Consider the following 72,089-nt stretch of genomic DNA (forward strand, 5'->3'; position numbering starts at 1 on the left):
TAGAGACTATTAGCAAGGTCAAGGGAAGGAAGGAATACGATAACCCATACCCATAAAGGAAGATGCGGCCAAAAAGTCCTCCGACTCAAAATTGATTCTCCAAAGAAGTTTTTCTTGCATTTACTTGCCGACCTGCACTATAAATTTGACCTATAACAATAATTAACAAACAAAACTACATAAAAAACTAAGCATATAAAACCTAAGCATATAAATAGAAGAAATATAAGAACTAAGTAAAAACGAGTTAAAGAGCGATATATGAAAGGCAAGGAACAAGAACATCAACAGGTAAGGGTAAAGTCTCAGTAATCTAAGAGGTATAACTCACGCAAGTCCCTTTTATGTGTTCCTCCCATAATCTCCTAGGTCTTCCTCGACTTCTCTTACCCTCCACTATGATGCTTTCGATCCTTCTCACGGGGGCATCATATGTCTTCCACTTCACATGCCCAAACCATCTGAACCTTTTTTCACACATCTTTGCAGAAAGAGGAGCAACCCCTAACTTCTCTCTATACTCTTGATTCTTTATTCTATCCATCATTGTGTGACCGCACATCCACTTCAGCATACGTATTTTTGTAACTTTCATCTTTATGTTCAAAAATCTTCTTTAGTGGCCAACATTCAGTCACATACAACATAGAAGGCCTAATAGCAACTCGGTAAAATTTACCTTTTAATCTACTAGGAAACTTCCTATCACAAAGCACCCAAATGGTTGTTCGCCACTTGAGCCAACCCGCTTGAATATAATTAGTAACATCTTTGTCAATCTCCCCATTACACTGAATTACAGATCTTAAATACTTGAACTTAGTCGTACATGCAACAACTTCTCCACCTATGTCACCTTCGGTTCATCTATCGGCTCTGCCCCACTAAAGTCGCATCGCAAATATCTGTCTTTTTACGACTTATGCACAACCCTTTATCTTCTTAAGCTGCCCTCCCCTCATTAAATTTTCTATTAACCTCCTCATGCACCAGGGCTAGGGATGGCCACGGAGCGGTTTACCCGGAACCGAACCGGTCCCGAACCGCTTGGAACCGGAACCGTTCGCGACAGGTTCTGAACCGGCCCGAACTGCGAAACCGTGAAACCGCCGAAAAAAACTGCATGAATCGGACCTAAGAACCGCGGGTTGGAACCGGAACCGCAATCGGGACCGGTCCGGGTGAACAGGTCCAACGGTTCCATGGAACCAGAACCGAGACCGGTCCGGATGAACCGGCCCAACGGTTCCATGGAACCGGAACCGGGACCGGTCCGGATAAACAGGCCCAACGGTTCCATGGAACCAGAACCGTGAATCTAGCCGTTGAACTAGCTGTTTATAGCCGTTGGGGATTTTTCAATAAATACCCATCACTTTCAATCATTTTTATTCACAACTCATCTCTTCTCCTACTCTCTTTACTTACTCTCTCTACTTAATTACTTAATTACGCAATTATTCTCTTAATCACATAATTAGTCTTTTAATTATTTCTTAATTTTGTTAATTACATAATTAGTCTTTTAATTATTTCTTAATTTAGTTAATTACATAATTAGTCTATTAATTATTTATTTATTTCTTAATTCTATTATTATTTCAATATTATCAATCATGTCTTCTTTTTTGAAAAAAGCCTCTAAAAAAGTTACTAAAGTGGCAAAATCATTGGGAGGTTCTAGCTCCAAAAGGAAGGCCATTTCAACTCCATCAGTATCAACAACACCTTCGATTAGTAATTATAATTATGAACCAAATTATCCAGAAGGGTACGACCAAGAATTACACAATTATGCAGAAGAAATGGAAAGAGAAATACAAATTGATGAAAAAGAAGAACAAGAAGAGGAACCAACGACCCCTATTGGGATACATAATTCACGACAGTCATCAACAAGATCACATGAAGAACAACTACAACAACAACAACAAAGACAAGCTCGTGGTAAATGAGTCAATTTCCAAACTATAGGTTAGTTTTACAATTTTATTCTTCAAATTGATTAAATTTTAAATTATTATTTATTTATATATTGTGGTATTTGAGTATGTCTTTATATTTAAATTTAGATGAAAATGAACCAGTAAGACAACCTTTTCCGACAATGCCACCTCCTAGTGGTAGAACTGTTTCACACGTGTGGTCGTATTTTACGAAAGAATCAAACGACGATCCAGATGTTTTCTTATGCACTTGTCAAATTTGTGAAAGTCAAGGAGTAAAGCCCTTAGTTTCATACAATTTCGCCAGAGGTAAATACTTTTTCAGTTTTTTATACATACATTATATATTCATATTTTATAAAAATTTATTTATTGTGTTTTGTGAATATGTGTTAGGTGGAAGTACGGGATCTTTTAACCAACATTTAGCAAAGAAGCATGGAATCACAAAAGAAACTCATGCAGCAAGCGGCAGCAGGACCACAAGTGGAAGCCGACAATAGGACATTCCCAGCACAGGTATGCCTTTTATATATAATCGTAATGATATGATTGATGAATTTTCTAAGTATGTAATTTGTAATGAATTGCCATTTAACCATGGTGAAAGTAGGGCATACGAGCGTTACACTAGAAAAACTTTGCAACCACAATATAGAGCAATCCCTAGGAGCACTCTTAAACGACGCACAATTAAATTATATTAATCAATGCGCTATAAATTAGTAGAAATGTTTAAATCTTTTAATGGTACGGTTAGCATAACAACTGATATTTGGTCTGCTCCCCCACATTTAGAACCGTATATGTGTGTAACAGCACGTTGGATAGATCAAAACTGGATTATTCAAAAAAGAATAATTGCTTTTGAGGCAATGCAAAGACATACGGGTGAAAACATAAAATACAGATTAGTAGAGATATGTAGAGAATGGAACTTATTAGATAAGATATTTTCTTGTTCTACCGATAATGCAACCGCTAACATTAAATGTATGGAACTTTTGTATAACAAACCTGCATTTAGTTTTATCCTTGCTGGTAGATTATTACACATACGCTGTTGTGCTCATATAGTAAACTTATCTTGCCAAGCAGGTATAAAACAATTAAGTGATTTATTAGATCCAATTAGAGACATAGTGAAGTGGCTTAGAATTGTACAGATAAAGAGACGATATAAGCAATTATGTGACCATTATCATCTAAAAAAAGTATATTGGTCATTAGATACTCCTACACGTTGGGGCTCAACCAACGATTTATTAAGAAAAGCGATTGCTTATCGTCCAGTTATAACACAACTTTATAGTGAGTTTACAGATAGCTATATAACTGATGACACATGGGAACTAGCTATAGGTGTACATAAAACATTACAAGCGTATGACCACGCAACTAAGATTTTTTCATATGTTTACGAACCAAAAGTTCACTTAGTAATAAGTGAGTGTATTACTATTTTTTATCATCTTCTAAACATACGCATGATGATACTAACCCATATTTAAAGCCGATTCTTGCAGGTATGATGGATAAGTGGAAGACATATTTTACCGATTTTCCTTTTATTTATGGAATTGCAACCATTTTAGACCCATGTTTTAAGACAGAAGTCCTTACTAAAGTAATTGGATTTTACTACCAATCATTAGATCGCCCGCCTAGTGATGTACATAATTATTTTGGAACTTGTAAAAAACTTTTAGCACAACTTTATGATTACTATGCTAGTGTATATAACCCAAAACACGATACGTCTAGGCGTGCTAGCGTCTCGGCACGTCCCTCTTATTATAATTCCGTAATAGCTAATATAATGAGCCAAGATGATAGTTTTGTAGGATCATCTTCTTCTTCACCCTCCACTGCATATTTAGAATTAGATAATTATTTTAAACATCACTTTGAAATTGACCAAGGTAGTTATAATATTTTAGAGTGGTGGAAAGAAAAATCTATAAAATTTCCCATATTATCGAGAATTGCAAAGGATATCCTTGCAATTCCTGCTTCTACGATTGTGTCGAAGTCTGCTTTTAGTGCAGGTAGAAGAGTTTTAGACGAAAAAGATCTCGTCTTGCTCCACATAGTATTCAAATATGTGTTTGCAAGAAAGCTTGGGATCAAGCGGAGATTCGAACACAAGGACTAAGGAATGATGATGATCAAGGCGACGATGATGATCCATGGATGATGATGGATACATCTGCATCATCGTCAGGTAGAGAGTCAGCGGAAGCATCTAACCAACCAGATGATGATGACGAAGACGAATAGGATCCATCGGACAACAATAAATCAACATTCAACAACTACAAATAAAAGGTATGACAAAGAACTATGTGGGCGTTGATTCCTTCGGGATACGTAGGCAGCTTAGTATTCCTTTGAGTACTAGATTCAAGTCCATTTTCTCCCTCTTTTCTTATTAATCATCTTTATCGACATTATCGTTGATTCGTTTCTTATTAATTTATTTTTTTCATTCTTTTTAGTAAATATTTTAATAACGATGACAACTTGACAAGCAATGAATTTCGCTAATAATCAAGTAATCATCAAAGGTACGTCCGCAATATTATAGTATTTTTATATTGTATAAATATTTAAAGGAAAAATAAAAATAGAACCGATGGTTTGACCCACCCGTCCCGCGAGTTGGAACTGCCGGAACCGCCTCATGAACCGCCAAGGAACCATTTGGAACCGCCCGGAACCAGAATCGTTCGCGACAGGTTCCAAATGGAACCGGAACCGGGTGGAACCGAAACTGGATGGAACCGGAACGGAACCGGCCCAACCCGGACCGTGGCCATGCCTAACCAGGGCATAGTCTCCCAAATAGATTTCGAAATCTCCTTCTTAATAACCATAAAAATGAAAGGATCTTAGTGCCAATCTTTGATGTAGGCCCACTTTAATTGGAATAGACTCTGTTATCCCAACCTGTGTACGAATGTTAGTCGAGACTCTATTATACATATTCCGTATTGTCTCAATGTAACTTTGTGAAATACCTCTAGCCTTAAAGCTATCCCAAACAATGTCTCAAGGTATGCTATCATATGCTTTCTTCAGGTCAATGAACACCATATGCAAATCCTTATTCCGCTCCCTATATTTTTTCCATCGATCTCCTCAAAACATGAATAGCCTCAGTGGTTGATCTTCCTGGCATGAAGTCGAATTGGTTTTTTCTTATCACCGTCTCTTGTCTGATTCTACTCTCTATCACTCTTTCCCACTGTTTCATCGTGTGGCTAGAGTTTGACCCTTTATAGTTCCCGCAAACTTGCGTATCACCTTTGTTTTTATATGGTGGGATTAGTGTTCAAATTCCCTATTCTTCTAGCATCTTTTGTGTCCTCAACATAACATTAAAGAGTATAGTCAGTCAACGAATACCCTCTTCTCCTAAACCCCTTCACACTTCAATCAAAATGTTATTAAGTCCAACTGCTTTTAAGCTCCCCATATTTATAAGAGCTAGTCCAACTTTCTCTGTAGTAATATCACTAGCAGACCCACAATATTCGATCTCCCGATCTTGTTCTCTATATTTAATTTGAATGTCCTTATTCACAATAGTTTCTGTCTTTCAATTAGAACTTGAGGTGCAAAAAAATGTGCGAAATACTTCGGAAATTTTCACGGAAAGTGTTCATACCTAACTTCCATATAAGATAGGAATTAATTAGATGACTAAAATATAAATTTTTTCAAACCTTAGTGACATAATAAAGAATTAAAATACTTCTCTTGATCAAATGTTAAGCCTTAAAATAAAGGCTTTGACCGTGTTTTATTCTTAAATAATGTTTAGGCTTCTATCATTACCGCTGTTTCTTTGTACGTAAGCTAATTTTAAGGCTATTTTGTAGGACAGACAATAACAAAATAAATAAATAACAATTTTCAATTATATTTTTATAAAAAATTATTATCGACTATCTTTTACAAAAAAAAAAAAACCTATTTTTCATTAAATCAAATACCTTTCTAAAGTAGGTAGCTATTTGGTTACTATTTAGAAAAAACAATTAGTATAACTTTATACGAGTATTATATAAAGCAATTTTATCTATACTGGCCATCTACTTTGCAGATAAACTGCATCAACAGACATTATTTTTTTCCTTTTTTTTTGTTTATTTTATTAAATTTTATTGATTTTTCAATTGAAAGCAGTAAATCAACACCACCTAAAATTAAAGGCAAAAGATATTTATAAATTGAATTATTTTTGTTACTAGTGTAACCAATACATATAATACTTTCTAAAATGATTTTTTTTTATTTTCTTAACCAATAAAATATTGACCTTCATTTGCTTCAAATATAATATCATAAGTAAATTGGTAATTTAATATAAATGGGTCCATTGTCCTTTCACCAATATACACATATATATTAAGTGTATTATGATTATTAATTAATATTAATATTTTTCACTTTTGGATATAGTTTAAATACATAATTATCAACTTTAATGAGTCACGTACTCAAGTACGTACAGTAAGGGACGCTCCAAAACAATTGCAATATGTTGTCCTAACGTTAGTTAATTTTTACGAGTAATGACAATCGATAACATGCACCCAATTATTAAATGAATAATTGGTTTATTCTTTACTAGATAATGTCCGTGCAATACACGACTTTATTAAAATTTTTGACATATTTGTATAAAAAAATTTAAAAATTTAAAAATTTATTTTTTAACATTCTCAAAATATCCTATACTCATTTAATATATAACATTAAAAATATTTTATAAAATATTAAAAAAATTAAATATAATTCTATGATATTCTAATACATTAAATTATGTGACCTAAAAAGTAAAAATCAATTAATATTAATAATATCATAGTCATATTTAAAAAGTAGTAAAATTAAAAATATAAAGATTAGTCATGACAATAACTTTATTATTGACTTTTGAAGGAAAATTTTTTATTGATAGAGTAGAACATAAGCAATTTTAAAAGCTAATAACATCAACAGTGTTGTATGACGTACAACTTTTACAAACCTAGCCAAGAAACAAATTACTACACGAAGAACAACTATGTCTGCCATGTTCTAATATAGATTAAAAAAAATAAAAAAATAAAAAAATAAAAGTTCTTTTTTTTGATGCGAGAATTTTGAAAAGAATTGAACATTATTTTCCAAAATATATACATTTGAATTAGACCTGGGAAAATTTGATCCGACCCGAAAATGAACCCGGGACCCAACCCGATAAAACCCGAACCCGACCGACCCGAAAGCGACTTAATCCGAAACATGACCGACCCGATAATTACCCGACCGGAAACCGACCCGTTTTGACCGATTTAATATCAATTTTTAGAGTAATTTCAATGTTAGAATTCATTTCAAATAAAATTTTAGTTTTCAAAGTATCTCAACATATTGAGTATATCACTTGAACCCTAAAACTCATCAATAGATCTCAAAAAACACGTATTTAACGTCTTTTTAGCCATCGTAATTATTTTTCTTTAAAAACAGGACGTTATAATCATCTTAATTGAATACATGTATCTTTTTAAATCAGTCAAATGAGTTTTTAATTCTTCTACATTTCAGTAAGCAAATCAATATAATTTATACGAACGTTTCGCACGTTTGAATGAGCTTTTCAAAAAACGAATGTCGCTACCCTAAATTATAAAACGCGTATCTTATAAGACGAAATAAGTACTTAGTTAGTTGTATATCTTTCCAACATGAAAATTGTGAAGATAATTTTAACGTCATTTTTATCTAACGTTACAATTATAATAAACAAAATAACTTTTATAAAGCGCGTATCTTACAAGTCTTTCAAAATAAGTATTAATTCCCCTATTTTTCTTGCACTTAAATGAACCTGACATACCAACTATTTTTTGAAAATAGTACATGTAATTTCTCTAATGATTTTTTTTAGACATTTTAATGATTTTTTTTTTATGTTGAATTAGTCGATTGGATATTCTAATGTTTTATGGTAACCCGTTGGGTCAATCCGAACCTACCCGAAACCCAGAGTGATCCGACCTGAAACTGACCTGATCCGAAACTGACCCGACCCGAAAATGACCCGACCGAAATTGATCCGACCCAAAACCCGACCGACCGACCGTTTTCCCAGGTCTAATTTGAATTATAGGAAATGCATGTCCTAGCTGAATTTTTTTAAATATATGACTCTTAAAAAGATTATTATTTTACACATTTTATAATGATTTTTATACAATAAAAACAAAAAATTATATGTCTTTACTAACTAATTATTATATAAGGTGGTTTTTTAGGAGCACTAATGTCATTATCATTGATATTAAAATTCAAATCTGAAACAAATATATAAAAACCTACATGTTATAAAGTAACTATTTTATATATTTCTTTTCTTTCTTTTTAGTTGATATATTTGTAAATGGTTTTTCCTGAGTATAATGTCAATAATTTTGTGTCAATTTCAACATTCATGAATTGTGACCTTGCCACCTTTAATGGTGCATTCACATATAATCTTTATGCGTCACCATGTTCTTTCATCTCTCGTCTATGTAGCTGTTGGATCTTATTTTTTCTTCTCTTTATTTTCAAAAGGTTATGATATATGATTTATGAAGAATTAAAATTTGGACATCCAAGTAGTCATATCAATGATATTTAAAAATTTATTTCTAAGAATATTTCGACTACATTTCATGTAATAGCTAGCTTTGTGATTGTACTATTTGTTGTTGCTATTTTGCCTTGAGTCGCATTTTAAACCTCTAAAAAAATTGTTTAGAGAGAAGGGTGGAATGATGGTGCATGTGTTGCATGGATAGTGTTAGTCGAGATTGAAGTAGTGGCGGACATAGAATTTAAAATATGGAGTTGCGAGCTTAATAAAAGCATCTTATTTCCCATTAACCAGTAAAACATAACTTTTTTTTTTTGAGAAACAAGTAAAACATAACATGAAAGACTACAAAATAAATAAAGAAACTCAACATAATTTTGATACTTTATAACTTAATTAAAATGATGATTTTTATGTTATTCATGAATAACAAGCAATGAAATCATACACAAATACAAATACTAATTCTAATATCATAATTTAAAGCAAATAAAATTGAAATTATCATAATTTAAAGCAAATTAAAATTATGATTTATGAACAAATAATACCAAAATCATACACAAATACATTGATTCTATCATAATTTATAGCAAATTAAAATTCAAACCGAAATCATATCATACTCGAATTCACAATACAATAGTTAATTGAATTCTAAATTCTAGTTCAAGTTAAAATTTTTCTAAATTCTAATTCGATTTCAATAATTTATCTAATATAATGATGGGGGATTAGATTGTGGGGCTGTGGACTGTCGGTAACAATGGTGCAATGGCGGTGATGGTGTCAGCAACAGTAGTTGTGGGCCGGCCACGAGCAAGCAACAAGCCGTCAACAATGGTGCTTGACAGCTTGAGAATTCTGAAACAATGATTGGGAGGAAGAAGAGTCGAAAAATGGGAGAATTAAGGAAACTAATAGTCATTAATTTTCTTCCTTTAATAGTCATTAATTGTAATTGCTTTCTTATAAAGTATTAATTATGTTAAAGTTATAAATTGACAAATGTGAATGTAGTAGCCTAGTGGTATGAAAGTGGGATTAATTATCCATATTTTGACAATAGTGTTGGAAAGTGGAATATTAGTATAATATTATATTTTATATTTTATATTATTGTGATTTAGTTTTCATAAGTTTAATATTTCGTAATATTTTGTTTCCTTATTTTAGTCCTTATTACTTGTATAAATAGAAGTATTATCTCTCATTATTATTTAATACAAACCAAGTATTCAAAACCAAAATCAATCTTTATTTTTGCATTATGATTTTATAAAAGGTGTTAGAGCCGTAAGGTTTTTCTGGACGGAAAAAATCTATCGGTATTTTAACGTTGATCATAATCAACCAAAATCGGTCCAAACAAAAAGCAAATCAAAACAAAACCAATCAAACCAAACCAAATCAAAAACAAAACCCAACCAGGACCATGATTTTCATGGCACATATGGAATAAATGTTCCAACTTTTTCAAAAAATGATCCAAAAACTTGAACAACCAATCCAAATTGAAAAACTAAACTACCAAAATTACACCATCGTGGTGTACTCAAATGAAAACAGAAATCGGTGATCGGGAAAGGCTCAACCATATCACCGTCATTTCTCCATCCACCACAAATCCATAATGGGTCTAGAATGATTGTATGGTGATCTCATGGGTCATCAACAATACCGACCGAGACCTTGTAGAATATTTTCTTGACTACACTACCTCTGCTTAAGATTTATGGACAAGAATCCACTTCATTCTCGGACCAGTTTCGCTACCTCCCGTTGATGATACCATTCAACGTGAGGTCGCGAGGGGGAAAAGTATGGTAGAAAAGACATCATCGGGATTTAATCCCTCAGAAAGTCAAAAACTAGAAAAAACAAACCAAAACCAAGATTTAAAAGAAAAGTCAAAAATTCTCAACAAAGGTACAGGTAATTTGCTAAGTGTTACTGATTCTACTACTACCAGAATTCATGCTGAGTTGAAGGCCGAAAATAGTGAGAAGAAGGGACTTAATTCTAATGAGAGAAACAGAGAAAGAAACAAGAAAAATGAGGGGCAAAAAATACAGGGCAAAAATAGTCGCCACCACCGGAGTTCAGACAGTAGTGGCCGAAATTTTGAGAGCAAATTGGGATGAGTCGTTAACAGTAGAGAATTAATTGGGCAAATCAAATTTCAATTCTCGGGGAAAGTAAGAAAAGTGGTAATTGAGAAAGAATGTGATGTATTTAGGGCAACAGGAAACATTTCATATACTTGCTTTTGTACACACAAAAGATAAAAGCCAAAAATTCAAAAAGAAAATCTACCCAAATTACTCATTCATGACCCACGCCTCAAATCTCCCTCTCAAATCTTACTACATATCCCTTCTTATAAAACCCACAAACCTAAAATCCAAGTCTTTGACCAAATAATAAAATAAATCAACCCGTATTATTTCATGACCTTTTATCTAAATTCGAAAAGTTGAAAATCAATTATGAAAAATTTTCAAAAAAGATTATCAAAATTTCATTTGTAAAATCAAAAAATCGACTAGTGGATTTTCTATTGAAGGCAATTGGCACTAAAGCATTGAAGAATATTTTTGGCAAATTCAGTCCCGGTGATCCCAAGACCAAACTTGAGGGGGAGTGTAGGAAGTGGAATATTAGTATAATATTATATTTTATATTTTATATTATTGTGCTTTAGTTTCCTTAAGTTTAATATTTCGTAATATTTTGTTTTCTTATTTTAGTCCTTATTACTTGTATAAATAGAGGTAGTACCTCTCATTATAATTTAATACAAACCAAGTATTCAAAACCCAAATCAGTCTTTATTTTCGCATTATTATTTTCTACAAATAGAACATAGATTCGAGATTTAGGTATTACTTTCTTGAATTTATTTTTAATGGGGTTGCATATGCAACACCATCACCTAAGCTAGGTGCGCTAATGGATTGAAGTGTTGAGTAGCTTAAAGTAATGGTGTACGCAGAGCCTTGTAGTTTATTTTTGAACTACTATCTATTAGAAATTAGAAATTTAAATGTAAAAAAGTAACAAAAAAGGAAGACAATGTAAAATGAGCTTAAAGTTTCAACAATTGTAAATACCCAATTGGATTAATAATTAATAATCCATCACTTTCGAGAATCGGTGGAAAACACAACAATGATTTTAGTAGACAAGTTACCCAATATTAGGTGGAGATAAAGGACTAAAAATTCTACATAGGATTTGATTATTATGTATCGCAATTTCCTTTTGGAGAAATTAATCCTCCAAAAGCATTAATTCCAAGAGGAAAAGTGTCCAAAACATCGTGACATAAGTAGATAGGTTTCGTAGATTTGGTAATTTGTGTGATTATCATGAGTTGATGTATACATTAACTACTATTATATCCCGAGATTTTGGAAATCATCCCTAAAATATGCATTTTGTCGGCCTTAAGGTTTTACCAATTACCATCAACATTGAAAGTTGAAACTAACAATTCTAATGTAATAAGTTTACAAAAATTGAGATGATAAATAGTTTGTCTATAAATTTTTAAAAGTCCTGAGTGAATATTAAATAAATTTTTTTTAGTGCAAACGTGTATATGTATTTTTTAATAACAATAATAAATTATCGTTTTATTTTTATTAAATAAAGTACTAAATTGTTCAATTGAAATTTTAAAAGCCCTGGAAGAAAAGTGAAAAAAATTACACCTACAAATTTGGATACATGTGAAAATAGCATTGCATTATGTAATTCAAGTTCCATGAGAAACTTTGCCAAGTTAAAGGATTGTGCTTAAATCAATAACTTTATGCCACATGTCAGCCATAGATAATAGTGAGGTGGATGATGAGTAGAATGACTATAAGGGAGAGTGGAAATTAATAGAACCCACATTGTTTCACCCCAAAAGTATCCCATTACTAAAATTAATCTTCAAATTTTCCTTCTACATGGGTTTTTCATAGCAAAATTTGGATAATCCAAATATTAGGTTGCATGCCTAATTTAATTTTATGTTGGAAGTTATGTTCAAGCAAGATTCCAAGTTGAGTTAATTTGATTCAAAATGACGAATCTTATCTATAGGGTTCTAAAGTTCCACCTAACATAGATCACATACATGTTATAACTAATGAGCACATTATGCCAAAGAAATTTGATAAAATTATAGTACAATCACAACTAGAACTTGTTCATAATATGTACTTCGTATATCCATTTAAAATAGCACAATATAATTCAAAAAAGTCTTATATTTGAGTTTAATGGTTTCAAAAAGACAAAAGTAATATACACTAAATTAAAAATATATTTGAATTTAACTAAATACAATTGTAGATATATACACTTATTAAAACTAAATTGAACCTATCATACATGGATGTAGATTTAAGGGACAAAGCATATGCTTTAGCACACAAGTCACACCTAGGTGACCATGTACCTAAGATGTTACCCTACCTCGCCCAACTCCATTGACTCCCAAGAAAATATTCCAGGAAATCGACAAAACGACAAATATCAACAATGTAACATCAATACAAGATAAAGTTAGGCAATTAGTATTAAACACATACTTGGCATCTAAACACTCTTCTTTATAACAAGGTCACATTGGTCTCAATTGGACGGAACGAATGGACATTAACCGTTAATCTACCATTAGTAACACCACGTAATCGAGTTGAGCAACGTATTAAGAATGCTAGAGAAGTTGGTGAAAGGGTTTCAACAGTTGTGCAACATAAACAATGAGAACAGGAGACAAATGAAACCTAATCAGATGCAGTTGATCAACTAAAGGATATGGTAAGAAGACATCTAACTATAGCATATAGTACACTCCCATTTTACGCCAGTTTAAATCAAGAGATTTTTTACCATCTAAATCATCATAATAAAAAAAATTTCGTCCCAAAGAAATCAAAGAGAACTGGTGCACATGACCAGCTCTTCTGAAGTGCAACATTATCACCAAATCAAATTTTAATAGCAACAATTGAACACAAAAAATATTAAGCAGACTACAAGTGATAAGCGTGACACCTTCTGTAAGTAAACAGAATTTGAACAGGAAAATATGTGTTAGTAAACAAGTCAAGAGTTTATCAACAACATTTTCCACCTAACGAAGTTTGTGCGGGTCGGACGTAAAACCAAAAAGATTATTTCCAATGGACCCTTATACAAAATAGCGTTTGCAACTACCTATAGGTAAACAGAAAAATGCTCTCAAGCTCATGTCTATCAGCAGTCCTCAATAGAAATTCAAATACTACATAAAAACTCAGATTCTCTGTTAAAACTTGACCCCATATAGCCAACAACCCCCTGAATCAGTTAGGTCCAAAACTAGATTTAGGTGTAAATCAATTTCTACCTAACTTGTTGCTTAAATACAGCAAAAATCTTCGCTGAAACAAGAGGGGTTAAATCGGCAACATATCACGAAACTCAGAAGACAACAAAAGAGATCAGAGAAAAACGGGTGGAGTTGGGAGGTGGGGGCAACAAAACAATGGACTTCTTCAAAGTTTGATAGGAAATACAATACAGGAACATGCAATTATACATAAGAATATGTAGAAATACAAAGTGATCACAAACTGAAACATCTATAGGCCTTAGAAACATCAAGAAATGTTCAGACGTCTCACAACTGTACAACCATCTGATGTAGAGATTAACTTGACATTTAGCTTTAAGTTACAGAGGTCTAAGATAATGCTTACTTTTCTCGATGATGTTTCTTTCTGAGATTGTCAAAGAGTTGATAAATATCATCAGATGTAACTGCCTCTGATGCATAACTATTTGCCTGCAAAAAGTTTTAAATAAGTAAAAAAATATAATCATTATCTTTTATGATAAGACAATCACAAAAGAAACAACTTTATTCAAGCAGGAGGAAATTGGGCATACAAAGAAATTTTCCATCTCATTTTTCATCTCTGCAATGCCACTCATGATCTCGACTTTCTCTATTTGACCAAGGTTATTGACATGTTTAATGAGGCACCCTCCAGTTTCTGCAGCCTTTCTTCTCTTCTTCGCTTTGCCCTCTTCTCATACTCAGCAATTGAATCATATTTGTCAATTAGAAAACTAACACGCTTCTGTTTGTAGAGGTCTAAACATTTTTCACATCGACACAAAGAGTCCCTCTAGTTCTTTATGAGAAATACAGCCTTGTTCCATTCCACGGTTAGCACTACTTCCCTAAGATCAAGGCCAAGCTGACAAGAGGTACATACATGAGCTACTATCTTGAATGCATTCATTCAGGCTCAAATGTTTTTCCGGCTTTTCTCTGGCAACCGATCCTTCTGCATCAGTTATATTATCAGGCTTGATGTCACCATTGTCACATGATTTCAAGACGTCACAACAAATCTTGCCAGCACTGACACAAGATGGAGCATTTTCTAGTATTCCCTTCCCCTTTTCATCATTGGCGATCACCTCATGCTTCTTAGAAGCTACAAATATGTTTTGGGGATAGAAGGCCAAGAATGAACAAGCTTTTGAGCAATCAGGACATATAAGATCCTCGTACAGCGGCTCTCCATCCTCGTCCACAGGAATCTGAAAAGCAATGCCGACCATACTTCAAACACAGATACATCATAATATTGATAAGTGGGAATAGAAAATCTAATTGAAATACTACATATCAAAAATAAATAAATGATACAACAGGAGTCCTCATAGAAAACTGGTATTAATCCAACAACCCTACTCACTGCACATGTCAGTGTAGTAAAATTCTCCAACAAAACACAGATACAAACACACTCTAAAATAGCCTGAGAAAAATAGGTTTTGGTCGTATAATTATCTTTAGAATCTGATGACACATGCAAGCCTAAGTAACAGAGCAGAAACCTAATGGAGGAGTCCTGTTAAGGAACTGTGATGCAGGATACTAAAAGTAAAAACAATGCATGAGTGATTGTGGTCCTGTTAAAGATACCAGCATTTTGATGATCCAAAATGCATAACATTTGGGAATTAAGCAGGCCTGCCTCCCTTCATCATCGAAATCATCCTAGAACACAAAGAGTTTAAATTGCGAGGGAGATCCAGCAGGCATGTGGCCTAGTATAAGAACTTACAGCATTAAATCATATTACTTCATAAAACAAACATATAAACACAAAAGGAACGTCATTCTTGAGTGTTTGGCAGATTCAATTTGCATTAACTAATTGGTAGCTTTGAAGGTGGAAAAGTTGTTAGTTTCGACACCAGGGAAGACACACATACTAATATGGGTGAGTAATTTTCTTCGAAATTTAAAGAGAGAAACCTGGAATATTACAAAACATGCAGAGAAAGCTAGTTACCTTGAATTCGTTTAAGGATCCTAGCAACAACACGTGTAGTAAGCTAATCAGCTCCTCACATAGACTGGTATGCATTGAACCCTATTTTGGCATAGAGGAGTCTCTTAGGTTAGCAGTAAAAGGTTGTTAAGACTCTAGAAAAGCACTCGTAGCTAGCTCACAGTGTTTGCAGACTTTCTGCTGAAGTTATGGCACTTTTAAAGACTTTTAAGTTTATGATCAAAATGAATAATAAGGCATGTATTCAAGATTTAAAAGTGATACATGTATATACCCCATAAATGTGAATGTATTAATCTCATTTAGGACTTGCCTGGATCGGAGAAACTAAGGGGTATAAAGTAATCCATTAATTTTTTGGGCTAAACTGTCCGGAATAGGAAAAAATAATTAAGAGAGCACTCTTTTCACCCTATTTGAGGGTAAATATTTACCCTACTTCCCTTAAGGGAAATATTTACCTCCTTAGTCAAGAGTTAAGATTTCGGCCTTTATCATTGCTACAGCGCTCGGTGACCCACTACTACCTGAATCGTCAATTTCTTATGTCTTAAAAGTTTGGAAACATCAATTCCAATTTTCCAATTCCAATGAAAATGTACAAACATGGAATTAGTGGATTATGAACAAGAATTGCAAGCTTTGAACAAAAAGGCAATGGAAGTCATGTCCAAAGATGCACCCTATATAAAAACAGAGCTTGAAGACGGCTAAGATAATGAAGCATTCTAGAGATATAGCTTTTTAAAAAAGCATAATGATTGGATTTTAGTTGAGACATTGTTCCCCTACGAAGCAATTTGGATGGGATTTGCCAACAAAGAAGAACTGAAATTCCTGAAAATTCTGCCAAACCAAGTAAAAATTACCCCATCAATTATTTTCTCCTTCAAAATATTCTCCCGTAATTTCCCCCATAATTATTCACCCCCTAATTGGTGCCCTAAATTGTGATAATTTTTTACAAATTTGAACCAAGGAGACTACTTTGGTACATTGCTATCAAGATGACAATAAAACAGCCAAATTCTTGGCGAACAAAAGCACATATTTACCATACTTCAAAATACACCTCTAACTCTAAGATCAAAAGAACATAACAGGAACTTCTTTCGCTCTTTTGATTGCAGGTTACTTATATAGTAATTCCTTTATCCTACATGAACCTAAGCAAGCAATGTGAGGATGCAATAGCATATAAGGGCTCGCTTGGTTACCATGTATTGAATTGTGAATAAATTAGTATGGAAGAATAAGTACTAGAGAACATTTATAAAGGAAACTTAGTGTTTGGTGAATATTCATGAAGGTTTGGCAAATTCACCCCTGGAAATAACATTATAATACGAATGTATGGAGATTCGGCCACTCGATGATTTTATTCGATGATAGCAGGTGGTTGAAGACTTAGAGCTAAAAGAAAAGAGGAGTGAGATAATTATGATGGAGCCACCAACCATAGGAGAAAAAGGAAAGATTTACCCTATGGGCCAAGGGAAATATTTAAACCATATATAGGGTTACTGAGTTACTCCAAAAAAAAAAAACTCACTCTATCCGGGCACCTTAGATTACATAAATTATTTCTTCCTTAAGTTTCCCCCCTAGTTCCCCCAACCCAAGCAACACCTGAAAAGAAATAGAATACAAAAGTGCAAAACTGAAGCAAAATCAAGAAGAATGCAATCCTCGACAAGCAACAACTCTATTAGTGACTGATTAGAACATTATCAGTACCATTTCAAAAGAAGAAAAACTAAGCAATTTTGAACCACAATTCACATAAATATATTTACATTTAAGTTTTTTCCTTAAACCTTGAGAAAAAAATGTGAGGTTTGGATCATATTGTTATCGTTGAAATACGTGCTATTTTAGTATATAACTATCGATACTCAGAGGCATCCTCCACTAGATGAAGAAATAGGATTAACAAAGTTATCTATCTAGAAGTTTAGCCAATCTCTGAGATTGATTAATGGAAAAATAAGACACCAACCTTCTTAATAGACTCAAGACCAAGATGTCCCTAGGAAACCAATCTTCACACACGCAACATTGTACCATCTCTTCCTCCTCTTCAACAGCTGGATCAGGATAAGGACGATTGCAGGTGCAATAAGTACCTTTGAAGTTATGATTGTATATGTTCTTTGCATTTTCTATGTCCTTACTTGGTTAAAACTTATATATGAAGTTGCCAAATTTGGAATTTCCGCAATCACACCTAAAGTTTCTCTTGGTCCATAGCTCCAAAATCTACAAAAACAACAGAATGTGACGTTGTAGTGTATGGACATGAAAGTCACACCTCTAGAGACCAGAAGGTAATTGATGTAAAAGCCAGTACAAAAGAATGATGTACCTAAAACTTAATGTTTGTCAGAGGGTTGTAGGACGGGGTTTTTTATGAGCATAACATATAATCTCAAATAAATCTTTAAAAAATGTCTTAATATCTAGATTCTAGATAACCTTTAAAAATAAGTTCCTCTCCTTAATTCCTTTGGACCTGAGCTCACAAAAGCAAGACAACAAATATGAATTGCACAAGGCAAAGTTCTTTAAAAGTTTATTTATCCTTGATTCAGAAACCTAAGGTAAGATATCTAAAATAAATCCCAAGCATTCGCAGTTCATGCAAGGGTAACACATTAGCAACCAAGTTAAAAGCACAGTTCAAAAATCATACAGAAGAAACTCAAACGAAACGTCTTTTTTCTGGATTAAGACAGTTTAAACCTTCCAAGCCAACACAAATAAGTCTTAAAAGCGTGCCAAAAACGCTAAACAAGCTAAAACATGGTAAATCTACTTATTTCAAATAATAATAGTTGACACAAGATGCCAAAGACGGCATCTCAAAGAGAAAGGGGCACATAATTTAATTTAGTATATGCAAATATTCAATGATTTTGTGAGATTGTATAGATTAAGTAGTTTACAGCTCGATACCAAATCACCCCCTTTCGTTATTTGCATTCATTTTGTTGCATGAACACATGAAGCAAATTAATTTTTCACGGCATATTTCACTTATATGTATATTAGTTTCAAAGTACATTAATTTGGGGCACTGTTCCATGGTAAACATCACAATATTGATGCTTTTCAATGAAAATTTTCAGCTACGAATTACTTGGCATTTGAAAATGAATAGTCTTACAACTAGAACTAAACTAAGGCATTGACATAATTTCATGAATGCAAATGATAAAATAATGCAAATCAAATTGCTCGTATAATGTCATTTTGGGTGTGAAAACTAAACAAATACATTGTTTAGATCACATACACCCAAGCCAAATATGTATTTTCAAGCAACAATAACTTGGTCCATAAACCAACTAATCAACAATAAAAGGTTACAAAAACATTTGACAAGGAAGATTGCCCTATACTTTGACTCCCTCTTGAGTTTTGGAAGATCACAAATAAATAAATAAAAACTTGCTTTAAGACCCAAATTCTGTTAGCTCTAAGTCACTCACATCGATACACCCCTTCCATGGCTTATCTTTATATAATAAACATTAACACTAGATTTTACAAACTCTGATACAAATATAAACTTGATTCCCAAGCTCATAAGAGACCAACAAAGAATATAACACATGTTACAACATATATGAAGTTTATTTGGTTAAACACTCCTAGTTATATTAGGAAAGCCATACCAAGATAACTTGCTTGGCTTATCCTACTTAATTTCAATTATTAACTTTGGTGACATTTTGTTTACTCGAGATAAACTAGCTTGATGTTTATGCATTGCATCAATTTGGGCTATGCTTATTTCAAAGGTAAAATGCTCAATATATGATTATACATGTGAGCAAGATTTATCCAGCTAGGCCACAACCTATGTCTGATATGGACGTCTTGAATTTCCAAGTGGGTTTCGCTATTATATACATCAAACTTTCACCATGATAACCACATTTATATCTAAGCAAATTCCATAAGCCATGTTATTGTTTTTAACTTTGCGGACAACCCAAAATTAGTCAAACAAAACCACAAAATATTGTTAAAAACACACTTTGAAAAACTTCTTTCGTCAATGGAAAGATGATAAATTACCTCATGACCTTCATGGCAAGACAAGCTACATGCGGTGCAAAATCCAGCATTTCCTTCCGGAGTCCATGTCAAACATGAAAATATTGCTTGCCTTTTTAGATAACCATTCGAGTAGGTACACTCATTTCCATCATCACCACCTAGAACCATTTCAGCTTCCTACAACACAAGTTAATCACATAGAATTGAGATAACTTTCATTTCCACAATATATTAAGCATATGCCATTAGATACCCATGGTGGTTTGACTATTTAATGAGTAAAAATTCGAGACATGAACGCATAAAAGTCGAGGTTTCCGAGCTAGTTTTCTATCAAAACATAAACAAGTCAAAGAAATAACTAGGAGGGGGTACCTATAATATAACTCACTCCCACAACAAGATTGTGTATCCTTAAGAACCAAAGAGGTTCACTCTATGCAGCTATGTAGGAGACAACCACCAATCAACAAAAGGAAAATGAAAGTGGGACACAACACAAAGTATATAGTGAGCCAATAAAGTAGAAATGTCTAGGAATAGGATGTTGTAACCATGAGAAAATTAAGTAAGAAGGAAAGCCTACATATTTTAACAATTACCATAAAACACTATTAGTCAAACTAAATCCTTTAGGATGAGTATTTGGCATTGTTGTGCTAATGGTAGACAATAAAACACCATATGAGTACTTGAATGCATAAACAAGGCTTTAACTTGAAAAGTCAAGGGGATTCAAATGCATGTTACTTTTAATACCAAACAACCCCTTGAAAACTTATCCCTTAAAAAGTACACACTTAACATCATCAAAGTAAAGTATGTTTTCTTTGATCATTCTCTTCTTTATTTAAACTTTTCAAACAACCAATAAAAATTTTGACATTTCATATAAATTATGTCTTCAACTCTCAACAACTAAGCTTCAACTCTCAACAACTAAGTTTTTGATCAAAAATTTGTCCACATCACACCTTCAACACCCCAACAACTTAGTTTTAATTGCATCCCACACTTTTAAAAGAAAAGTAAAGAGAATTCATATCAAAACTTCACACTTGCACATAATTCTCTAAAAGTTATGTTAATTGAAGTTTGCTATGTCTTCAACTGTCTCAACTCTCAACTCTACATTTATGTGCCTAAATATTGGATGTTGAAACGTAATTTATGGATAAATGTAGTAGAAAAACTAAAATATTAAAAATTGGTTAAAAATATCTATGTTAGATTTGGTGAAATGAATGTACAAGTTATATGTGATTAATTATTTAGAATTTGTATATTGTCCAATTGACACATTTGAAGGAGTTCGTGTTGGGCTTACTGGATCCTTGGCGATTCAAGCAAAAAATGGGTCTTGGTGGTCCCTAGAAGTAATTGACCAATATGGTCAAAGTCCTAATGTTCAAGATGGTCCAAGTGGTCAAGGTGAGGTCCAAGTCCAGAAAAATGCAAGGGAATTATTTTTGTCCAAGTCCTTCTTTAATCCTATGCACGGTTTTGGTCCAATAATTTTTACAAGGGGTTGCACTTCACTTAGTGTAATTAACCTTGTTGAAAGCATCAAGTAATTGGGGGTTCTTCAAGCTTCAATACACGTGTGAATTAATGTCGGTTACAAGGAATAAATTCCAAACAGTTTTGGAATTCAAAGGGGCGTGTTTTAAGGAGATTTAAAGATGGTTTTCAATCTCATTTAAAGCTGCAGTTTTGGAATACAAAGGGGTATGTTTTAAGGAGATTTAAAGCTGGTTTTTAATCTCATTTAAAGCGGCGGTTTTGGAATTCAAGGGGCAGCTTGTTTTTAATCTCATTTAAAGCGGCGGTTTTGGAATTCAAGGGGCAGCTTTGAATGACGGTATTGAACAGTTTTTGAGAGATTAATTGCTGAACATTTATCCTAGTTTTAAGCTTTGTTTAATTAGTCTTAAGTGTGTGTAATGGAGATTAATGTGGACATTGATTAGCCACTTAATCCTCTTTTATTTTGTTGTCTTTTTATTTTCTTTTGTTGAATTTATTTAGGCAAGTGAAAGGTTGTAAGAATGCTATATATAGCATACTTTGATGAATGAAAAAGATATCCAGAAATTTGCCAAAAAAACTTGTGTTTTGTTTATTGAATTTGACTTGTGTTTAGTCAATTTTAATTGTCCAAATTTGAGTGTTCCAAATTTGAAGAGTAGTAATTTTGGTGAGAGTTCCCAAAGTTAAGACTTGTAGTTTGTGATTTGGTGAGAGTTCCCTTATCTAAACTACCCCAAGCAATAGAGTGAGAGTTCCTCTTTGCTATACCTTTAGCTTAGGGTGAGAGTTCCCCTAACTAATCTGATCATACAAAAAAAATATACCAAAAAACGTGTGACCCCTTTAATTTATCATTTTGTAACAAGGTTTCTCATCTTGTTTACACATCATTTGGCGCGTCAGGTAGGGGGAGTTTTTCTAAACACTTCCAAAGGGGTCGAATACCTACATATCATGGGAGAGAATCAAGATTTGAGGGTAGCTTTGGAAGCTCTAAATCGTTCCATTGCTAGTCAAGAAAGATTGGCCGAAACTAATGCCAATCTACAAGGGAATCTTGCTGCCTTAATGGCAAGACTCTTGAAGGAGCAAGATAGGAGAGATCAAGATGAAGAACCTCCACCTAGGAGGGAGGATAGGAGTCTCAAAGTAGACGTCCCTTCCTTTGATGGGTCACTTGATCCAGAGAAGTACCTGGAGTGGGAGAAATCATTGGAAAGGTACTTTAAGTACAAGGATATTCAAGAAGAAGTGCAGAAATATAAGATAGCCAAGGTGAAACTGAAGGGCTATGGTGACAGTTGGTTGCAAGGAGAACAAAGGGCACGTACCCTTAGGGGTAAAGCTCCCATATCAACTTGGAACAAGTTAAAGAAACGGATGAGAGACCGTTTTATTCCTCACAATTATAAGCAAAGCCAATATGTGAAGTGGAGCACTTTACAACAAAATGGCGATTCAGTGGAAGACTACATCAAAGAGTTTGATAGGCTTGCCATTGTGTGTGAAGTAACTGAAAATGAAGAACTCAAAATGGGGCGTTTTGTAGCTGGGTTGGATCAAGAGTTGCAAGACAAGCTTGAAGGTTACACTAACCTTACTTTTGTGGAAGCTTGTAAACTTGTGACCAAGTTTGATGCTAGGAGGAAAAAGAAGAAAACGTCTACCACTACTCCAGTGGTGCGCAAACCACCCTTCACCTTGAAGGAGGGTTCTTCCTTTAGCAAGTCAAATGAATCACCTAAGAAAGACAAGAAAGACTTCAAACTTAGCGACATTGTCTGTTACAAGTGTGGAGGTAGAGGACATTTCAAAAAGGATTGTCCTAATTCAAAGGCCTTAACCATGCAAGAGGTTAGGCTCATAGCCACCCAAAACATAAATTGGGAGGAATTTGAAACTGAAGAAGAGGAGACTGAAAGTCCTAAGGAAGAGGATGGGGAAGATGATTGCTTTCCGGAGATGGAGGACAACACCAATTTAGTGGTTAGAAGGGCATTGCAAGCACGTGTGGAGGAGCCCTTGGCACCACAAAGGCAACACATTTTCATCACCAAATTTTCAGGTGATGGCGTGAAGGTGGATCCTAGCAAGATTGAAGCAATTCAATCATGGCCTAGTCCTAAAACACTCACGGAGGTCTGTTCTTTTCATGGACTGGCTTCTTTCTATAGAAGGTTTATCAAGAATTTTAGCACACTCATGGCTCCTATAACTGAGTGTACTAAAAAGGGGGCGTTCGAGTGGACTCCACAAGCTCAAAAGGCCTTTGAAGAAGTGAAGGAAAAAATGTGCAACACTCCTATTCTTGCACTTCCAGATTTTTCCAAGCCGTTTGAGGTTGAATGTGATGCAAGTGGGAAGGGAATTGGAGCAGTGTTGATTCAAGAAGGGCGTCCAATTGCATATTTTAGTGAAAAGTTGAGTCAAGGAAAGTTGAATTATTCCACGTATGATAGAGTTCTATGCCATGGTGAGAGCTCTAGATCATTGGTCACATTATTTGAGGCCACAGCCGTTTATCTTGCATTCTGATCATGAGTCCTTGAGATTTATTCATGTACAAAAGAAGTTGAATTCAAGACATGCTAAGTGGGTTGAATTTCTGCAAACCTTTAACTTTTCCTCTAAGTACAAAAGTGGAAAAGCTAATGTTGTTGCGGATGCCTTATCTAGGAGGCATAATTTTCTTGGAGTTGTTGAAGCAAAGGTCCTTGGTTTTGATTTGATCAAAGAGTACTACAAGGAAGATGGTGATTTTAATGACGTCATGGAGAAATGTGTTCATGGAGTTTATGATTTATTTTCCTTACATGATGGTTTTCTTTTCAAGGGAAATAGATTATGCATTCCTAAGTGTCCAATTAGAAGTTTGTTGATTCATGAAGTTCATGGAGGAGGTCTGGCTGGTCACGTTGGGATTCAAAAGACAATGGAGCTTCTTCAAGCTCACTTTTATTGGCCAAAGATGTCAGCCACGGTTCATCATGTGGTTAGTCGTTGCTCTACTTGTCAAAGGGCAAAGATGGTGTTCCATAAGAGTCTTTACAAGCCTTTGCCAGTTCCCGAGAGACCTTGAGAAGATATTAGTATGGATTTTATTGTAGTTTTACCTAGAACTCAAAGGGGTAAAGATTCAATAATGGTGGTTGTTGATAGGTTCTCAAAAATGGCTCACTTCATTCCATGTCATAAAACTGAAGATGCCATGAAAGTGGCTAAGCTATATTTTGAGGAAGTGGTTCGTTTTCATGGGGTGCCATGCACCATTGTGTCTGATCGTGATACAAAGTTCCTTAGTCATTTTTGGAAATCAATATGGCGCCTAATGGGAACAAAGTTACTGTTTTCTACTTCACACCATCCACAAACCGATGGTCAAACCGAAGTGGTGAATAGAGTGCTTGGTTCTTTGCTTAGGACCTTAGTTAATAAGAGTACTAAGGAATGGGATGTCAAGCTAGCTCATGCCGAGTTTGCTTACAATAGGACTCCTAGAGCTACTACAAAGTACTCTCCTTTTGAAGTAGTCTATGGTGTCAATCCTTATGTTCCTATTGATCTTATAGCTTTGCCACAAGATAAGTTCATTCATGGTGGTGCTAAGGAACAAGCCGAGTTCATGTTAAAGGTTCACAAGGAAGTTAGGAAGAATATTGAGAAAGCAAATGAAGTCTACAAAAAGCAAGCCAACAAAAGAGTGAAAAACGTGAAGCAGTTTGATGTTGGTGACTTAGTGTGGATTTACATGAGAAAAGAGAGGTTTCCTAGCAAAAGAAAGAACAAGTTAATGCCAAGAGCCGAGGGTCCATTTGAGATCGTGGGAAAGGTCAATGACAATGCATACAAGGTTGATTTGGGAGGCCAATATAGTGTCTCAAGTACATTCAACATTGGTGACCTTGCTCCTTACTTTGATGATGACGAATTGAGGGCAATTCCTTTTGAAGAAGAGGAGGATGACCAATATGGTCAAAGTCCTAATGTTCAAGATGGTCCAAGTGGTCAAGGTGAGGTCCAAGTCCAGAACAATGCAAGGGAATTATTTTTGTCCAAGTCCTTCTTTAATCCTATGCACGGTTTTGGTCCAATAATTTTTACAAGGGGTTGCACTTCACTTAGTGTAATTAACCTTGTTGAAAGCATCAAGTAATTGGGGGTTTTTCAAGCTTCAATACACGTGTGAATTAATGTCGGTTACAAGGAATAAATTCCAAACAGTTTTGGAATTCAAAGGGGCGTGTTTTAAGGAGATTTAAAGATGGTTTTCAATCTCATTTAAAGCTGCAGTTTTGGAATACAAAGGGGTATGTCTTAAGGAGATTTAAAGCTAGTTTTTAATCTCATTTAAAGCGGCAGTTTTGGAATTCAAGGGGCAGCTTGTTTTTAATCTCATTTAAAGCGGCGGTTTTGGAATTCAAGGGGCAGCTTTGAATGACGGTATTGAACAGTTTTTGAGAGATTAATTGCTGAACATTTATCCTAGTTTTAAGCTTTGTTTAATTAGTCTTAAGTGTGTGTAATGGAGATTAATGTGGACATTGATTAGCCACTTAATCCTCTTTTATTTTGTTGTCTTTTTATTTTCTTTTGTTGAATTTATTTAGGCAAGTGAAAGGTTGTAAGAATGCTATATATAGCATACTTTGATGAATGAAAAAGATATCTAGAAATTTGCCAAAAAAACTTGTGTTTTGTTTATTGAATTTGACTTGTGTTTAGTCAATTTTAATTGTCCAAATTTGAGTGTTCCAAATTTGAAGAGTAGTAATTTTGGTGAGAGTTCCCAAAGTTAAGACTTGTAGTTTGTGATTTGGTGAGAGTTCCCTTATCTAAACTACCCCAAGCAATAGAGTGAGAGTTCCTCTTTGCTATACCTTTAGCTTAGGGTGAGAGTTCCCCTAACTAATCTGATTATACAAAAAAAATATACCAAAAAACGTGTGACCCCTTTAATTTATCATTTTGTAACAAGGTTTCTCATCTTGTTTACACATCAGTAATTCAATATTATTTGGGTTCATTACCTATTTTGTGTACACCCGAATTTCTGTCATAGAACTCCTACGAAATGAAGAGGTCCCATGACTAAAACCATGTGCAAGTATCCAGTTTTTCGGATACCTAAAAATGCGATCCGGGTCGGATCCGGATACCTGCTTTTATTAGAATGTTTATTTTTGTCTTTTTTCGTTTAATCTTATGTTTGTTTATCTCTATTTTTATTTAGAATATTTTTTTATATAAAATTCAAATACTAGCTCTATAAAATATTTAACTTAATTAGTCATAGAAGGTAATTAAGAAAATTAAGGAAGAATGTTATTGGTCATTGGTTTAAGTAAGACCAATCATAAAATTCAACTACTAACTTTCTAAAAGTACTAAACCCAAGGCTAGCTTAAGAGATACCATCATCATTTTATTTACGAAAAAAATTTTAAAAATAAATAAATAATAAAAAAAATCGAATACCGAATATCCGGTTTCCAAAAATATGTGACCTGGATCCGGATCCGGTATTAAAATCGAATACCCGATCCGAATTATCCGGTTTTGGAAACTGGATACCGGATATTTCGGATCGGATTTTAAAACACCCCTATGTGCGAGTGTCCTACTCATTTGGTCATGTGAGACTGTCACGACGGATGCGTACTTAGGTAAAATGGAGCCCGAGCTTCAAAGTCCAAAAGCATTAAACATTGCAATGTAAATGGAAAATGCTAGTGACTTTTATAACAAATCTCCTCCTAAAACCTAATGCGAACATATTTAGGCAAAACATGGAATATTTGTGAACAACTTTAAGGAAATGATCCTCATATCTGGTTATCAAATTTTAAATTTTTAAATTTCGCTACATATTCAACACATATCAAGCAAAACACTTCACAATCTGATTCCTCGGCAAATCAAATCAAACAAGAAACAAATTTGAAAAATTACAAAACCCTAAGAAAATCAGCAAAGTGATGGAGAAAAACTAAAGACAAAAAGATAGAAGGGGAATATACCAGCTTGTGTTCTTCAAGGTCATCCGGATACTCATTGAGTGTGCAAGTTTGCCTTTCATCGTCATCTTTGAACACTTCGTCCACTTTTGTTGGATATTTTTAAGAGAAATTGAGGAAAAAACTCGTGGGAAAGAAAAACAATCAAGTACTAAACTTATGACAGAGAGGTTTAGAATGTAGAATTAAAGACTGGAATAGAGAGAAGAAATGAGTGAAAAGAACGAAGAAATAGGGCATGGCTAGGGTTTAATAATACCCGATTTTTATTTGTCGCCACCCTTTTCATTTTATCGCCACCCCTTCGAATGAACTTACGAATTTGACCCTGGAATTTAAAAATTTACAAATTTGTCATTGTAGTTAATAATAACTTTTCATTTTCAATTTTTTTTAATTTTTTTTTAATTTTTATTTATATTATTATTGTTATTATTATTATTATTATTATTGTTATTATAATTATTATTATTATTATTATTATTATTATTATTATTATTATTATTATTATTATTACTATTATTATTTAAATAAAGTAACTTAAAAAATAAATTAATTAAACAAAAGAAATTTTATAAGTCGAGATACAAAAAAAACTTAAAAAAAAAAAAAACAGTCGCACAAAACGTGCGACTCGACCGTGCGACTAGGTTTTTTTTTTTTAATAAAATTTTTTTTTTAAAAAAAATTTTATTATTATTGTTATTATAATTATTATTATTTTTGATATTATTATTACTATTATTATTATTGTGGTTTTTATTATTATTATTATTAAATTATTATTTTTGTTTTAATTATTATATTTAATTTATATTTTTAAATGTTATTATTATTATTATTATTATTATTATTATTATTATTATTATTATTATTATTATTATTACTATTATTATTATTATTATTATTATTATTATTATTATTATTTAAATAAAAGTAGCTTAAAAAATAAACTAATTAAACAAAAGAAATTTTATAAATCGAAATTCAAAAAAAAAAATTTAAAAAAAAAAAAAACCAGTCGCACAGAACGTGCGACTCGACCGTTTTGTGCGACTGGTTTTTTTTTTTTTAATTTTTTTTAAAAAAAATTTTATTATTATTGTTATTATAATTATTATTATTTTTGTTATTATTATTATTATTATTATGATTATTATTATTATTATTATTATTATTATTATTATTATTATTATTATTATTATTATTATTATTATTATTATTATTGTGGTTGTTATTATTATTTTTTTTTTGTTTTAATTATTATATTTAATTTATATTTTTAAATGTTATTATTATTATTATTATTATTATTATTATTATTATTATTATTATTATTATTATTATAAAAGTAACTTAAAAAATGAATTAATTAAACAAAAGAAATTTTATAAGTTGAAATTTTTTTAAAAAAAATAATAATAATTTAAAAAAAAAAAAAAAAAAAAAAAAAAACAGTCGCACAGAACGTGCGACTCGACCGTGCAACTCAACCTAGGTCGATTCGCACGTTTTGTGCGACTGGTTTTTTTTTTTTTTTAAAAAAATTTTATTTTTTATTTTTTTAAAAATTTTTATTATTATTGTTGTTATAATTATTATTATTTTTGTTATTATTATTATTATTATTATTATTATTATTATTATTATTATTATTATTATTGTGGTTTAATAATAATAATAATAATAATAACAAAAATAATAATAATTATAATAACAATAATAATATAAATAAAAAAAATTAAAAAAAAATGAAAATGAAAAGTTATTAACTCCAATGGCACATTTGTAAATTTTTAAAGTTAAGGGGCAAATTCGTAATTTCATTAGGAGAGGGGTGGCGATAAAATGAAAAGGGTGGCAACAAATAGTAATGCCCTAATAATATATATACATGAAGAACCGCAAGAACATTTCCCGCCTGATCTTTTCTTTGGTTAATCGATTTGGGGAATTTGGATATTCAATTGTTAAACTTCGCCATCTTTTTTATTTTATTGTCACCCCAAATGAAATTACGAATTTGCTTTTGAATTTTCAAAAAATTACGATTTTGCCACTCGACTTAAAATTTCCTACATATACCACAATCTCATTAAAAATTTTCTGATCACACTTAAAACACAAACTTACAAAAGCAAATTTTTGGAGCAAAAACTAAGAAGTTCAATCTGCAAACAATTAATCGAGGTAATTTTTCTTTCGAATCTTATTATTTAAAAAAAAAAATTAAACGAGTCGCACAAATCTGGGAGACCAGACCCCGGTCCAGTCACAAAAAAAATCGCGGCTGGACCCCGGTTCAGTCGCACAAAATTGTGCGACTGAACCGGGGTCCAGCAGCGGTTTTTTCTACGACTGGACCGGGGTCTGGTCGCCCAGATCTGTGCAACTCGTTTAATTTTTTTTTTCCCTTTTTCTGTGAATAATTATTATTATTTTTAATTATATTATTATTGTTATTATTATTATTATTACTGTTATTAATTTTTTTTTTTATTATTATTGTTATTATTGTTGTTGTGATTGTTATTATTTTTATTATTAAATTTCTATTTTTGTTTTAAATATTAATTTGTTATTTTAAATATGTTTGTTATAATTATTATTATTAATTTTTTTATATTCTTTTGAATATTATTTTTATTATTATTGTTAGTGATGTTGTTGTTGTTATTGTTAATGTTATTAAATTTTTCTTTGATTTTATTTTTAATTATTGTTTTTGTTATTAGTGTTATAATTATTGTTAGTGTTTGTGTTATTATTATTATGATTATTGCGAATTTAGAAAATTAATTACAATAATATTATTAATAATCCTAATAATAAATATGTTGTAACATTATGTTTGTTGGTATTGATTAGGTAAATTATGTTGTTGCTAATTAATTATTGTTTTTTTTTCATGTGGTTAATTTAACGTGATGTTTGATTATGTTCATTTATTATTAATATTTACTTAAATTATCAAAAATTGTAGTAAATGACTGGTAATCAAGGAAGAGGAAAAGGTTTTTTTTAGAAACTTGTTGAGCGGTAATAGTTCTAGGCCTACCTTACTCGGAGGGGACCCGCATGAGAGGGGGGTAACGGGTTCAGCTAGGAGGGCTAGGTAGGAAGAGGCTTCCAGACACAGTATTACCCAACGGTTGAGTGCGCTGGACCTAGTGCGAACCCCTCTTGAGGACCAGGCTAGTAATATGCAGAGTAGTGGGGGGGGTTTCAAGTGATGGTGATAATGTTGCTGATGATGTTGAATATGAAGCTCCTGATTTTCGGCCAGTGGACTGGACTATTGTCCGAGGGCGCGACGGGAGATTCGCACGTGGCGGCCCTAGTTCTTCAGCCGCCTCTGAGCGCGCTGGACGTAGTTTCGTCGATAATGAGTCGGCCCAAGAGAGCAGGCGCTCACAGTCCGCTGGCACGGACTATTTATTCACATCGCTCCAGCCCGGGGGGCCGACAAATACCCGATTGATCCCTAGCTATGGCGAGCACATAGCTAAACTTATTTTCGACGGCTCCGAGCGTACACCTCCGGTTCTGGAATGTCGTACTAGGAATAGGCCGTTGGAGGCCATCATCGGACTGAGGGATATGACCGATGCGCTGTATGATGTTCTACCTGGTACTCTCCTCGGCCGACTACAGTACATTATGCACCAGCACATCGACTGTGCTTTGATTTCAGCGTTCGTGGAGAGGTGGCAGCCGGACACGAACACGTTCCACATGCCGTGGGGGGAAATGACTATTATGTTGCACGACGTGCAACGCATACTGGGCATTGCTATTGAAGGCTTTCTGCCGGCTGAGCCTTCTGAGGCGGAGTGGCAGGTCGGTATCACCAATCTTTTCGGGGAGCCTATGTCTGAGCTAAGGCGTAGGGGTGCGTTCACCAGCGGCTGCGTGAACGTTGCTGAACTGATGCAGCTATGTCATAGGTCCCAGGCCATTGATACCGAGTCGACAGCCTACTACATGGCTATCGTCGGCTCTACCTTGCTGGCTGATAAGACCAGGACCGGCATACGACCTCATGCGATATTTTCCGTGAACATCGATTAGGATGAGATTGCCTGGGGTGCGGTGACGTTGGCCTACTTGTATCGGCAGCTCGGAATGGCATCTAGGGCTGGCTGCAAGACCATTGCGGGTTGTCTGACATTACTGCAGACATGGATATATGAGTACTTTCCCGCTTTCTGCCCTCATCCTCACCGAGCAGACGAACCAAACAAGACTAGGGCGGAGATGTGGTCGACGAAAAAACCATGTGGTGAGGTGGACAGGCTAAGGGAGTGTCGTAGCATACTTGACTCCAAGACGGAGACTCAGGTATTGTACATCACATCACACTTTGTTATGCGTGTTTTTTTAATTTTACATTATTTTTATTTCTTAACTTGGCCTGTATCCAAGTGGAATGGACTCCGTACATGACTGATTCTAGGGCGTTGTTGAATAAACACCCATGCACCACCTTCATCGGGGGTATCACTTGCTTTGATATCGTGGAGGTGTATTTGCCGGAGCGGGCAGTACGACAGGTTGGCTTCGTGCAGGCTATTCCCCCCCTCCTATGCGACCAACCAAGGCTCTGCAACCGGCACACGGTACGCACTATGTGACATTTGCTTCATCGGATGCGTTCTCGGAGGCATGGAGTAGGTTCCCCTTTAGTGCCCTCATTGGTGAGCATGCACTTCGTCGGGCATTTGTTCCATCGGAGGTTGAACCTAGTTATGTTGACTGGTTAAGCGTGTGCTCGCACTCCTTCGTAGTCCCCGGCGAAGGACCGACTGCCGGTCCTCGTCGAACGGATTGCAAATCTGAATATGTGAGTGTTTTAAATTTATTTGTTTTGTGTTATGTCTTTGTGTTATTTGGATGTCGTTTTATATGTTTTTAACGCCATTTTTGCTTTTCTTTTTTTCAGTTTCTGAATGAATGGCCAAGTCGATTTGCTCCATTGGCAAGATTACCTCCTGTCGCGGAAATGAACCCCCGGCAACGACATGCCTTAGATATATACCTTAATGATTGTAAAGATTTATTTGCCAAATGGCAAGCATTTAAGAGGCAGGACCCCGTCATAGTCTGTATTAAACTTAATTTACTTTCATCGATGCGTTTATTGATTTACATCAACGCTTTTTACATTAAATTTAATTCATGTTTACATCAATGCTTTTATTCATTTAAATCGTTACCGGATAAGTTGAAACTAAACTTAATTCCAACTGAAGATTGCGTTTCTCGACCACTAGATCTCCCGCGGGATGAAGATCTAGACCCTCGACCGCGAGAAGATGATCTGCTATATTCAAATGCACTCTTTTTCCTTCTCATGGTTTTTCTTGTGCTTGGTCTTCCCTTTCTCGCTGGACTTGCGTAAGGCTCAGGTATTTCGGCTCCATCTGGGTGTAGTTCATATTCAAGTACCTAAGACATTCGGCGTACAACTGCGGGATCAGATTTTAGAACTTCGTCAACCAGAGATTGAAAGTACTCTTTGTCATTGGCGTTCGCATATCGTACTCCTTCATTGGTCTCGTCTCTGACCTCTGTGTACCTCAAAGTACTCCAGAATTGATGAATGTCATCCACATACAAAGCACCATGTGCACCGATGGACATATGTAAATAACATGCACACAGCAATCCATGGGTGTGTTAAAGTACACAACCGCATTTGTTAAATACAAAATCACCCAGTTCTAACATACGGTTATACTCAAGTTGGAGCTGCTCCAAGGCATAGATAGATACGTGGTGATATAAAGGTCTAAAGAAATGTTGTCGCATCGACCTTGCTACAGAATTCATGGATTCCTGTAGCGCTTGTCGGATCCTAGCTTGCTGATTTGTAATCTGTGCGTGTGCCCTTTTAAAAAGGGTATCGAATGAGCTATTACCGCTACCAAGGTAATACTTGAAAGACGAGTGTTGGCTTTCAGCTCTGCTGGTAGTCTGGTTGTCCACGCACGCACAAATTTCTCTCTAAGTGGAATCCATGTTCCAGCCAAATACCGAACAACCTTTTTGTTCCTAACCGACCACGTACTCACGATCGCTTGCCATCTCTGTTCAAATTCCTCGATTGTAGAACTTTCAACCAAGGGGTTCCATCTACCCTGCCTGAATATTTGCCCTTGTTGATTTTTTTTCCCGCCACACAACTTGTCCACCATGTTCTCAACGTCATTTGCAATATGCCAAATGCATAACAAATGCCGCACATCTACATTAAACACAACATTGAACGTAATTAAGACATATTCAATAGATAGAACGACATTAATTAATCAACAAAACCTTTTTACCTGGGAAAACGTCACGAATAGCTGCAGATAAACCTTCGTCTCGATCGGTTACAATGACGCTAGGAGTCTGAGCAGTGCCGAAAATATCTCTCAATCCCTGCAACACCCAAGAATACGACACAGCCGCCTCATCTCGCATCAAACAGAACGCAACCAAGAAGTTGTGATTGGTTGGCGTCATTCCGATCACTTCACAAAGTGGCCAATTTTGCTTGTTCGTTTTGTACGTTGTATTTATCAGCACAATATACGGCCACGTACGTATTATTTGGATAGAGGTAGGATTTGCAACTAATAGTCTGCTCAATTTCCCTTTGCTATCCAAGTCTATCCAGACCACGTAATTAAGTTCTGTGGCCATATGAAGACAGTGTTGAAGGGGAGTCCTACCCTCCATCCCTTCTCTCCTTATTGATTGCCTAATATTATATATATGATTCATGCAAGTAAAAGTACCAGGAAAATTTTCTCTAATAGAAGTAACAATAAAGGCCGGTTGCACTAAGCTGTCGTATGTGCTCCCGAATATCTACATTGACCCTATTCGCCCTTACATGACCATCTCTGTACACTAAGAACGGGTGGTTATGTTTTCCTTTTTCACCAGGACACACCCTTACCGTCCAAGGTCTTTCTCTTTGTTTACGACTACTTGCTACAATCAAAAATTTACACCCGCAACTTCTACTTGTAGAACCAGGTCGGGCAGTATTATCTAAATTATGTACATCATCCCTAATATTACCATAGCGGTGACATCTTAAATACACACTAAATCTAGAACGTCCTTCTTTTTTTTTATAAGAAGCACTTGTAAATTGAAAACCTGTTGTTATTGCTATCACATCGGCCCAACTATGTAACTCATCTAAGGAAATAAATTCCCTATCCGTAACAAAGCTACCGGAGTAATCTACGTTGTCTCCGAAGTTTTCAAACTCTTGCAAATTTTAAATATAAATAACCTAAATTAATAAAAATACTAATACTAAAAAAACTTTATTAATAATAATAATAATAATACTAATAATAATAATAACAATAACAATAATAATAATAATAATAATAATAATAATAATAATAATAATAATAATAATAATAATAATAATAAGAAAAATTAATATAAATACTAATACTAAAAAAACTTTAATAATAATAATAATAATAATAGTACTAATAATAATAATAATAATAATAATAACAATAATAATAATAATAAGAATAATAATAATAATAATAATAATAATAATAATAATAATAATAATAACAATAATAAAAAAATTACGACAAATAAAATTAACAATAATAATAATAATAACAAATAAAAAAATAATAATGTAAATAAAAAAAATTTTAAAAAAAAAGAATTGCACCAAACTGGGCGACTGAACCATGGTTCAATCGCCCAGTTTGGTGCGATTCTTTTTTTTTTAAAAACACATTTCCAACAATTCAAATCGAAATTTTTACGTACCGGATTCGATTCATAATCGCTTTCGTTAGCCATAGTTAATCGATTACAAGTAACAACTTGTTTAAAATCGAACAACGTTTTTAGAGAATTTTTAGAGAGATAGTACCGTGTTTGAATTCGTACTTCATACAAGAACGCATCTGAGAATTCGATATATATAGACAAATCTTCGGGATTAAAGTGTTAATAGTGTTATTAAATGTGATTTACATTTGTTAATTAAGTTTTAAGTGCAGTGGCAATTTTGTAATTTTTAAAACTTTAGGGGCAAATTTGTAATTTCAAACGGGTGGCGATAAAATGAAAAGGGTGGCAAAATTTAATAACTCCCTTTGGATATTTTTCAAATATTTTTGTTCAAGTTTAATTTTATTTCAAAAGAACTAGAACTTTCGATTTAGTGAACAAAAAGTAAACTTGAAATTTGAGAGTTTACAAATTATAATGGTAAAAAGAAATTTATGAGTTTCAACCACTAAAATAAAAAAAAATTAAGTACATTTGTCAGATTTTGAAGGCTTTGATCTGAGATTTACATAAGTGATTTGGTGTCATATGTGCAACATTTTAAGAAGTGCATAATATCCCATGTCAAGCAATAAAAAGCATCCCTTTTTCATTGATGGCCCAGAGAAACAGGTAAATATTCTTATATTGTGCATTATATGTTAAAGTTCGAAGCTTAAATCTCATTGTTTTACCAACAACAAGCTCTTGTATAGCGGCTTCCAACATGCCGACAGGAAGAACACATTTCTAGGTTTAAAATACCACTCGATTGTCAAATGTCTTTGACATGTGATGTTGGTAAAGCAATCATGTTTGGCAACTCCAATAGAAGAAGTTGCTCTTATTATTTGTGATAAAGCTTTCATAGTTAGGAGAGAAAACATATCTATATTCATCTAATGATCTAATGCACCATTTGATTGAAAAATTGTCGTGCTTGGTGGTGATTTCCGACAAACTTTACCTATTATGCCTAAGAAATTACAACAAGAAGTGATTGAGTATAGCTTAGTAAGTTCAGATTTGTGGCCTCTTTTTACGTGTTTAAGGCTAATAGAAAATGTTTGAGCTAAAGAAGACCCAAAATTTGCAAAATTTATGTTACCTTATGGAAATGGGGAATTGCAAGATGAAGAAAATGTCTTGGTTACCTTACCACATAAGTTAGCTTTACATACCCTCAAACAAAATTGCCTCCGACTAGGGATAGAAGTAGTTGGGGGCGCCATATCCGTGTTTTAGATTACTGATATCTTCTTAGATTACTTTTTGGTGTTCCTATCATCTTGCTTCTCTCGTTTCCTCTATTATTAGTTTTTTTGTTTTCTTTTTTGTAATTGCTTCTACTTATTTTTTATTTATAGGCTCTGTATTTATCTTTCCCGTGTAGTTACGTCTCCTTATCGTTTGCGAGCCGGGTGACTTATTTGGCCGCGCTCTCTTTTATGGGTATGAGTTGTCGCCGTCTTTCCTTCCCTAAACCTTGCCCATAGTTTTTCTATGAGCGAGATACACTGGGTAGGATGATGATGATATTTCTATAAGGCAGCTTAAATCAACATTTTTTCAAGAAAGGGCTTTGCTACACCAAGAAATGAAGATGTGGTTTTAATTAATAAAAAACTAATTGGCCAATTTTATGGAGATGTTTGTAGTTATAGAAGCTTTGATTCAATTATTGACGATTCTTGTAACATCTACCCGATTAAGTTTCTTAATACACTATGTCCTCTGGGCTCTGGGTATGAGTCCGCATAAATTAGTGTTGAAAGAAAATAGTCCAGTGATATTGTTGCGAAACCTTGATCCATCAAATGGCCTTTGCAATGGAACTAGGTTGCTTTACAAAAAGTTCATGCCAAATCTTATCTGTGTAGATCTCCACTGTTTTTAAAGGTGAGAACGTGTTCATTCCTCGGATTAATTTAAGGCCTACAGGATCCGAGAGCTATCCATTCCAGTTCCAGAGAATGCAATTCCCGCTAAATTTGTGCTTCACCATGACTATTAATAAATCTCAAGGCCAAGCACTAAAACAAGTAGGGGTTTACATTCGAGAACCATGTTTTTCTCATGGCCAGACATTCAAGAATCATGTTTTTCTCATGGCCAGACATTCAAGAATCATGTTTTACTCATGGCCAGCTATATGTTGCACTTTTAAAAGGAAAAAAAGCCATTAGCATCAAGGTCTTAGATGAATTGTCTTTAGAACAAAACCATGAAACACTAGTTGTAAGAAATATGGTTTCATACACTTTGTTGAAAAGAGCTGGAATAATCCGACACCTTTTGGAACAAGGTACATATTTACTGATTTATTATTCAAATAGTTAAGTATTTTAACATTGTATTTACTATATTTTGTTTTAACTTATGATGTTCCCAATTGTTAGAGCTGCTCAAGGCTAATTCACAACACCTGTACAGCTTAGTGTGAAATAGATCATTATAATTTTTGCAAAGGTCAAGAAAATTGTTTCCTCTATCATGCGTTTCCTTTTACAGCTTAAATCCCCGTTTAAATGCTTGACAATCAGATTTAACTTTGTTACGTGTGATTTCATCTATTCATAGGTTTAGATGTTAGCTGTTTTATTCAATCACACGGGAATCATAAAATTCTATTTTCGAGAATACTAGACTTTAATTTTTGCTTTTTTCTGCAATTCTACTTTAAATGAGCGTTGAATCTTTGATGTGTATAAATTAAGTTTGCTAAGATTTAGGTTAATTCAAATGGGTATGTTTAAGATTTGTTATTTGGTTTTTGTTTTTTTTTTTATAGTGTATTAGAAACTATGTGTGTTTGTTGTTCATAGTTAATTTTGTGCTAGAAAGCCATTTTAATAGTAAATTCTTGTTATTTGGCAAGAACTATGGTTGCGTTTTCATGAGACTATAAGGATTGAAGTGGTTTTTTTTCACTAATATTGTGAAGTTGTAAGAAATAAAATTGGATTTGGATCTATTTGTTGTGATGGCCTAACCTTGTGTCTTTCCTTTTCCTCCACAAAAGTAATGCTTTGAATTAATGTATGTTTGCTGCGAATAATTTTGAGGGTACAAGGTAATTCCGATGTTGCTTTTGTTGTGTGACATTTTTGTGTATTGGCATTGAGATTTGGTTCATTGATGTTGGACCTCTTGAGTTTTGATGATGACTACACTTTAGCAAATATGTGTTTAGAGATTTTGTGCAGGTCGATATCCGATTAATTGTGATCGTTGATAGTACCTATGGCTTAGTTCATGGGAATATACATGTCAAAAGGTTTCAAGAGATGTTAGAAGAGTATATCACGTGGGATGTAAAATGGAGACAGGAAGTCTACTGTTCCCAGGTTTGATGTTCTAGCAAGTTGGAATTTGGAGACAGCGCAGTGTTCCCAAACTGAAGTCAATTTGCGTTAGCTAATAAATTCTATCTTTTATTTTTTAGTTAATGTATTTAAATTAATTGGTTGCATTAGTTTATTAAAGTTAATTGGCAAAAAGAATTTCTAAAATTCCTTACGTGGTGGTTTCAAGATTAATTCCTTATTTTTAGGAGATAAACTTGGATCTACTAAAAAGTAGGAACAGCAGTTAGGTCTAAATTATTTTTGGATTTTATGAAAAATAATAAAATTAATCTTTTCCTAAAAATAGTAAAAATAACCATTTTCTAAGAATTAGTCAAAAGATAACCGTTTTTAGAATTAGTCAAAAGATAACTGTTTTACTAAACCGTTTTCTAAATATAGCATGAAGTTCCAGCCATTAATTTGGGGAACAGGAATTACTACTGAAGAAACTGCTACTTTAGGGAACAGCGGTTATCAGGGAACAGCGGTTATCAGGAAATAGCGGTTACTGATTGCCTTAACCGTTTGTTTGATTTATTCAAAGGCTGAAGTATTAACCGTTTTGTGATTCATTCAGCATCATTCATTAGAAATTTATTTTATTATAAATAAGCTAACTAGCTCGGTTTTTTAAATGGAGAATTAACGCATGCTTTAAGAGAAAAATAATTTTTGTGCGTTTGATTTTGAAATTCTACAAGTAATATTTTGTGCTTTTAAATTGCCAATTAATTCATAATATTTACTTGTGCAACTCTTTGATTTATTTTAGAGAATTTCTATCCTTTTTGTAAGGGATTTTGAGAGTTTATGTAATTAGACTCGGGTGAGTCTAAGGGGGAAGTTAGATAGCTTTTAGTGAAGCTAGAGAGGATTAGCTTATTGTAAAGCTAAGTTTGTTGCTTTGAGTAAAGCAATTAGAGAGTGAAGAGTTGGCCTAGTTGTTTCGCTTCGAGTGAAGTAAGGTGTTTATTGTAATTGTAACTAATTGCCTTAAACATAGTGAAGTTGTTAGAAATCCCAAGTGGTCGTGGTTTTTCCTTTTGTTTAGGCCCAAAAGGTTTCCACGTAAAATCGTGCGTCTCTCTTATTATTTTGCTCTTAGTTTAAGCTTTATTTATTTTGAATAATTCCGCAAAAACAGGGCACAATCGCTTAAACTTGCAACAACAACAATTCACCCCCCCTCTTGTTGCTGTTCCCGTTCCTAATTGAATCAACAATTGGTATCAGAGCCCTGTTCCCAGAAGATCAGGAAACCCTGAGGGCAGATTCTGGTGTTCCCGAAAAATGTCAATTATGAACGAGTGAATGGAAGAAGGGTATTCAACTCACAGACCGCCAATGTTCGATGGAAAATTCTATACATACTGGAAGAATAGGATGGAGATCTTCATCAAAGCGGAAAATTATCAAGTTTGGAGAGTCATAGAAATCGGAGATTTTGAGGTAACCACTACTAACTCCAACAATGAAATTGTTCCCAAACCTATAACCGAATATGAAAAAGAAGATTTTCAGAAAATGGAATTAAATGCTCTTGCTATAAAATTACTTCATTGTGGCCTTGAACCAAACGAGCATAATAGAATTATAGGGTGCAAATCTGCTAAGCAAATTTGGGACCTACTTGCTGTTACCCATGAGGGAACAAGTGAAGTAAAACGGTCCAAAATTGATTTGTTAATGTCTAAATATGAGAGATTTGTTATGGAGCCAAGAGAAAGTATCCAAGAGATGTTCACTAGGTTCACCAACATAACAAACGAGCTTGTCTCTCTTGGAAGAATAATTCCCACTGATGAACAAGTAAGGAAGATTCTAAGGAGCCTTCGTCAAGATGAGCGCTGGAGGGCCAAGGTTACTGCTATACAAGAGTCCAAAGATTTTACAAAGTTTAATCTAGAGGAGCTGGCTGGTTCCCTAATGACACATGAATTGCATTTGGGAACAGCAGACAGTTCTAGGAACAAGGGACTGGCTCTGGCAGCGGGGGAACAGGACGAATCAGAATGTGATGAGGAAGAGGCTGCTTTATTGGTACGAAAATTCAAGAAGTTCTTCAGGAACAGCAGGTATGCAAATCAAAGAAACAACAAAGAAAGAAGAACAAAAAATCTTGAATGCCACAAATGTGGCAGTACCGAACACTTCATCAAGGATTGCCCAACATGGAAGAATGAAAAGGGCAAGGGAAAGACAAGAGATTCAAGAAGACCATTGAACAAAGAGAATCTTAACAAGACTGACTTTCGTAAGGCCATGATTGCTGCATGGGGAGAAACTGAAAGTGAGAATGAAACTATTATTCCCGAAGAAGAGGAGACAGCTAACCTATGTCTCATGGCTACACATAAAGGCAAGGAGAAGCAGGTAAATATTTCTAATTCATTTTCTGACCATTCATTCAATCCAAGTAAAAATGAATTAAAAGAGTTGTTAAAAGAGGCACAAGTTAAACTTGAAAATTGCAATGATAAGTGTCTCAAGTTAGAAAAGGAACTTAAGGTAAGCAAAGTCCATGTCTCATACATAAACACCTTTAGACATGATGTCCAAAACAGATTTTTCGGTTTGTTGGACCAAAATATAATCCTAAAGGAAAATATGGAGGGACTTAAGAAGGAAAATGTTACTCTTAACATTGAGCTATCGCAATACAAATTATTAGGCTTAAATGAGGAATTGATGGATGCATCTACTAAAGATTTATGCAATGATTTTCAATATTTAAAAATGAATTCGGAATCCAACCGTAACAACAATAACAATCTTGAATTAAATTCAAGAGAAAAAGGGAAAATCAAAATAACTCCCAAATGGATTCTAGATGCTAAAAGTAAGAAATCACAAGGCCTAAAATATTTTAAGAATAACAAAAGTAAGAAAGCTTACGTTGATCTTCCTAGAGACAGGTACTGTACCTTCTGTGGAAAAGCTGGCCATCTGAAGGAACAGTGCACCAAAAGGGAACAGTATACTGTCTCTAACAGAAACTATGTCGATAACATTCAAATTGATAAATATGATTCATGTAAAATCGACAAGGAACCCAAGAAAGTCTGGGTTCCTATAATTAACAATTAATTATCTTACAGGTCCAAGTGAGGGGGAACAGCTCATGGTATCTCGACAGTGGGTGTTCCAAGCATATGACGGGTGACAAATCTAAATTTCTCTCACTTGAAGCCTATGATGGGGGAACAGTAACCTTCGGTGACAATATGAAGGGTGAGATAATCGCCAAAGGAAAGGTTGGAAGGTCATGTTCCCACGCCATTGATAATGTATTTTTAGTCGAGAATTTGAAACACAACTTACTCAACATTTCTCAATTTTGTGATAAGGGTAACTCTGTAAACTTTACTTCTGAAAAGTGCATTATTTCTAGGAATGACACTGGAGACATCATTCTTGAGGGAAACAGAAAAGGGAACACTTATGTAGTGGACCTGGACACTGTTCCCAAAGCTAGTCTAACGTGTCTAAGTGTTATAGAAGATGACCCACTTCTTTGGCATAAGCGTCTAGGTCATGCTAGTTATTCATTGATTAATACATTAAGATCTAAAGACCTAGTTAGAGGACTACCAGCTATAAAATTCCTTATGGATGAAATATGTGATCCTTGTGCCAAAGGAAAACAAGTTAGGTCATCTTTTAAACCAAAGAATGTTGTGATCACCTCAAAAACGCTTGAATTATTACATATGGATTTGTGTGGACCTATGAGAATACAAAGCCGTAGTGGCAAGAGATATGTGTTTGTTATTGTTGATGATTATAGTAGATTTACATGGACTTTATTTCTAGTTAGTAAAGATGAAGCCTTTAATGAGTTTGTTTCTTTCGCTAACAAAATACAAAAATCTACCAATAATCAAATTGTTCACATAAGGTCAGATCATGGTAAAGAATTTGAAAATTCAAGTTTTATGAGTTATTGCAATGAACATGGAATAAGTCACAATTTTTCCGCCCCTAGAACACCACAACAAAATGGTGTTGTAGAAAGGAAAAATAGAACTTTAGAAGAAATGGCTAGAACTATGTTAATTGCTAGTGGTTTACCTAGAAATTTTTGGGCCGAGGCTGTTAATACTGCATGTTATATTTTAAATAGAGTATTGATAAGACCAATCACTTCTAAGACACCCTATGAACTGTTTAAAGGTGTTAAACCAAATATTGCCTATTTTCGTGTGTTTGGATGCAAATGTTTTGTACATGTTAATGGAAAACGGAATATAGGTAAATTTGATGAAAGAAGTGATGAAGCAGTATTTCTTGGCTACTCATCTCAAAGTAAGGCATATATAGTCTATAACAAAAGAACAATGGGTGTGGAAGAATCCGTTCACATAATTTTCGATAAAACTAACTTTTTGTCAAGTGAACAGGATACAAATAATATTAAGATAGGTCTTGCAAATCTAGAGGAAGATGATGAAGAATTGAAAGTGCATGATCAAGAAACAGCTGGTGAACAGCCGGTTCCAGCAGAAGCAGAAAGTACTGATATAGTTCAGGAACTGCCAGAACATCAGGAACAGCAGACTGTTCCCAATCCAGCTGTTCCCACAGATGAGCAGAACAATCCAGTAGCTGAACAGAATGTTAATCAAGCTGATGAACCAGAACATGCTACTGTTCCCACAAGAGATTTTGTGCCAAAACCTTGGAGATATCAAAAATACCATCCTCTTGATTTGATTATAAGTGATTTGAATAAAGGAACACAAACTCGATCTCAAATGAGAAATTTTTGTGCACATTTTGTGTTCCTATCATCACTTGAACCCAAAAATCACGAAGAAGCTCTAAAGGATTCCGAATGGGTTGTAGCCATGCAAGATGAATTGAACGAATTTGAAAGGAGCAAAGTATGGCATTTAGAACCCAAACCAAAACACAAGAAGGTAATTGGTTTGAAGTGGGTATTTCGGAACAAACTAGATGAGCATGGAATAATTGTAAGAAACAAAGCAAGGCTCATGGTCAAAGGGTACAATCAACAAGAAGGTATTGATTATACTGAGACATTTGCTCCAGTAGCAAGGTTAGAAGCTATTAGAATTTTAATTTCTTTTGCTGCATTTATGAACTTTAAATTATATCAAATGGATGTGAAATGTGCTTTCTTGAATGGTTTTCTTGATGAAGAAGTTTTTGTTGAACAACCGCCTGGCTTTGAGAATACCTCGTGTCTTGATCATGTCTATAAGCTTGATAAAGCTCTTTATGGGTTGAAACAAGCTCCTAGGCAATGGTATGAAAGACTATCAAAATTTTTGATTCAAAATAACTTTGTTAGAGGTAAAATTGATAAAACCTTATTCTTTAAGAATAAAGGTTCCAATATATTAGTTGTTCAAATATATGTTGATGATATTATTTTTGGTGCCACAAATGAATTGCTATGTAAAGAATTTGCAAACCTTATGAGCACTGAATTTGAAATGAGCATGATGGGAGAATTAAATTTCTTTCTTGGTTTGCAAATTAAACAAACTGCTAATGGTATCTTTATTCATCAACAAAAATATATAAAAGAACTTCTTAAGAAATATGGCTTGAATAACGCTAAAACCAACCATACACCCATGGCTACTAATGTAAGATTAGATGAAGATACAAATGGAACAAATATTGACCAAACTATGTATAGAGGCATGATTGGATCTTTATTATATCTAACTGCTAGTAGACCCGATATTGCATTTAGTGTTGGTCTATGTGCGAGATTTCAATCTAACCCTAAAGAATCACATCTAACTGCAGTGAAACGTATTTTGAGATATCTAAAGGGAACATATGATTTATCATTATTTTATCCTAAAAGTGATGTCTTTGATTTGAAAGGCTTTAGTGATGCAGATTATGCAGGAGATCTTGTTAATAGAAAAAGCACGTCAGGTATGGTACAATTTCTTGGCTCATGTTTAGTTTCGTGGAGTTCCAAGAAACAAAACACTGTTGCATTATCAACTGCTGAAGTTGAGTACGTAGCAGCAGCAGCTTGCTGTTCCCAAATGATATGGATAAAGCAGCAGCTAAGAGACTTTGGTATTAAGTATGCATGTGTTCCTATTTATTGCGATAATACCAGTGCCATATGCATATCCAAAGATCCAGTGCATCACTCACGAGTAAAGCACATCCATATTAGGCATCATTTTCTTAAGGATAATGTTGAAAATAAAAATATTATTGTTAAGCATGTAAACACTAACGAGCAAATAGCAGATATCATGACCAAACCGCTTCCAAGGGAACAGCATGAGAAAATGAGATTGGAACTTGGCATGATCAAGCTGCATTAAAGGAAGTGTCATATATGATTCTTAGAGACAAAATAAAAATTGAAAATGATCAATCAACCACAATAAACTTGATTGAAAGATCAATTATCGAAAGGATCAGGTACGCATTTTTTAAAGGTATATAATTTGGATGTTCTTATGATTGCATGATTATTTTGATCAAACAGTAGTAGCATAATATTATCATTTTCTTATTATATATATTAAAAAAAAAAAAAAAAAAAAAGAACACATTTTTTTCCCAGCAATTTTTTTTTAAGGAAGTAGGAGTTGAATCATCATCATCCTTCACTCGTCTTGTTCCACTTTCACAACGTCATTTCATACCCAGTATACTTACTCCCTCACGTTACATCGTTCATCATCACTACCTTTTCTTTCTCACTCAACCCTAAACCGTCAGTTTTCTCATTTCTCTTGCTCTTCTCTTCCAAAACTTCCATGAAAATCAAAAACCAAAACCCTAAAATGAAGCAACCTGTACCTCTTCAAGTCATCTACCCACCTTCTCACACTCCTAAGCCTGAGTCTTCATCAAAAGAACAGAAGGGAACCCCCATCTCCCCGAAAATACATGCAAGCAGTAAGAGAACAAGAGGATCCAAGACACCTCTAACACGTTCTGTCAAGAAAATCAAGGTAACCCACTACTTGAACGCTGAGGAACTATCTAAAGAAATGTCAGTTGGCTTTGGCCTTGACAAAGAATGGTATGAGACTACAAACTTTCCTCAATTTCACAAAATTCTACAAACTCAACATTGGGAATCACTCATGGGCGATTACTGCTGCAATCCCATTTACCCAGAAATTATGCGTGAGTTCATCTCTAATTTTTCTATTCATGATGGAGTTTGTTCTAGTTCAATTAAAGAAATTGAAATTGAATTTGATAGTTTGACGTTAGGAGAGTGGCTAGGAGTACCAGCCACTAGCTTTGATGTTTACTATGTTGGGTCAAAAATTGCGTTTTCTGGAATTGATGAGAAGGATGTTTGGAGATGTTTAGGCGTTAGGCAAAAGAGAGGTAAAGTGAGTCATAATTTTTTGTCCTCCTTACACAAGTTACTCTACAACATTGCTCGAAGGTTTATTTTACCACGAAATTCAAAACGTAGTGAGGTAAGTCTTCGAGATGCCACTTTGATTTACTGTATGGTGAACAATATAAAGATTAATTTTCCTTCCTTGATGATTTCGCATTTAAATGATTGTATAGCCAAAAGATGTATGGTAGGCTATGGTGGTTTGTTGTCCTGGATTTTCTCCAAATTTGATGTTCCACTTGGTGATTATAATTTTCCAATGGGTCCCAGTAACATGATAGGTGCAAAATGTTTGAGCAATTTGCGCCTTCAATTAAATGAGGAAGGGATCCTTGAAAATGCTGTGGAACAGGTTGAGATTGATTCTGATGATGAGGAACAGGAGGAAGAGGAGAAGGAGAAGGAAAAACAGGAGGAAGAAGGGAAGGAAAAGGAGGAACAGGAGGAACAGGAGAAAGAAGGAGCTGGAGTTAAGGAACAGGAGGTTGTTCCTTCTGATAAGGAGGAAGAAGACAAGGGGATGGGACCTGAAGTTACTCTTGATGATGACTCTAGGGCTGAACCCAGTCATTTTCCCTCACCAAAGCCAACCACTCCACCATCCCATCATTTCCCATCACCACCACCATCACCAACACCAAGATCACCACCACCTGTTCAACCGTTTCAAAAACAAAGCTTTGATCAGACAACCATTCCTACTGCTCCTTTATATTCTATTCTCCTTAAGCTTGATGATTTGCAGGATCGCTTCTTCAAATTTCAAGATGAAATTCGTGTTTCCTTAGCCTCATTAGCTGACCAGATGACTCAAATGGAGGCTCGTCTTGGTGCTAAATTGGACACAGTGGAGGTGGAAACAGAATATATTGATGAAGATGCTCCTGCTTCCTAGTTCTCCTTTAATATCTTTTATGTTTCATTGCTACTATCTCTATCACCAAACAATTTCTTTGTCTTTAGTACCAGCTGGGGTACATATCTTAAACATTGTTAACTTTGTTGAACCTTTTTACATATGCTACTAACTGTTAGGTTTGATTAGTCATTGCTTATCATGCTTGCATTCATTGTTACTGCTTTTTAATTTGTGCATCCTTATTCTCTCTTTGACTATAACTATATGTTTAGTGCTGTGGTTTGATTGCTTATCTTCTTTTTGAATGATGTCAAAAGGGGGAATATTTGACACAAACTTAAATAATTCTTGAGTATGCTTAGCTCTGATAATATCTATTATGTTGGACTTTAGGATTAAGGTTATGATTCATGATCTAAGGCTGTTTGGCTGTGTGCTGTTGATGATTGTTTATTGCTTGTTTATTGCTTGCTGATTTTGCTGTGATTGTCAAAGTATAGTTAATCTATTGTCAGTATATAGTTAACACCTTTTGTTAATGCTTAATGATCTGATACTTATGATCAAGATTGATTTATATTGCTCTGATAATAGAAGTTATTTGATGAACTGTTGCTCTGATGACTCTGATGATGAATTGTTCTAATAATAGTTTTGAATGTTCTGTTGATAGGAGTATAAGATATATGCTCTGATTATATGATTAATTGTTCTGATTTCAAAGTTATTACATTTGAAATACTTAGTGATTTATGTTAACTATTTTTGGAAACTATTTAAAAACATATATTTCATATTGTGTTTTTATACTATATGGAGTAAACTGTGTTGCTATGATTGCTTGGTAAATTAAATTGTAACGAGTTAATTTACTAAGTTATGTAGAGTTGTTTTAATCTCTGACATGCTCTATAATATTGATTTTACTCTAATTTTATTTTAAGTTTGTTTGAAAGTTTGTCATCATCAAAAAGGGGGAATTTGTTGGACCTCTTGAGTTTTGATGATGACTACACTTTAGCAAATATGTGTTTAGAGATTTTGTGCAGGTCGATATCCGATTAATTGTGATCGTTGATAGTACCTATGGCTTAGTTCATGGGAATATACATGTCAAAAGGTTTCAAGAGATGTTAGAAGAGTATATCACGTGGGATGTAAAATGGAGACAGGAAGTCTACTGTTCCCAGGTTTGATGTTCTAGCAAGTTGGAATTTGGAGACAGCGCAGTGTTCCCAAACTGAAGTCAATTTGCGTTAGCTAATAAATTCTATCTTTTATTTTTTAGTTAATGTATTTAAATTAATTGGTTGCATTAGTTTATTAAAGTTAATTGGCAAAAAGAATTTCTAAAATTCCTTACGTGGTGGTTTCAAGATTAATTCCTTATTTTTAGGAGATAAACTTGGATCTACTAAAAAGTAGGAACAGCAGTTAGGTCTTAATTATTTTTGGATTTTATGAAAAATAATAAAATTAATCTTTTCCTAAAAATAGTAAAAATAACCATTTTCTAAGAATTAGTCAAAAGATAACCGTTTTTAGAATTAGTCAAAAGATAACTGTTTTACTAAACCGTTTTCTAAATATAGCATGAAGTTCCAGCCATTAATTTGGGGAACAGGAATTACTACTGAAGAAACTGCTACTTTAGGGAACAGCGGTTATCAGGGAACAGCGGTTATCAGGAAATAGCGGTTACTGATTGCCTTAACCGTTTGTTTGATTTATTCAAAGGCTGAAGTATTAACCGTTTTGTGATTCATTCAGCATCATTCATTAGAAATTTATTTTATTATAAATAAGCTAACTAGCTCGGTTTTTTAAATGGAGAATTAACGCATGCTTTAAGAGAAAAATAATTTTTGTGCGTTTGATTTTGAAATTCTACAAGTAATATTTTGTGCTTTTAAATTGCCAATTAATTCATAATATTTACTTGTGCAACTCTTTGATTTATTTTAGAGAATTTCTATCCTTTTTGTAAGGGATTTTGAGAGTTTATGTAATTAGACTCGGGTGAGTCTAAGGGGGAAGTTAGATAGCTTTTAGTGAAGCTAGAGAGGATTAGCTTATTGTAAAGCTAAGTTTGTTGCTTTGAGTAAAGCAATTAGAGAGTGAAGAGTTGGCCTAGTTGTTTCGCTTCGAGTGAAGTAAGGTGTTTATTGTAATTGTAACTAATTGCCTTAAACATAGTGAAGTTGTTAGAAATCCCAAGTGGTCGTGGTTTTTCCTTTTGTTTAGGCCCAAAAGGTTTCCACGTAAAATCGTGCGTCTCTCTTATTATTTTGCTCTTAGTTTAAGCTTTATTTATTTTGAATAATTCCGCAAAAACAGGGCACAATCGCTTAAACTTGCAACAACAACAATTCACCCCCCCTCTTGTTGCTGTTCCCGTTCCTAATTGAATCAACAATTGAGGCTGTACATACTGAGTCAAGTGTGTGTTGTGTTGCATGATGTTACACCTGGTGTGTGTAGTTGTTGGAGCTGCTATCAGTAGCAAGTTTGGTTGAGGCATGTGGGCAACCTTGGTTTGATGAGTGGGCAGCTTCACTGCTACACAATCTTAGGCGCTCTATTACTTATTGTGTCTTTCCCTTTCCTACACAAAGGTAATGCTTTGACTTAGTGTTTGTTTTGTGAATTATTTTAAGGGTAAGGGGTAGGCCCAATGTTTCTTTTGTTGTGTGACTTTCTTGTAGGATAAGGGGCAGAAAAACGTGTATATTAATATCTAAACCGTTATTAAGAATAAGGAATATACCAAGACACATGTCACAACAACTGAACCATTGACATAGACACATAAGGAAACTTCACACCAACCCAACTAGTGTTAGGTTTGGATTGACATTTTAGAATCTTTTTGGCATACTAGTTGGTGGTGCGCGTGCTACGCACGTGCTCCCCCAAGTAATCCTATTTAACTTCAAATTTTAATTCAAATACATAATTAAGTTTTGACGTCTTCGTTAATCGAATTGAATTATTAGGGTTTAACCAAATGTACTTTATGATATATCTACAAAAATAATATATAGTATCCTGGTAGCTTTATTTTTGACAAGTGAGTACTTAAGTATCAAGAAACTATTTTTGCTTTTGCTTGAGCAAAACAAGTTGTTTTTGCATGACAGCAAACTCGACACTATACTTTTCTAAATAACTCCTTCACTCAGACCCTCTTCTTGTAGCCTCTACCTTAATTTTTCAGTAGAAACAACATAGACGATGGTAGCCATCAACTCACTTTTGTACATTCTAGAAAACATGTCCTTAATAGCGAGCAATGCCTGCCCTCCACCCTTGTTCCTAAGTTTCAGCTCTTAAATGCAGCCTTTTCATCTCATTATAAATGTAAAATCTCTTTTCATCTGATCTACTTTCATGAATCGAAGAAACCTACCATTACAATTCAATATCCATCAAAAAATCAAAAAATAGATCAAAAGATGGAAATCAATCGCTTCCTTCAATGATTTCCCAATCATAAGCAATAAAAAAAACCAAAATTGCAATTAAGAGCCCACAAAAAAAATACCCATTTCAAATAAAGTCAAATGGTAACTACTTTGTATTGAAATTCTTCCCCACAACTTGAATACTCCTATAAAACAATACTAAAAAAAACCTTCAAATACAAAAAAAAAATAGAGAAAACCTGAGAATAATTTCACAAATAACAAGAATAGCATAAAGCATATCAAGCTTGACAGCAGACAATGAGCCCACCATGTCAATGAATTTTTTCGCTATGATCCTTACATGCGGCATTCTTGTTGTTTTTCAATAGTAGAGCTACAAAATGAGGGAAATTTTGTATGGGTGAGTAGAAAAGTGATCAAAGATACATGCGACATTCTTGTGTAGTTCGTATAGAACATGGATAACAATCAATTTATAAAATGCTTGTTTAAGATACATGCACTAAACAAACATCAAAAACTTAGAATTCAGAAATTATCTAACATAGTCTGCTTACTTTCAACTCTCACCAAAATTTAATTTATGAATTAGATCATTCTTGGACAATCCAAAAATCATCGGCCATACCTTATTTAAGATATACGAACTACACAAGCATAAAAATTTCAAAGTTTAGAAGTCATCAACCATACCCTTTATACGTTCAACTCCCACCTATATTTAAGATACACGCTCTTTATTTAAGAATGATAGTAGATGTAAATTTTAGTCATCAACTGTACCCTTCATACTTTCAAAAATATAGAATAGTATATAAGATAACTTGAATCAACTAAAGTAACAATAAAGACTATTATGAATAAGATCAAAGAAAAAGCATGAATCAACAAAGAGTTATATCAAAGAAGAATTCTTTTTTTTCTTCTTAGGTTCAATCAATTCTTACATAAATAAATGCGATGAACTGAGAGAAAGAAAATTTGTTCTGAAAAACCAATCAAAAAAAGCAAGTAATGGAAAAATTAGGGAAACTATAACAAATCAAATAAAGTTAGGTCAAATCGAAAATGTGGAGAAATTGGGTGACCTAATTCAAGAATGACTTGATAATCTTTGTTCAAAAGTATATATAGATAGATTAGGAAAACTAAATCATGGAAAATTTAGAAAATCTGGTCAACACTGAATACCAGCCCACTCAATCAGTCGAACCAACAACTCTAGACAAGCATTGTTATTTCCTCTACGGCAGCTGTTGACTAAACTAATCGATAGCCTCGCAACAACAACCTTGACAACAAACAAATTAAATTCCTAATATAGAGTTTTTGAGTTCTAATTGATATTGGGTTTAGTATTTGATTGATGGTTTCAATTTGGAGTTTTGATTCATATTCAAAGTTTAATAACAAAGTTCATTCATTTAACAAAATTTTGTCCCCTCTATTCTCCTCCATTTTCGAGCATGTTTTGATCATTTTTTGGGTTTTAGAGTAGAAATAGCAGTTGTCGAGCTTCGAGTCGTGAACATGTACACACTTGAAACACCTATTTTCGTGTTCATATGAAAAAGTTATGTCCAAAATACAACAGAATGTCTTGAAATCCGAATTGGATAATTAGTATTACTTGGGTTCATATGGGTAATCAAGTATAAAGATGGGTTTTGTAGATCAAAGTGGTATTGTGATTGATTTTGATTGAAAGTGGATAATTTGTGTATGGGAGATGATGTGGCAAATGACGTGGTGAAGTAGCACATTACATGGCAACTTATATGGCAAGAACACTATTCACTTGATAATTGTGAATAGTGTCAAAGAGTTTCTCACATTTTATAGACTAGTTGTCCCACAAGTTACACTTTTTAATTTTATAATGTTATTTTATACACTTCTATTAACAATAATACGAATGGAAATTTTGGAATTTCAATGTAATGCAAAGCTGTGAAGGATGAAAAGGTTGAAGATGTATAAGCAGTAGTAGGCTACAACATCAAAATAAGTAGGAAAACATATTGAAGGCTTTATATGTTTAGCCATAGAGCGAGGTAAGTTGTTCAGGAAAACTTCTAACACTAATGGAAAAAGCTTCATTTCCTGCGGTTTTTTGGCTATTATTTTCTGCGGTTTTGGCCCCAAGCAATAGTGATAGCAACAAATGGCCTATTTTAAATGCCACGGTTAAAAACCGCAGCAAAAAAGGGCATTATTTGCTGCGGTCAGTCTCAAAACCGCAGCAAATAGTTAATTTTTTTTTTGCTGGGTCAGTAGGCTCTCTGCGGGCCGCGGAGATTTGGGCGAGGCGCGGAGGTTGGTCTGTCTTCACTTTTTTTTTTTTGCTTTTTTTTTTTTTGCTTTTTCGTTTAATAGTATTAAATAATCCAATAATGTACGATGTAATAAACAATGATTAATCCAATGATAATAACCAATTAACTCCAATAATCTCTTTGTAAACTCTCGATCGTATATATAATATAATAATATGTACATATACAAATTAAAGTCCTAATAAATCAAAAGGTGCTTTTAAACTTGACACAATTACTTTTAAACTTACTCTAGTCATAAAAATAATGAATACTTGACTCCAAAAAGAATGTGACACATCAAAAGCTCTCGGTTTTTGAGATTCAATCCTACATGGTTTATATAGAAAGCAGCTTGCGAAAGTGAATAGTGGATTCGAGTTGAGAATTTTTGTCCTTCGATTAAACATCGACATGGCAAACTATCAATCTGCAAATCCAACGAAACACAAATAAGCATTAAACTCATCCAAAAACATAATTAATTAACATCCTAGAAGTACATTAGATTACCAACTTAATCCTATAAATAGAAAATGAATAATACATTATCAACAATCAATCACCAAGGAACTTGATCATTCACAAACATCGCGTTCAATCTTAAATTTTTATAAACATAAAAATAATGACACAAAAGCAACAAACCTTTTGAACTTGATTGAAGCTAAAAGAATTGTTCATTAGCTAAAAGATATCTTCTTGTATTTTATAAATAATGTATATAAATCTCATTTCATTCTGAAGTTCTTTAAATCTCTTTAGTTTCTTAGCCGATTTTCAATAAGCAAAAGCCACTATCCTACTTCCAAATTTCTACTTCACACAGATAATAAAGCAAAGCAGGTTTAATACTAGCAAATACAATTAAATTACATGATTATAATCTTACAAGATGTCGTTTACAAGAACAACTACCCATTGAACCATTGATACCACATACATAAGTAATTATTCACATTCAAATATACAACTACATATATATATATATATATATATATATATATATATATATATATATATATATATATATATATATATATATATATATATATATATATATATATATATATATATATAAAATTAAATTATTCACATTCAATCTACCCTAAAAATCCTAATTAATTAAAATTATTCACATTCAAATATTCAAGTACATACATAAGTAAATTATTTAGATTCAAATATAAAATACATACCTTGGTAATGAGATATGATAATTTTGTTTCTACAATAAGATTATGTAACCTACAATGAAAAAAAAATCAAAATTAGTATAAAAAAGCACTAAATCCTTATTAAAACACAATGACTTGAAAAAGAACAAGACTAGCCCTAATTTCGTGGCTTTTGAAAGAAAAAAAAACAATGGTGGGTTGAAGAACATAAACAAAGATGCAGAAGGAAATTCGTGCAATGGGTGGTTATTGAAGCAACAAATTTCAACAACACAGGAGCTTGAAGAACTTAAACAAAGTCGTTGGGTTTGGAAGATGATGAACAAAATGAAGAAAAAACACAGTAGAGTCGTATGACTTGAAAAACTTGAAGTCATTTTTCGTGGGTTTTTGAAGAAATTTTCTGAAATTGAAGAGTTTGAAGAAGAAGACAGTCGTCGTCGTGGGTTTTTGAAGAAAGTTATTTTAGGGTTTTAAGCAATTGAACGTCAAAACGCGTTTTTTATATCTTTTGAACTAACTATTTGCTGCGGGCTTCTTAAAAAACCGCAGCAAATAAATTTTTTTTTTTTTGCTAAGTCAGGAGGTACTCTGCGTGCCGCGGAGCTGGTTCTGTCTGTCTTTAAAATTTTTCTTCACTTTTTTTTCTAAGTCAGAAGGTACTCCGCGTGCCGCGGAGAAATAGGCGAGCCGCGGAGCTGGTTCTGTCTGCCTTTAAAATTTTTCTTCACTTTTTTTTTGTTTTTTTTTAATACTTATTTGCTGCGGTGATACAATAACTGCAGCAAATAATGCTTATATTTTTTTTTTTAGTTTAATATGCACTTATTTGCTGCGGGCCATAGCATAATCGCAGCAATTAATTGTGCTACTGAGTATTTGCTGCGGTCATACCTTAAAACCGCAGCAATTAATTATTTTTTTTTCTAATTCTTTTTCCTATTTATTGCTGCGTATATGCAAAAACCGCAACAAATACGTTTTTTTCCACTAGTGTAATTCAAATCTAAATGTTAATGCTTTAATACAATTGTAAACCAGCTTCTTGTTCAATTTAAAAATATTGAAATATTATATCTTTAAACAAGAAATAGTCATTTGTTGAAGCTAAGGGTTGGAAAAATATCATAATTGAGCATATTTAAGTACAAAATTGGTTGGAAATATACCATCATTGAGCATATTTATAGGAAGTCACTATCAAATCTTTTACATTTTACGATTCAAATCATTTTTTGATTTATCATTATTGTGTACTTTTATTATAAGTCACCAACAAATCCGCTTTGAGTTGTTCGAGTGCATCACAAATTATGGAATGAATGTTAGACAAGAAGGAGCAATTATTAATAAAATTGTTGGTACAACACAAATAAAACCAAAGTCCTGGATCAAATCCAATCAAATTAAAAATTAAAATAATTACAATCATTTGAGTATTTACTATTTTTGAATATTTCGAATGCTCTCAAATCCAAGGCATAAAATCGATACAAGATATATTATAATTGAGCTATTATTATAAGTTGCCAACAATGATATACTTCAAAGTGGTTCAACACAAATAAATCAAAATCTGCAACATGAAAATAACCATGAGCATTTTTCTAATTTGATTAAACACAACAAAGGAAAAGACTTAAACATGGATAAACCCTAACGCAAAACAATACAAACCCAACCAAGTAGTTATACAATCCCCAAAATAATAGTTAGATTATTGTTCAAATAGATAAAAAAGAGGGAGAACCTAATGAGAAAAACGCAAAAGGAGAAACAGGAGAAAGGCAACAGAAAAACAAGAGAAATAAGAGAAAAACATGAGAAAAGAGCGAAATAATAAAAGGAAAAGAATGAAAATAAGGGAAAAGAACAAAACAAAATACATCCCATCAAATCACGTTTTGGAACCTTTGTTTTCAAAACTCCTTATTAATTGATTTAAAAAAGATATTCCTCAATTGATTTTTTCCAAGCCCAAAAATATATAATAATTATTAATATGAAAGCCCTATCTTTTCTTTTCTTGTTTCTCCTTATCTTTTCTTTTTTGTTTTGTAAATTAGTAATATTATTGATAAATACACTAATAATATAAGAGACTAAAACCGCTGGCACAAAAAAACTCTTGGAGGAGATAAAGCCATTGAAGGAGGAAACCATGAATCATGCCACTCAAGTTAAAAGCATAGGAGTTGTCTATGCAGACAACACCCATTGTTATCATTATGTTAGTGATGTTACACATTTATGACATACACACTAATTTTACAAAAACATTGTAACTACTGATACCAAAACCATTAACTTCAATATATGCTATTGCTTATTCTCTTGCAATCTATTTTACTTCAATTGTATACTGCTATACCTTTTTTAGACCACAATTCTGCACTAATTGAATATGGTGCACGTAGTTGTGGCAGCTATAAATGCTGCAACTAAAAAAACGTAGCAACTCCTACTGCAAAGTTTGTTGCACCTCTCAATCGTTATATATTGTGTTTTCATTACATCCACCACTTCTTAGGTACTTACAACAGCACATGCACATTCAATATTAAAAGCAGGAAGATTCACGAAAGAAAATAAGTGTGTTTCAACTTAGCTATAAGAAGTAAGGCAGATAGTAGACAAAAGACAACAATATAGTCGCACATTAAATGTTTTACTTTATCTTCTCAACAACAAAGCTTGTGTCAAGGATGAAATTAAGGCACCAGCTGCTATATTTAAGTAGATGAAATCAAAAAGTAAGCAACCAATCAAGATCTGCACTACTCATTAACCAAACAAAAGTATCTACAAGTTATAATATGCAAGCAAATTTAAAAGTCTGAAATATTTGATTGGAAGAGGTGCTACAGTTGACTTGCAAATTTTGCTGATGAGTGCTTGCATGTCCTATGGTAGTAGGAGTACACAAACAATAAATTGATTTCAATGAAGTATACTGAAAATCCCAAATGGAAAGAGGATCATAAAAAAATTAAATGAAAAGAAATATAAACCCAAAAGTGACAAATATATATATACATAGCTTTATCACCACTTTAATTGGTATATTGAAAAATATGTAATGCCAATTAAAGTGGTGATACACAACTTTATGATAATTTTTTTGCAAATTTAATTTAATATACAGCTTAAGAAATAAATTTGTACATCATTTGATATATATCGTAACAAATTTGTACGTCATTTCAATATGATGTATATCACTTTTTCAATTTGAATACATTGTAAATATTTTATTTATATTACATAAAATTGTGAAAATATATATCATTTGATATATATCATAACAAATTATTATAACTTTAATATAATATTGAATATAAGCAGATTGATTTTAAAATATTTATCAAAAATATGCAAATGATTAATACCTTAATAATACAATAATATTTTGTTTTTATAAAAAATGAAAGGAAATGACATAGCTTTGTAATAGAATATAAATATTAAGGTACCTTTTAACAAATAGCTCTAGTATTACTAATATTGTTGGACAAACTAATCATCTAAAAAGTTTATAATGTCCAAAACAATTAAAAGTTGCAAATATTTTATCAAAAGTACCATCCAACAAAACTACTCAAAATGATGGTTTCTTGGATGGTATCTTTAAGCTTTAATTTACTTGTTGAAGGTTTGACTTATATATTGTCATAGTGAATTGCCATCAGGTAAACCTATAAATATAAATAAAAATAGGGTAGGATAGTTGAATTGTTCCCAACTAAATCTTTTATATACAGACACAATGTAATGAGATAGATTATTAAAAGGTCAAGTTCAATTAATAACAAAAGAAGTTCGGAAACAATTATAAATAAATGTAGGACAAGGTCATAGGATTATATATTTACCATTACAATAATGTTGCATTGTAAATCAAAGATAATATATATTTATGTACATCTTCCAATGATTTTTAATATTAATAAGTGTAGAGCATAATAATAGCTGTACATCTATCGATAATACTTATAGTAAAATAAATATTCATAAAGTATACTTAGGATTAACCGATTCCTATGAAAATTCCATTTCCAATTAGTTTTTATTTTTAGATTTGTAGGATGATGTCACTATCCAATTTTGGAGGGAAAGTTTCTTCCACAAAGTGACACATAATTAGTTTATTTTGAGGTATAATATTGTAAGTAACATTTGTTTTAGGAAAAGGTATAGATACTTGTGATAACTATTAAAAACCTCATTTTAGTTTTAAAAATAGGAAAAATTATTGTGAACAATCCAATCTATTTTTCATTATCTGCCAATCATTTAACCTTTTGAAAATTTTTTAGTAATACAACCTTTGCTTTCAATTTGTTGCCAATGGACCCTTCAAAAACTGACCTGTTATATCAGATTATCTCTCATCTTCTTTCTTCTTTATAATAAAGCTGACCTGCTATATTAGATTATCTTTCATCTTCTTTCTTCTTTATACTAATTTAATATATTTCATATTACCTGTCAATAATCCCACTTAAAATTTTTTTTTTATAATTCAACCTTTGCTTTTAGTTTGTTGCCAATTGTCCCTTCAAGAAGCTAAATGAAATTGCTATTATTTCCCAAGCTTATGAAGTTGTTCATTACATAAATAGTAATTGTCTTCACATATATATCCCATCAACTATAGGTGTTTAAAAAATTCGACCTGCCTACCGCTGACCCACATCCTAAATAGCGGGTCAATTTTTTAAAAAAATAATATAATCCTAGTCAGGTACCCGACCCGCGTTAACAGGGTTGGGTCATGCGCCACAAAATACATTGAGTCGGGTACCCGCTGATAACAAGATTTATTATGATATTATTTGTGAATTATTATAACTATCTCTTTTATGCTTTATAATGTGATTTAAAAGGTGCGTAAGTTATTATTATTATTATTATTGTTGTTGTTGTTGTTGTTGTTGTGTTAATATATTATTTTCATTAAATTTATGTACTACTATTATATGTCCTAGGTTATTTATTTTTGGACCAACTTGTGGTAACAAGTTTTAAATTAGGAGGACTAAATATTTTTTTTAGTGCATTATTATCATGATAGGCATGTAAAATTAGTGTTTAATTAGGTTAAATGATTCTAATTCATGCTTAATTATTTGGTACATTCTAGAATGGAATAAATGCATTAACATCCTTCAAATCTTTTCATCTTTCTTTTCCTCAAGTTGATTGTACTTCCTAATGCTCATAAATTTCAGTCATTATGAGAAGTCTTTTGGGATGGTCTTTCCCCTCCTATAAATACTAGCCTATTGTTATGTAATTTTTCATTCATTCATAAACTAGCTCATAAACTTTCTTTCTCTCATTCTTTTCTCTCAAAATAAAAAAAGAGAATACTTGCTTTATTTTTCTTCAAGTGCCAAAATATTATCATATTTTTGGGCTACTTTTAAAGACTTATTTTGAATTATTCAAGCTTACTTCAAGGAATTTATTTTGCAAATTATTTGGGAGGTTTTCTTGGAGTTTTCTTTAATCTTCTAAAGATTATTACTTTCCTCCATTATCCAGGTAACTAGATTTTTCTTCACTTAGTTTCTTAATTAAACATAGAAGTCTTGTTTAGAATTAATTAAAATTTAAATTGATTAATTCGGTTTTATATTGTAAATTTTGCTTTAATTATTTTCGTGCATATATTATTGTTTTTTTAATCTTCTATGATGTGTTATAACATAGATTTTATTTAGGATTGGTTAAAATTTAATTTTCATGATTTGAATAATTTTATTTTAAATTATTATGAAAATCTGGAAAATCTACACTTTTTATTAATAGTAATTTGGCTGTAATTTATTGATTTTAATTTATTCCACATTATTTTAACACTAAAATATGTTACAATCAGTAGGTAATAGTGTAAATTAATTTTGATGAATTTGAGTTTAATTTTACAAAATTATTATTTAATAATGGCTTAAACTAGTTAATTTGAATTTTGTGAATTAATTAAGGTTAAGAGGAATTAAAATCTGATTTAATTTATTAATTTATTATTTTTGGTTATGTACTTAATTGCTTGGTTATGTGTTAATTTCGTGTACTACTTATTTATTTTAATTAGATAGTTTGTGACCATTTGTTGTTAAAGTCATGTAAATAGAGAACTTGACTTTGGCATTGACTTCGACCTTGACCATTGACTTTTGTTGACTATTATAATGGTTATGTGATTTTATTTTGAAGGTTTTTAAAACTGTTTTGTTGCTTGTCGACGAGTTTATACTTAAGAATAAAATAACAGTGTCTGTAGTATATTCTTGCCAAGAGTTGTAGTAAGGTGTATTCTTGATTAAGTTCGAATTATCCTTATTCCAAACTCAGACATTACAACTTAAACTGTATGATTTTGATCTTGATTGGTTTTGAACTATTCCATAGAAGTTTTGGTATTTTGGAAATGGTCATTGTGGCCTTTGGGTTCTTAAGGGTAAATCTATAGTGGTTCCTTATGAACATTTGATTTGGTTTTGGAATTTAACTTTTGGGTTCTTAAGGGTAAATCCATAGTGGTTCCTTATGAACATTGGTTTTGTTGTTATTTGGAAATCGTTGGGTAAGTCCATAGTGGTTCCTTCGATTGGACAGCACATCTATAGTAGATTGGTTTTAGATTTAGTTGTCGTTCTCGTTATGCTGGATCTTCGGAAAACGAGAGAGATTGGCCATTCTTAGACAGGGTTATATCATTGTGGTTGACCCGAGGTTCGCCCTGACTTTATGGCTCCATTTAAATAACAGTTACCAAGCTACGATTTAAATGGCTCAGTTTGAAGCACTTTATGGTCGTAAGTGTCGTAGTCTTGTATGCTGGGATGATTTTACTGAATCTGTCACCTTAGGACCTGATATGCTTGTTCAAATGACTAAACAAGTAAAGTTAATTCGCGAGAAAATGAAAGCAGCCCAAGATAGACAAAAATCGTACGCCGATCTCCGACGCCGGCCTGATGAATTTGAAGTGGGTGACAAGGTTCTACTTCGTGTGTCTCCAATGAAAGGAGTAGTTCGCTTTGGTGCTCGTGGAAAGTTAAGCCCACGTTTCATAGGTCCTTATGAAATTGTGGAGAAAGTAGGGAAGTTAGCCTATCGGCTTGCATTGCCTAATGCTCTAGGTAAAGTGCACGACGTTTTTTCACATTTCTCAGTTGAAACGTTATGTCGCAGCCTCTTCTCATGTATTAGATCCAGAGCCGTTATAACTTGATGAGAGCCTAACCTATGAGGAACAGCTTGTCCGGATATTGGATAAGAAAGTCTGTAGTACTCGTCGGAAGGATATCACCATGGTTAAAGTGTTATGGTCCAATCATCGCTCACAAGAGGCAACCTGGGAGACGGAAGACTCCATGCGAGAGCAGTATCCTCACCTTTTCTCTCAAGTTAGTGAGTTACAGGGACGTAACTTCGTTAAGGGGGGTAGAAGGCCATAGGATTTTCGTGCGATTCATGTTTTGGGTTGCTTTGTGTATGTGTGTATAGTGATTAACATCGTTTTACTTCTTTTGTGGTTATGTGTTATGATAAGTGTAGTTTTGGGGTCAAAACCTTTTTAAGGGGGTAGTCTGTAACACCCCGATATTTTTCCGATATTTTTTTTCTCCGATATATTTAATAATTTACTAGTAATATTATTTCTATATATATATTTAATTTATTATTGGGCTTGGTCATGAGATTTGCAATCCTTTTTGGCAATTAGAATTAGTTGGGCCCAAACTTTTCCTTAACCCATCTTTTATTTTCAAAAAAAAAAAAGAAAATAGGAGGGACTCTTGGTGGAGTTTGTAACTCCCTTAGAGTAATGAAGGATCAAGGCATTAATCTCATATAATTAACCCTTGTTAATTCCTTAATTATTTTCATTTTGACATCCTTTTATTTCTAAAGTTTCCAAGGACAAAAAAAAAAAAACATATCCTCTCAAAATTCCTCCTAATCCACATTCCTAACTCCATTACCCTTCATCATTTGGTGTTTTTTCTTTACAATTGTAAGTGTAATTCTTAATCTATGTTGATTCTTGAGTTTTAATTTAAAATTCTATGATTATTATATGTTTTACCTTATAATTCATGTTTAATTTATGAATTTAAAATTTCATGTATGATTTTGGGATGTATTTTTCTATCTAAATTGATGAAGGATGTTTCTTTTTAGAGTTTTTAGATATGCCTATATGTGAAGAATAGGATTGGTTTGTGTGATGGGTGATTTTGAAATTTATATATAAATATGAATGTTCATGTAAAAAAAATGTGTGTGGATTTTTTATATTTGGTGGAAAAGTTATTTATTTTATTGGCTAATATGAGAAATTTATAATTTTGCTAGAGAAAAAAATATACAAACATGTATAAAGAAATTATTGTTGAACAATGAATTTAATCTCGAAGATGATTCATAAGAATTATATAAATTTGGTCATTGATATTTAATAGGCAATATACCATTTGGAATTCATTTATTGATGAATTTTGGTAAATCCCGTAGAGTTAGGAAAATGGTAAAAAAATCCGTTTTTGGAGCATTTTTTGGCTTAAAAATAGGTTAAAAGTACTTAGAGTACATCATGAATTATGAAAATTGATACCCGGGGGTTTTTGACGCCTTCCGGACGCAACGGTGAAGTCAGAATTTCAGTTTGACAGTGTTAACATACTGTTCTGGACAGAATACTAAATCTGAATTCTATTTGATGTTATGTTGTGATGAAGTATGTTGTGTGATCATGAATTGTTTGCAAGTGTGGCTTAATGTTAGATGTGTGTATGTGTGTGTGTGTGTGCCTTGATTGTGGTTTGAGAAAGTGTGAATATATGCTTATTCCCGTATGTACGATTGAATCGTGTAGGAAGTCGATTTGTGACAGGAAGTTGATAGGTTCATTTAAGATTTGCTTTTGCTTTCTTAAGGTACGTACACGCTGTGAAACTTTGTATATCGTGGATTGGTTGTTATAAAGGAATAATAATAATAATAATAATAATAATAATAATATATTAAATAAAGTGTGAAGGTGATGTTATGCTTTCTTATTCAAGAGATATGATTTCAATAACTTGATGAGTAGAGGTAGTATGACCATACTAACTTTAAAGTAGACGTAGTATGACGTCGATTGGTGGAAAGATTTTACTCGCGGTTTGTGGGGGCATTATGAGCCACCGCGGGGGTATGCATACTTAACCATAGGCACCGAAGTAAGGCGTGTTGCCTATGGTAGAGACTTGCTTAGGGGTTAGCTCCCCCTAATGTATTGTCTTACTCCTGAAGTTTAGGGTTTGGTTCGGCAGTATGGCCGGAAAAGTACAGCAGTATGGCTGACTGACTCAATGAATCATTTGAAATTTATTAAAAAGTAAATATTGAACTGTAGCCGACGTATGGTAAGTTGCCATTGTGCTTTATGCTATAATGTTAATGTTATAAGAGATGTTTTTGCTGACGTGTACCTTTGATCTTAACGATCCTACGATGATGTTGTTTTTCCTTTCGGGGTTAATAACTAACAGTGAGTTAAGTTGCAGGCTGGGGAGTGAGGATTACATTTGAAGAGTAAAAAAGATAGAGTAGATTTTAATTTTGAACTTTATTAGCTTTTTAGGAATGAATTTATTTAAGAGGCGACTTCGCTCTCGAGATGTACTCCTTGGGCTTTTGGTTTCATATCTTTTATCCGCTGCAGAGACTACGATATCACTAATTAATCCACAATAACTCTAGTAGAACTCGATCCGCAAGTTTTAACTTAAAAAATTTCGTTTTCTCGTGCCTTTATGACATCTTGGTCAAACTCGGGTCTTGCTTGGTTTTCTTTTAAAATATAAAAATATCTCTTTTAACGATCCGAGTTTTTCCGGGATGTTACACTGTATCATCAAATTCATCCTAAACAGCAGCTTGTAGAGAAGCCTGCAAAACCTAATGCACTACCATGCAACATATAGTAGATAGTAGGTAACAAGCTACAGTAGAGGCTGCACACCACCTGAAATAGCAGTAGCCGAGGAGCAGCATGAGGCTGTAGCAGCAGCATTACATCTGTTCAACAACTTCATCAATACATAAGGCAACATGCAATAGTGATTAGGTAGCATGTAGCAAAACTTAGACCATGGAATAAGCGCAGCCTCTATGCCTATCGAGATAGTCTTGAAGGTATGTGGATCATTTTAAGACGATCCTCAATCTCCTTTTAAATAAATGTGTAAGGTTCCTACTATTCCAAATGTAATATATTCTTGATGTATATATAGCCTTCATAATTTATTGTTCGGTTTTTCAAGTTTGAACTTCCTAAAGTCCATCTTGGTATAGTATTTAAATATGATACCAGTCCATTTTTCAATACCATCGAGGCATCTCTAGCTAAAAGGACATTCAAAGAAAAGGTGCTTTGTGCAATCTGTATCAGTGGAACAAAGCAGACAAAGGTTATATGTTGTTACTCCCACCTCCTTGAGCTTATCTTTTATTTTTAGCTTTCCAAAAGTCATAAGCCAGCATCAAAATCTAGCCCTTGTGATAGATAATCTATTCCATACGAGGCCTCTCTAGTTGACCTTTTGGTGAGTACTGAAGGTCCCTTAGTAAATCTCCTTGATGGAATATGTGTTCTGAAAAACTCAATGGTTCCAAGTATCTTTAATGAAGCATAGTTTTTTCATGATCCAGCTAACCGTGCTAGGGGTATTAAGCAATGCCCAATTGCCTCCTTTCATATATACCCCGTTCACCCATTGAACCCATAAGAAGTTTTCCATCATGTAAATATGCCACGCAATCTTGCATATAGTCATTTGATTCCAGACACTTAAATCCTTGATATCTAAGCCTCCAAATTTCTTAGGCTTACAAACCTCATTCCATCTCACAACTTGAGGTTTATGTGAATTAGAGACACCAAACCATAAGAAAGATATGTAGATTGCATTAATACAGTTGATGACTTTCTTTGGAAAGATGAACATTTAGCACCAATAAGCGGGTATTCCCATCAGGTCTGAATTGATGAGCTAGAGCCTAGCATCATAAGAGAGGTGTTTGGTTCGCCATTCTTTGATCTTGCTAGTCATCTTATTTGCTAGTTGTTCACATTCAGCAATAGAAAGCCTTTTAGATGACAACGGAACTCCCAGGTCCCTGAATGGAAGGGATCCGAAGGGAAACTGGGTAAGCTCGACCATATCTGATCTAGTAGACGAAGTGACCCCTGCTGTGTAGATTGTAGATTTTGAGACATTGGCTTTAAGATTCGAGGCTGAAGAGAAGTCTTGAATACTGTAACAACCTGAGTCTTAATCACCTTTAATAAAATACTTTTTCTAACACAACGGAAGGCTTTTGACTAATTACTCGGATTATTTCGACCTCAAACCAAAGGTTTTATCCAACCAATCAAAGTTTTTATAAATAATTACTTTAGTAAATTAAATAACTCTATAAAGATTTACGCAAAGGTCCTTTCACGAATAAGTTAAAAAAAAAATACTTAAATACAATTATTATTTACAATGAAAATAAAATACACAATTCATCTCGAGAAAGAAGTTCTAACCACGCTTCGCTTTGCTATTCTGATATCCAACTAACACCTGCAATACTCGTGTATACACTATCCCTTAATGGATAGTTATTTAGAGTGGACAAAGAAACTGTGTAGTAGCAGCAACCACGGCTGAGTAGTACACCACCTTTAATTTATAATATCCAAAAGGCACTTCACATAGCACATAGGACTTCACATAAGTCAGAACACACGGTGGAAATTCGGTTAGCTATTAAGTATAGAAACTTGCTAGTAATTATACAAGTATAGAAATATGTGAATTGTAATAAGTAATATGCAAAAAATAAATGCATCACAAATAAATAATATGCAAGGTGTTTTATGTAATATAAGGGATTCATTTTTATGTTAAATTAATATATTAAACTTCTAGTCCTTCTGCTTGAGTAGCAAGGCGTGATTTACTATTACTTTTGCTTGAGCGTTAAGGCTTGGAATCCAAATATTTATTAAATAAATGCAACACATATGGTCTTAATTTGGTATATATAAGGGCCAATTAAGGTGAGGTAAACCAAAACTCCTTACTTAACAGAGTCGTCACTCCTCCAGTACTATATTGCTCGAGCCACAGGTTAAGTTAAATAACCTTACTATGAGCGGCGGATCTACGTACGGCCCCCCGGGCACTTGCCCCACGTGAATTTTTTTTTTAAGAAAAAAAGAAAATTCGAAAACAGGGGCTTGTTAGTTCCGTCTCATTTACTCAATTACTCCCTGTGCGGCTCTCAGCTCTCTTTCACTCTAAACCTAAAAACTCAAAACTCTTCCTCCACTGTCGCTGCCGCACTCCCGCACCACGCCACCGCCGGCTGCTGCTCCATCACAGACGCCTTCCGCCGCTGCTGCCTGGTGCTTTGACGTTGTCGGTGCTGCTGTGGGTTGCTCGAAGCCTCGATTCGAACACTATCGAACTCGAAGAGTCGAAGGTTTTCAAGCCCTAATCCCTAAAAATCGAAATTTTTGATTTTGTTTAAGGTATTTTCACTCTTTATCCTAAATCCTAATATTAATCTTGTTCTAATCTTTAATCTTAGTGTTAATCTTAAATTCTTAATCTTGTTGACTTGTTGTTTTAACATTTATTTTTAAATCTTGATTTTTGAATTTTGTTAGAATGTTGTTTCTTGATTTTTTTTGTTTATGTTGTTTGAGTGATTGAAAATTTGTTAATGTTATATTTGTTAATTTGTTTGTAATTTGAATTTTGAAAAGTTGAAATGTTCTTGATTTTTTTGTATATCCTCTTTGAATATTTGTTAATTGTTATTTGTTAATGTGTTCTATGTTCTGCACCTGCTGCCTGCCCGCCTGCAACCTCCGGCCAGCCGCCAACCGTCTACCCCTGCCATCCCCTCCTGCCGCCTGCGGCTGCCTAGTAGCTGGTTCGGTGGTTCCTATTTCACATTCATTAACAAAAACCCTAAAAATCAAAATTTTGATTTTTGAAGGTATTTTTACTCTCAATCTTAATCTTAATGTTCTAATCTTTAATCTTAATCATGAGGCTTGATGTTGTACTTTTTAATCTTAATCTTAATCTGGATTCTTGAATTTTGTTAGTGTTTTTTCTTTTTTTTTTGTTATTTGAATAATTGAATATTTGTAATGTGTTTACTAAACTTGAATTATTGATTTTGTTTGATTTTTTTGTTTATCTTCTTTGAATGATTGAATAATTAAATAATTGTGAATGTGTTTGAATGTTCTTACTGGTTTTATGAGATGATAAAGGGTAAATTATTTCCCAATGCAATGTTCGTGGTTGAGGGAAGTTTCAACTTTTTATTTTTCAATGTTAATTGTTGTATGGTCATTGAAGTAGGAAAAATCACTGTTTGCTATGTTAAATAAATTTAATTATTATTTTAGGTATGAAAGATTAAGGACAAATGATCGGTTTAGATTTTTCTTTAAAAAAAAATGATGGGTTTAGATTTGGTTGAAGTTCCAAGAATGCTGAATTGTGGTAAAACAATGAACATACAACACTGTGTTTATCTAGTACTGTTAAGATGATGTTCTGTCAATGGTTTCAAAGGTAATTGTTGAATGATAGTTTAGTTACCTTTTTAGAGAAGAATATTTCTCAATGTTAGTATTGATGCTACTGTACATAGATTCCAAAATATGAAAACTAGGCGAAAGCAATTATAGTTTGTTTGTTACTTTATATTTCATTCTGTTGGGCTATGTTTTCATCGTAAATTGAACCATTGTAGTTCCTTCGTTACCTTTTATATTACTTTGGCTTTCTCTTGGGATCATTGCGTTTCTACAAGTCATTTTGTCGAAATAAAAAATATTTTAGTTGTTAATTTTACAAATGAACCTCTATCGAAATCCCGTCCATTTGTTGGTGCCCTAGGGGACTCTGAACCCTAGATCCGCCACTGCTTACTGTGTTCATCGTATTTTACGTGCCGGAAAACACATTCCACGTTTTTGATATGTCGGAGCATTGTTTGGAATTTCCTTACTATCAAGCCTTTTTATTTATCATGTTACTATTTAACATAACATACAATATTAACCCATTCAACTTTTTTGCCGGTTCGAAACTACATGAACCATAAACATTAATTTGAGAATTTTGATAAACTTCAACATTATTATGAGCAAAAATTCCAAATTCGGAGGGACAAAAGACTAGGTGTGCCAACATTTGACACGAGCTCGTAAGCTATCCAACACCTGCAATATCTATTTTCTCTACCCAAAAGTCTAAAGGACTTAACGAGTAAGCTTTTATTCCCAAATCTCTACTCCTTCAGGTTAAGGGTTTTTTCATAAACCCTAAACCCTAATAGAAATTCTTCACATTTTGTCTTTGGGTTTTTAATCTATGCTGAATTTATACCTTCAATTTTTTGTTTTATTGGTTGTTGATGGGTGATTTAGGGGTTTTATTTGGTTATAACATATGCAATATTTTCTAAATCTTTGATTGTTCAAGAACTTTTTCTATTCAAATTTTGTAGGTGGGGTTTTAATTAATTAGCTAATCTCTTACTTTCTCTGCTTGAAGATCTAAGCTACTCTTGTTGATACTAACTTTCACCTTGAACTTTTCTCTTTGTTGGTTTAATTTTCGATTGATTAAGAACTTTTTTGTTCTAATTTTGTGGGTGGGGTTTAAATAAGTTAGTTAATTTCTTAAAATTTCTGCTCGAAGATTTAAGCTACTTTTATTGATACTAACTTTTACCTTCAAATTTTCATTTTGTTGTTATTGATGGGTGACATTAGGTATTTTATTTGGTCATGATATATGAATGCTTTTATCTTTTTATTGATCGAGAACTTTTATTGGTCTTATTTTGAAGGTGGGTAATAATTTGAATAGTTAATTCCTGAAATTTTGTGCTCGAAGATCTAATCTGCTCTTATTAATACTAACTTTTACCTTTAATTTTTCTTTTTGTTAGTGATTCATGATTTCAGGGCTTTATATTGGTGCCGGTATAAGAATATTCTAATCTTTTGATTCTCGAGGAATCTAAGTTTGCAGGTTTATTGAAAATGGTTTATAGACGTAGTGTTTGTACGAGAGCTACCCTTTTCTATCGAAGATTCAATCCTTGTACTGGTTATATTTCTCATGACAATGATAGAAGGAAAACCATTGACGATCATGAAGCCCCATTGAGAAGGCATATCGATGATTTTCTAAGCCAAAGCAGGTCTTTTGGAACTTATGTCAACAATTCTTGGACATCTAATAGCTTATTTCATCATCAAAGGTCAATTTATTGTGGAAATGGAAATGGGGTTATGAATTTCCATCATAAATATATGTCGACCTCAATTGGCAAAGAGACTGATAATATAGATTTTATTTGTGATGTTGCTGGGGTTATTAGTGATACTCCGACCGAGGTAGTTGCTACTCAGGCTACCCCTATTGTTAGCGAAGTTGCAACTGCTGCTGCTGATTCTGCATTTCCAGTTGCTGCTTTGCAGTATGTCATTGATGCTGTTCACTCATTTACTGGTTTCAATTGGTAAGAGGCTCTATAGCTTGATTCTTATAAGATACATTTTGTTGGTTTGAAAAAGATGGGTGTCATCTATATGAATTATAATATGTTGAATATTTCATCACTCTAGGTGGGCTTCAATAGCTCTTACAACTTTGTTGATTCGTGGGGCTACTATTCCATTTCTCATTAATCAGCTTAAAGCCTCCTCCAAGTTGGCGGTATTGATTTTTGTACCTCAAACCTTTTTCTAACCATCTTTTTTAGTTTTCTAATTGCAAAATTAAGTATAGATCCATGTACTTGGTACTTACCATGAACAAACTAGCATTTTACTTGTCGTTCTTATTTTCAGATTATGCGTCCACGTATGGAGGAAATTAAGGAGGAGGTGCAAGCCAAGGTATATTCATCGTTACTTGATTATCTTAATTGTTAATTTTCCTCGACTTCTTTTTAAATCTGAATTTTGGTGCCTGATTTGCTAAATTACACATGCTTAACTTTTTCCTTGCGTTGTAAAATTTCATGTTAGCCTAGTTTATAGGATGAAAAATCGTAGTGTGTGACTTTATCAGAAACAGAATGAACGAGCATTTTGTTGCAGTGTAGCTTAAAGTTTTGATATGTTGTATTTGTGCTTCTTTGTGGTCATCCAATCTCATATTTGTTCACCTTCAATGTTTACCTGTGAATGGTATTTCCCTCTTATTAACTGTTTTGTGTTCGTGTTTGGATGAAGTCGTAGAATAATGTGTGGGGACCTAGGGGAGAGGGGTGGGGGTTTGTGGGGGTGAGACTTTTCCGTATGTTGATACTATACTGGGCTATTTACTAGATCCTTGTCCATTATTTTAGTTACTTCCACACTTATCGAAATATTCAGCACAATTGAGCCTGTTACCTATAGCAGTATTTATACTAGTAGGATGAGGGCTGAGGCTTTGCAAACTTGCTAGCATGGAATACCTTGTGTTCATTATGGTCTTGACAAATGGTATATTTTTCAGCCTAGTTGATGATTACCTTTGTTCATTAGTTAGTGTAAAGGGCTGTAAGTATGCACATGATAAATTCAATCCACTCTGTGATGTTTCTTTTTTGAACTCTTTAAAGCAACTAGGAGGTTCTATGTTTTGTTTCTTTTGAGTATGTATGATTTAATTATCACTTACTATGCGCTTGCATGCATGCTGTGACTAAGACTTCTAATATCTTATTTTATGCCTATGACTGAGTTCTGGTTCCGTGAATGTTTTTTGTGTGTTTCTTTGTAGGGCAATGATCCTAATGCTATATATGAAGCGAGACAGAAGATGAATGTGTTGTATAAAGAGTAAGTCATGCACCAAGAGCCCACTAATTAACTTTTATTGTTTGGTACATACTATCTGAATAAGTATGCTTAAACCTTTATGAATAGGTAATTATCTGTCTCAACCTGAGTTGAAGTAGGTCGTTGAGATTGGAGCTTGGACTTATTGTAATTGGTTCGTAGTTGTACTTCTTGCCTAATAGGCTTTAAGTTGAGACCCTAGAGCAGGAAGGTGTGTGAGTAATTGGAGTATTGATGATTTTTATTGCTTATTTAATTTTGTAGCATGAGTTACTTTACTTGTTTTAGATGGGAGTAAATAGAAAAAAAGATGAATAATACTCAAGTAGATAAAACAAATGTGTAGATGAGAAGAAGAGAGATAATGTGGGCTCATGTTTAACAAAAATGTTGAAAGACAAATAATTAAAGGCCTTGAATAAATGGGACACTACTCGATGTTTCTTGTCCTGTATGTAGGATCAATGGAAAGTAGAGAATGTAGATGCTAGGCTTTCACTTATATAACTTTAGTATTTACCCGTTGGCTATTATTCTTTCTTATATCCTCTCTAATTCATAACAATGGCAACATTTTTCTTTCTTGTGTTTCTTTAGTGTGGTAAAAGAAAATATTATTGTTATTTATTGTTATTAAATTTTTTGCATACAATTATAATTTGATTGTTCTTTTCCCTTCACCGAAATATCCATTAATTTGGTATCCACAATATCAATTCTCTTCTCTTCTGTGTACTTTCATTTCTTGGTCTTTACTTTCTCATAACTCTTCTTGTTTTTCTGGTTCTTTCTTTATACTCCATTTTCTCATCTAGATTTGTTAGCTGATTCTCACATTTTTCTAGATCTTCCACTTTATTTTCAGTCTCTTATGTTGTTTCATCCTTTATTCCTTGATGGAGGTAGAGCATTGAATATCCCTTGTGGCTACAATCGTGTCCCGAAAGTTTAGTTTCCTCTAATTGTTCATCCCAAAACTCAAAATCCTTTTCCCCATTTTTCATAAATATCATTCATCGAGGTTGATTTGAATGAGCGAATGACATTATCTTGGACAACCATTTTGAGCATCTTTTAAGGGTGGAATTTTAGTCCCAAAACCTTCAAGAAATGCATCTAGATTAGTTACTTGAGTATATTCTAGACTTGCAACATCTCGTAATCGTACCATTCTGATACTGTGTTTGTTATGAACTGAAAAATTCAATAAAACAGTAATTTTGGAAATGAAATAATAGAAGGACAAAAGAGAAACTTTATTATAATGTTGATGATTAAAGAACGATTAAAGAATGACTACAAAATTACAAAAG

At 33.3% G+C, this 72,089-nt stretch overlaps 1 protein-coding gene and 1 pseudogene across 3 annotated transcripts in view; one reads left to right on the plus strand and one right to left on the minus strand.

Moving 5' to 3' along the window:
• Positions 1–11,779: 11,779 nt before the first annotated feature.
• On the minus strand, positions 11,780–27,643 carry LOC130799373 (uncharacterized; annotated as a pseudogene).
• Positions 27,644–66,099: 38,456 nt separating this feature from the next.
• The window catches only part of LOC130799583 (mitochondrial inner membrane protein OXA1-like), a 16,435-nt gene continuing 10,445 nt past the window's right edge, over positions 66,100–72,089 (plus strand). The window contains exons 1-6 of one of the 3 annotated variants that reach the window (XM_057662723.1): positions 66,100–66,438; positions 66,789–66,911; positions 68,889–69,464; positions 69,571–69,661; positions 69,796–69,843; positions 70,718–70,776. In XM_057662723.1, coding sequence (XP_057518706.1) covers positions 68,983–69,464; positions 69,571–69,661; positions 69,796–69,843; positions 70,718–70,776 — 680 coding nt within the window. In that variant the 5' untranslated portion in view covers positions 66,100–66,438; positions 66,789–66,911; positions 68,889–68,982. The remainder of the gene's footprint in view (positions 66,439–66,788; positions 66,912–68,888; positions 69,465–69,570; positions 69,662–69,795; positions 69,844–70,717; positions 70,777–72,089) is intronic. The other 2 variants (XM_057662725.1, XM_057662726.1) reach the window with 2 other exon arrangements.

The sequence above is a fragment of the Amaranthus tricolor genome, chromosome 14 (genome assembly GCF_026212465.1).
Source record: "Amaranthus tricolor cultivar Red isolate AtriRed21 chromosome 14, ASM2621246v1, whole genome shotgun sequence".
Taxonomy (NCBI): domain Eukaryota; kingdom Viridiplantae; phylum Streptophyta; class Magnoliopsida; order Caryophyllales; family Amaranthaceae; genus Amaranthus; species Amaranthus tricolor.